This window comes from Talpa europaea, assembly GCF_964194135.1.
Source record: "Talpa europaea genome assembly, chromosome: 9".
NCBI classification, from domain to species: domain Eukaryota; kingdom Metazoa; phylum Chordata; class Mammalia; order Eulipotyphla; family Talpidae; genus Talpa; species Talpa europaea.
The window spans coordinates 106,043,678-106,107,055 of NC_140076.1; the positions used below are offsets into that span (position 1 = coordinate 106,043,678).

At 53.8% G+C, this 63,378-nt stretch overlaps 3 protein-coding genes across 5 annotated transcripts; 2 read left to right on the top strand and 1 right to left on the bottom strand.

Annotated features, from left to right (window-relative positions):
• Window positions 1-1,562: 1,562 nt before the first annotated feature.
• On the top strand, window positions 1,563-20,026 carry SARS1 (seryl-tRNA synthetase 1; the record flags this gene model as incomplete). 3 transcript variants are annotated; one of them, XM_084241947.1, is made up of 12 exons in its annotated part: window positions 1,563-1,702; window positions 7,506-7,572; window positions 11,173-11,253; window positions 12,232-12,390; window positions 13,381-13,524; window positions 14,258-14,413; window positions 17,010-17,231; window positions 18,058-18,187; window positions 18,450-18,607; window positions 18,859-18,933; window positions 19,251-19,380; window positions 19,665-20,026. In XM_084241947.1, the coding sequence occupies 12 exons, from the start codon at window positions 1,563-1,565 to the stop codon at window positions 19,820-19,822; spliced, it is 1,620 nt and encodes a 539-aa protein (XP_084098073.1). In that variant the 3' UTR covers window positions 19,823-20,026. The 3 variants fall into 3 exon arrangements, with proteins under 3 accessions (XP_084098073.1, XP_084098074.1, XP_084098075.1); XM_084241948.1 differs by having other exon boundaries at window positions 18,859-18,930; XM_084241949.1 differs by lacking the exon at window positions 18,859-18,933.
• An 11,975-nt stretch (window positions 20,027-32,001) lies between these two features.
• Window positions 32,002-54,473, top strand: CELSR2 (cadherin EGF LAG seven-pass G-type receptor 2; the record flags this gene model as incomplete). The annotated part of the gene is made up of 34 exons (XM_084243262.1): window positions 32,002-35,284; window positions 39,966-40,613; window positions 42,470-42,692; window positions 43,073-43,188; window positions 43,349-43,437; window positions 43,800-43,957; window positions 44,333-44,496; window positions 44,656-44,781; window positions 45,123-45,289; window positions 45,578-45,865; window positions 45,951-46,125; window positions 46,347-46,488; window positions 46,664-46,784; window positions 47,135-47,318; window positions 47,486-47,587; window positions 48,187-48,281; window positions 48,530-48,739; window positions 49,174-49,357; window positions 49,475-49,603; window positions 49,687-49,867; window positions 50,026-50,196; window positions 50,276-50,402; window positions 50,513-50,713; window positions 51,018-51,192; window positions 51,468-51,580; window positions 51,730-51,809; window positions 51,899-52,025; window positions 52,132-52,254; window positions 52,855-52,982; window positions 53,176-53,264; window positions 53,362-53,550; window positions 53,679-53,846; window positions 53,946-54,180; window positions 54,446-54,473. The coding sequence occupies 34 exons, from the start codon at window positions 32,002-32,004 to the stop codon at window positions 54,471-54,473; spliced, it is 8,739 nt and encodes a 2,912-aa protein (XP_084099388.1).
• Window positions 54,474-59,161: 4,688 nt separating this feature from the next.
• On the bottom strand, window positions 59,162-61,785 carry PSRC1 (proline and serine rich coiled-coil 1; the record flags this gene model as incomplete). The annotated part of the gene is made up of 6 exons (XM_084243781.1): window positions 59,162-59,259; window positions 59,876-60,124; window positions 60,215-60,401; window positions 60,739-61,180; window positions 61,620-61,677; window positions 61,767-61,785. 6 exons carry the CDS (start codon window positions 61,783-61,785, stop codon window positions 59,162-59,164), a joined length of 1,053 nt encoding a protein of 350 aa, XP_084099907.1.
• Between the last annotated feature and the right edge of the window lie 1,593 nt (window positions 61,786-63,378).

Below are 63,378 nucleotides of genomic sequence, written 5' to 3' on the forward strand. Positions count from 1 at the left end.
AGACATACAGACCAATGGAATCGAATAGAAAATCCAGAAATAAACCCACAGATTTATGGTCAACTAATCTTTGACAAAGGAGCAAAGACTATGCATTGGAGCAAAGAAAGTTTGTTCAATAAATGGTGCTGGGAAAACTGGGTCGCTACATGCAAAAGAATGAAGCTTGACCACTACCTCACACCATACACAAAAATCCTCTCACCCCCCCCATACCTCTGGCCTGTACCCCAGTTCTTGTATGCATAAATAAATAAATTTTAAAAAATAAATAAATAAATAAATTCCACAGGTAGCAGGAGAACAGGTATCCTGAGCTGAGGTAATCTAGACATAAGACCTGAAACCATAAAATATATAGAAGGAAATATAGGCAAAACCTACGTGATTTGCACATCAAAGACATCTTTACAGACACATCACCCAAAGCAGTGATAGTGAAGGCAAAGATAAACAGCTGGGACTACATCAAATTAAAGAGCTTTTGCACAGCAAAAGAGACAATAACAAAAACAAAGAGAAACCCCACCGACTGGGAGAACATTTTTGCACCCAACACTAATGATAAAGGACTGATCACAAAAATCTGCAAAGAGTTGACAAGTCCTTTTAAGCGCGCGGGCGAGGACCCACAGTCAGGCACCCCGTTTTGTATCGGGGTTGCTCTACAACACTCATCTCTCTCTTAAATGAACGCAATCCCACTTTTACAACCTGTAATTTGAAGGGTTGGTAAAGGGGCAATGTGACTTACTCAATAATCAGATTAATAAAGTTATAAATTCCACAGGTAGGGGGCCTCCCTGGTGGTGCAAGGGGTTAAGCACCGCACTATGAAGCAATTCGCAGCCTCAGCAGTACCAGTTCCATGCCCAGCCAGCCAGGGAGCTACCCACATGGCACAGCAGACCTCTCCTGCTGCTCCCCTCAGGAATGTACTTCGGTCAATCTGCCTGTTCTGTTCCCCACTCTGTCTCTGGTGAATCCTCTCACCCCCCCATACCTCTGGCCTGTACCCCAGCTCTTGTATGCATAAATAAATAAATTTTAAAAAATAAATAAATAAATAAATTCCACAGGTAGCAGGAGAACAGGTATCCTGAGCTGAGGTAATCTAGGAACTAATACATGTAGACATACTCTTGCCTCAGGATGGGGTGTCTACTGGCATCTATTGGAGGCGCCAGCTTCCAAGGGGGGATGGGCTCTGCCCAACATGAGATTTACTCATTAACATAAGAAAGAAACCGAGACACTCACTTTTGTGGGGCAACCAGAGGCTCTACAGAGGCGGGCAGCGTTGAGGAGAAAGAACAAGCGGCGGGCAAAGCCACAGCGTGACCAGAACCGCGCACAGTCCGAGCCTCCAGACCCACGCGCTGCGCCCTTCCCTCTGGAGCCCCGGCGCCGGCACTGCCGCTCCTGGCCGAGAGGGGGCGCCCGCGCGGCGCCGCGCTGCGCCTGCGCAGAGGAGGGCGGGTCAGCGCGCCGGCGCAGTGCGTCAGTCACCGGCGCCAGCTGCGAGTCCGCACTTCCCTTCGCGCTGGCCGGGAGAAGGAAAGATGGTGCTGGATCTGGATTTGTTCCGGGTGGATAAAGGAGGGGACCCGGCTCTCATCCGAGAGACGCAGGAGAAACGCTTCAAGGACCCGGGGCTCGTGGATCAGCTGGTGAAGGCAGACGGCGAGTGGCGACGATGTAAGTACGCGGACGCCCTGGGGACCCCGGGTCCTCGCCGCCTCTCCTGAGGCCACATCGTCACCCCTCGTCAGACCCCAGGTTGAGGTGGCTTCGAGGTTTACCCAGCCCCCCCTCTTCCCCAAGCATCCTTGAAGCTGGACCGTCCCACTTTAACCTTCCACGCGTGCTCGGGGCGCCTGAGCCCGGGAGGGAGCACGGCGCATGCGCATCGGGAGCTGTCAAGCCTCCCCGGCTCAAGGGTAACCAGGAGAGCCCGCGGGAGGCTTGGGGGGCTCTCCCCTCTCCTAGCAGCTGACTCTTGGGTCGCCTCCAGTCTTTTTCTCATCTTCCGCGGGTGAAAGTGGTCGCCCGCTGCTTTGATTGGATTAAAAGCTCAAGCCTGAGGTTGAATCTCATCTGCATCGTAAATAGTTTCCCTCCACCCTTTTTGGTGGAATTTGGGAGCTGTGGAAGCCTCTCCTGGCTAAAAACAGCAAACACAGAGCTTTCGGGAAGGCCATCCCCCTGATCTGTGGGCATATCTTTAAGAATCAAGAAAAGTGTTTTCGTAGTAGGTCAGATTTCAAGAAGAGAGGTGACGTGAGACAAGAAAGGGCTTGTCGTTCTTGAGGCTGTTTGTGATTTGTGGAAGTTTCCCGAAAAAGACACTGTAGAGTTGGGCTAGAACTTGGAGCTAATCCGAGCATCTTTCGTGAAGCTGAATAAAATGCCTGTCAACCTCTGCTTTGATTAGCTGGAGTAGTCCGTGGTTGGCCGGATGCTGTCAAGCACATGTGATTAGTTTTGTCTGATGCAATAGTTCTGCAAGCAGCTGAGAGCCAGGATTGACATCACACTGCCAGAGCAGTGACTGCCCAAGTGTGTGGTGGGTTTCTATTAGGAAAATTGATTTCTCCGAATTTATAAGGTTATTGAGTACCAAGAGAGTGTTTGTTAAACTGAGATTGTCTGTTGATTTTGTGCATCTCAATTGCTCTAATGTAGTGGTTTGTGATATCCCACCCCCTGAACCAGAAGTTTTGAGTTCAATGAAATTAACTTGAATGGAAGGAAAAAAACTAGACTGGACACTGTTTCACCATCAGAAGTACCAAATTTTCCTTTCAAGCTAACGATTGGCTTCAAAATGCCTTCAGCTGTCTTAGTCTCTTACATATAATGTACACCTCTACTGGAGGGTCTGTCCCTTAACTGGTAAGTGACCATGTGGAGAGGAAATGAGTTATTCAGGAATGAGTTGTGTTTACCTACGTATATATACACACATGCAGGAAATACATGTACCAGCTTGTAGATAATCCTGGGACCTAACACAGCACCTGGTCCTTGGTAAGGGCTTAACAACAGTTTGTTGAATTCGTAACTATCTTCTGTGTTCAGGATACTTTGCCCTTCTGTATGAAAAGCAGTTTATGTATGTAGCTTATTTTCAACACAGCTATTAATTTGATTGTTTTTTACCTGACGTCCCTTACCAATGTTCTCCTTAGCCAAAGGGAATTACTGATTTTTCTCCAGAGACTGGCTGACAGATCTTGTATCAGGGTTGTTCTCCATCCAAACCTCACATCAGAGGCTTGGGTTCTTCTCTCATGGGCTGCAGTAAGGACTAACAACCCAGGGCCATATTAAGAACCTGGATCTTGTTCCGCAACTGAGGATGCAGGAGCCTCACTACTTCTCCATTACAGCTACAGTGAGTCCTCACTTAACATTGCAAGTACGTTCTTACAAACTGCTACTTTAAGAGAAACAACATATAATGAAACCAATTTTACCACAGGCTAATTTATATCAGTCAGAATTAAATTCTTGTGATTTCTTCTTTCTAATTCAGAGTAATATAATGAGGACACATTTAGGCATATGATAATCATTTGATTATTTCCAAAGCCCAAACTGTTAGGGAGAAAAGGATGTCCTAAGCTAATTCCATACAGGCTTTGCGGACTCCACCCCACTCCAGACTAAAGCCATCAGGACATTGGGAAAGATAAATCCCATCACCACCAAAGGGAAGGTTACTGGGACCTGAGGGTGGAGTTAAGCAGCCAGGTTTGGTATAAAACCAGACATGTGGGTCTTGGGGGCCGCTTTTTGGCTTCACAGCTCTTGGCTCATAGCTAGCTCTCAGAATGCCATTGGATTTCCAGGTCGGCGGACTGGGTAGTACGCGTTTGAGACTTTATTTCCCTATTTTCTCCCTGAGTTGTACATTTCCTTATTTCACCTTTCCTTGTAAATAAACCTTTTATTAACCTTTTGTGTGTGCCTGCAGTGGAGTATTAATAAGTCGCTTTTAAGCGCGCCGGTGAGGACCTACAGCCAGGCAACCCATTTTATATCAAGGCTGCCCTGTAACAGAACCACTGGGTGTCCACATATCTTGAAATCAGCTGCTACCTACTGGAACTTTGTCCTCCCCTAAAAGAAGATCCTATTTTCTGAATGAGATTTCTGTTTAAGATGTTACTTCCTTTTAACCTTTATTGCTAGTGTCATTAGAATATCTTTCTAACTACTTTCAGTTCACCCAGCCCTGGGCCATGCCCAGGAAGTGTGATCTTTTTGGAATGCAAATATAATCATTTACCTTCCAGACTTCCATCAACTAGTGTTGCAGTGGCTGAGGATAGCTTATTACTCCTTTGCTCCACCAGGGAGGCCCTCTATCCTCATTTTTTTGCCATTCTCCCACATATGCCTCTGCCCTTTGTTCCAGTGTTGTATGCAACACCCATGACTGTTGTCTCTTGGAATACCCCTCACCAGGACACTGCCCCTACTATTAACAGCCCTCTTTCCCACCTAGCTCTGCTTCTATAGCACTGCCTTATTTGTTGAGTGCATTCCAAATGTTTTCTCATATATCTCTGTTGTATATATCTTATTAAATTTTTTTTTAAGTTGAGATAATATATTCAGTCAAGTACATAAATCTTAATGTGCAGCTTGAGGAATTTGATAACCACCCCCCAGATCAAGATCTAAGACCTTTGCAGCACCCTCCCAGGCTCCCAGTCATTTTCCCTACTCCAAAAATAACTATATTCTGCCTCCTGTATCATAAATTGCTTTTATGATTTTGAACTTCATGTTATAATAAACATTGTTACTATTGTATGTGACTTCTTTCTCTCAAAATGATGTCTGTAAGATTATTCCATGTTCTGTATAGCAGTGGTTGGTTCACTTTCCTTGCTGCATAATACTCCACTACATAAATATACCAACCACTACTATTGATGAATACTTATTATTGATGGATTCTTTGAGGGTGTTATGAAAGAGGTGCAACCAACATTGTTACATGTTCCTTTTCATTGACAGCAACACTCATTTCTGTTGGAATATACCTGGGAGTGGAATTACTGGGTTATAGGGTAGGCCTATGTTTATATTACCAAATAGTTTTTTAAAGTGGTTGTAGTGATTGATGCTTCTACCAGCAAGTAGTTAAGAGTTCCAGTTCCTCTCATCCTTGTCCTTGATATCGGCAGTCCTTTAAATTTTATCCATTCTGGTTGGACAAATAGTGGTATCTTACTAGTTTAATTTGTGTTTTCCTGATGACTGAAGGTATTGAGCAACTTTTCATATACTTGTTAGCTTTTTCTTCTTGATCTGTAGGAATTGTTTACACTGGATGCAAGACCTTGTCAAATAGACATATTGCTGTTTTCTCGCATTCTCTGATCTGCCTTTCACTCTTTTAGTTTTAATGAATAGATCTTATTAAGGAAGTCTGATTTATTGATCTTTTTTAGTTTGTGATTCTTGTGCTCTGTTTAAAAAATCTTTTCCTATCCCAAGTTCCTGAAGAGATTCTCTGATTTTTTTTTTCCTAGAGGTTTTATTACTTTGCCGTTCACAGTTAGGGAGATAATTTATCTCACATTGGTTGGATATATAATGTGAGATAGGGCGCAAAGTTCACTTTGTTTTTTTCATGTGGAAAATATACTTGCTTATGATAAAATGCAGCAAAAGGCGTGGAAGGAAACTTCCTCAATCTGTTAGTAGGCATTTATCAGAAACTTGCTTAGCTAGCATTATTCTTGATAATGAAATATTAAATGCTTTCCTCTTGAGATTGGGAGCAAAACAAGGATATCTCCTATCGCTACTTCTAATCCATTGTCACCAGACAGTTGGATGTAAGGCAAGAAAAAGGAATATATGATTGGAACAGAAGTGAAGCTATCATTTGCAGATGACTTGATTGTGTATGCTGAACTATTAAAATTAACTTTAGCAAGATCATTTTATACAATTATACAGAGTCACTGATATTTCTGTATGCAGACAGCAATTTGAAAGCATCTTGATTCCTAAAAATGTCATTTAATCTATGACATTCAGTATCCCTATACTGAAAACTACAAAACATTGCTGAGGAAAATTAAAGATGTTGAAAGGATATACTGGATTCATTGATTGAGTCATTCAGCATTGTTGCAATATTATTTTTTAATTGTCTTATTTTCTTTTATTTCCTAGGACCTACCATGTTATTTTCTTTCATATTCCCAACACTCAGCACAGGACCTTGCAAAAAGGAGGAACCAAATAGCTTTTTTTTTTTTAAATTTTTAATTTCAAAATTGTAACAGTTTTATGGAAGCTACAAAATAGTACAGAGAAGTCCTATCTATGTACCCTTCACCCAGTTTCCTCCAACGATAACATCTGACAGAACTGGTATAATACCAAACCGTGAGGTGGACATTGCTACCACCCACAAACCTTATTCAGATTTACATACAGTGCTCTGTGTGTGTGTGTGTGTGTTCACATGTAGGTTTTTAACCACAACCATACTCAAAATACAGAATTGTTCCATCACCACTGTGAAGCCTCTTGCTATCCATGTCCTCTTCCTAGTCTAACCCCTCCCAGCCCATACTATTCTCCAGCTCTGTAATTAATGTAAGTGAATGAGAAAGCAGTTATATTATTTTGTGCTAAAGTTAAGTTTAGTTTAGTTAAAATTTGGCAAAATCAGCAGCTCTCTTGCCCACCTGTGACTACGCAAGTGCCTCTTTTTCTTTCTCCTTTTCCTAACAACCCTGTCCTTTAAAATGTAAATAAAAATTTTTTGGGAAAATCTTAAAGAAGAACTATGACTGGGTGCTCTCATTTCCAATAATGCCAAAAGCTTGATTTTTACCATACTGCTCCTAAAGCTTCTACTCAAGAGGTCTGACTTTGCTAATCGCAGTTAGACAGGTGAACATGATACCAATATGTTAATTTGAGCCAGATTAACTATGTAGGCTGATTAGTACATTGTTTTCCCCCAAAAAAAGTAAATGTATAAGAAGCCAGAGGCTGCCAGTCGAGCCCTGTGTTAGAATAAGGAAAAAAAACGTAAACCATCCCTAGCACACATGAGTAACAAAGAGTTCATAGGAATGCAAACAAGACTGCCTTCTTTCTAGAACCCAGTGAGTGCTTTCTACAAATGAGTCTTAGGTAATTAAGCAGGTTGTAGTTACTTGAGTAATTTCCAGATTATTCAGATGTGCTGCTCTACAGAGGTATCATCAGGTTATGTTGCTTTTAATTTTAGTCTCAGAATGGCCTTTTCCTCCTCACCAAGTGCTGGGGGGCTCTAGCATAGTCACCAATACATGCCAACTGAATTTGGAGCTCAAAAGCTATAAGATTTCACAACTTCATGAGGTAGATCCTTTAGTTCTGCCTGCATTTTAGCCTTGGGCTGACATCAGTCCTAAGGAGCCGAGGGATCTCAAATACATGTACATTTTTGGTATATTCTTGGTTTCCTATTCTCCAGGCAGATTTCGGGCAGACAATTTGAACAAGCTGAAGAACCTTTGCAGCAAAACAATTGGAGAGAAAATGAAGGTAAGAGAATTAAATAGCAGCTTTGAGAACATGAACAGAGGTATTTAATCTTATTCTTAGTTGATACTTACATAATTTCTAACTTAATGTTTCATTCTGTGAGATACTGAATTTTTTATCAAAGGGAGGAAATTATTTTAAAAAGAAAGGAAAGAAAGTAGGGAACTCAGAGGCACTTTTCAGGGGCTGGTGACTCCATCTATATTCAGATTAAGTCTTAGTCCCTCCGACTGCTTAAGAGAGGGCAGACATTTATTTCTGAGAGTCCGGAGTCTGGAAAGTCTAAGATCAAGGGGCCAGCAGATTGGGTGTTTGATGAGGACCCACTTCCTGCTCACGGACAGTCTTCTTACTGTGTGCTCATGTGGTGGAAGGAACAAGGGCGCGCTCTGGACCTATTTTCTAAGGGTTCTAATCCCTTAAATTAGGGATGTGATATGCTCTAATCACCTCTGGAAGACCACCGCCTCCAAATACCATCACTGTGGATGTCAGAGGGACACAGAAATATCGGGGTAACATACATCTATCTATAGCAAGATAGATTCTTGCCACACTGGTTACTCGTCCATTCTGTTCTTATAAGAAGGTACATTCCACCAGTAACAGTGCCAAGAGGGTTTTCTTAGGGCAGACTTCGGATTCTTTGTAGTCATGCTCTTTAATGAGAAGAGCCCAGATATGGGATCCAAAGCCCAGATTGATGACTTCAGGCAAGTTAACTTTTGAGCCTCAGCTTTCTCATCTGTGCAATGACAGTATCTTCACTGATGAAACAGAATTGTGAGAACGAAGTTTTTTTAATGTAGAGAGCCTGGCACACTGCCTAGAACACTGCAGTTATTCAGCAATTGGGAGTAACAGTGGATACAAGTCTTCACTGGCCTTTGTCCTAAAATTCTTCCTAAAAGGGGGTATAGCTCAGGGGCAGAACATTTTTTTTTTAAAGATTTATTTATTTTTATATAAGAACTGGGGTACAGGCCAGATGCGCCAGAGGGTGAGAGGATTCACCCGAGACAGAGCGGGGAACAGAACAGGCAGACTGACAAAATACACTACTGAGGGGAGCAGTGGGCAAGACAGGAGAGGTCTGCTTTGCCATGTGGGATTCTCACCGGCCAGCCTGAATTGAATCCGCGCTGCAGAGGCCGTGGACTGCTTTACAGTGCAGCGCTCAACCACCTCCGCCACCAGGGAGGCCTAGGGGCAGAACATTTGACTGCAGAAATCCTTCCTTTGCTTAAAGAATGTTACATTTCAGTTCAGCCTTACTTTGGTATCCTAAATTGTTGATGTTTTTAAGCTATCTTCAAAAATATATTTTTATTCCCTCAATTGCTTTTAAAATAGCATTAAATGCATCCTACAATGTCTCATTTTGGTTATAAACCTCTAAACGAAATTAAGAAAATTCTAAAATGTTAGAATGTTGATTAGTAAAGAGCATGATAAAGATTTCCTTGGGATTCCAGCACCTTCCATTTCATAAGAGTTTGCATTCTTCTCTTCATAACATTCTATTACACTGTCAGCCTATGACTGGCTGCAGAAATCATTATCGCTGTTTTCTTCCTATGGGACTCATGATGCTTAATCGTTTACATTTCAGAGGGGCCATCATTAGATTAATTCCCCCTTCCCCCCGCTCATGTATACTTTGGGGCCTATATACAGATAGTGCCAGCTGAGTGGTTTTTATAGCAGAAAGATGGGAATGAGGGTTTTCATTGGCAGCATCATTCTTACACCCCTTCCCTGCCAGCCCTGCAAGCAGTGTCCTCATTGCTATCCTTGGGAAGGCTACTCACAGAGCTTTAACTTCCATCACACTTGAAAATATGCAAAACCCTTTCATATACATCATGTTTTCATTTGATCTTTGTGGAGTGTAGGTTGTAAATTTGTCAGCCCTATTATGAGTAAAAAGATAAGGGAATATAGGAAATTTGGGGACTTACCCAAAAGCCACTAGGTGCAGAGCCAGAACTTGAACTCAGAACCTGAATCCGCTGCCTTGAGGGATTATCAGCAAGGGAATTTCAGCTGTCATTGATACTATATGGAAAATTCTGAGATTGGGCCCTTTATTTCTACCCTGGTGGTATAAGCTTGTTCTTATCCAGACTCATCCTGATATTTTCAGGCTTTTTCAACTTTGGAAGGTGATTTTTCCTAAATCACTGAAGAATGTGAGTTGGGTTGTGGTTAGAATACCACTGCCCCATTTTGGGGTGTGAAGATATCTGATGAGCTTAAAGGATCTCCATGCTTTGCCTTTAGAAGATCATGAAGAATTCTCATGATTTAGTTTTGTACAATGGGTTATGAGGTTGTAGAAACATAATTACTCATTGTTACATACATAGAATTTTTATAAATCCTTGGGACATTGAACATGATCTCTATATTTTGTTTTATTTGTTCTTGCAAAGCAGACTCTAAATCTCCTCAACTTATTTTTATACAAATTTTGCTGAGCACTTATATATCTTGATATCATGGCCTTAGACTAATTTTCGTTAACTCAGTTTAATTTAGGGAAAATTTGACTCTTATAGTGCTCTTTCCCATAGCCCTAGGCAAGGATTACAAATGATGTGGGAAAAATCATCATAAAAAAGGAGGAAGATAGAAACCAGAGAGGAGAAGCTTGCCCAGGGTACACCCTGCCCTTTTGTCAAGATTCATCAATTGCTCCAAACTTAGTTCCAGATTTTGACAATTTTTGTTTTCTTTGGCCTCCTAACATTGCATCCTCCCATCCATTTCCCCCATGCTCCGTGCTAGGATTGCTCTTAGCAGGTGGGCTGAGAGCTAGGTCAGCTAGGTGACTGACTCCCCAGTACAGACCCCTGAGCCCCACACAGCTTCTCTTAAGCATTTCACACTTTCCCAGTGCCCAAGATGGGTCTTTGTCCAGGGCAGCCACTTTTCTTACATTCCTGATGACATCAACCTTTTGACCTTGATAGGTTAACCAGTCTGTCAAAAAAGCTGGAAAATGGCAGAACAGAGACTTGAAACTTTGACTCCTTAAACCTGTTCACTGAGTTAGCTCTCGAGTATTGCATCTTTTAGGGACAGTTATGTGCAAAGTTTTGGGATTAGTTTAGATGATATATTAATTGGATATACACTTATGAAACTGTATAAGAGATTTTCTTTTGGGCCTCCCTGGTGGCGCAAGGGGTTAAGCTCCACACTATGAAGCAATACACAGCCTATGTAGCATGAATGTGATCTCCGGCCATCCAGGGGACAACCCACATGGCGCAGCAGATCTCTCCTGACTCAACCCACTGCTCCCCTCAGCAGTGTGTTTCAGCCACTCTGCCCGTTCTGCTCCCCACTCTGTCTCTGGTGAATCCTCTCAGCCCCCTGCATCTCTGGCCTGTACCCCAGCTTTTGTATGCATAAATAAATAAATCTTAAAAAGAAGCCAGTACCCAGTGCATGTATAAACAAAACAAACGAACAAACAAATAAATAAATAAAACATGCCTCTATTAAAAAAAAAAAAAGAAAAAAAGAAAAAAAAATCTTAAAAAGAGAGAGAAATTTTCTTTTATTTAATAGTGTTTTTCCCCTTCCCTGCAGAAAAAGGAGCCAGTGGGAGATGATGAGTCCATTCCAGAGAATGCATTAAACCTTGATGACCTCACTGCAGACACACTAGTTGTAAGTTACTGTCCTTCTCTAGGTTGGGATTTCTGTGCTTTTATCTTAACTCTAGTCCTAGACATCAGGTGCTGCCACGCTGCTCCACACAGCATTTTGGCATCTGCAGCTGGGATTAAAGTTCCGCAGCTGGGAAATGTCCCCGTCTATCTCTTATACTCTGATGTGATGTATTAGACAGCAGAGAATGGAGTCAGGGTGTGAGTGAAAGCCATGAATGAGAAGAAGAGAAGAAGAGCCCAATTATGCTTAGTTTGTCCAATTCCACAAAGTGAAGGAATTTTTCATTTTGCTATAATTCAGTAAATGCTCACCACCATAGCCAAGGGCAGTGATTTTCAAGTTTTGTAGGCATTGGTCCCCTTTTTTATGGCCCTTAACATAAAAGCATTAAAAAAAAAAACAAAAAAAAAAAACGAAAAGATGAAAAAATATAAAAGCATAGCAAGAGCCTGAACCGAAAAAGCAAGTTGCTGCAGGGGTGCTATTTCTGTCTAGCCCTACCTGGTAAGGGTCCCCTCCAAGAAATCAAAGTACAGATTGAAACACCTGCAATAATGATTACGAAATAAGTTGAAGACAAGGTCTCTTGCTCCTGGTAAACTTATAATTCTTCTAGAGGGAACATTAAATATAGCATATATTCAAGTGCTAAATTGGTTTAATCAGGAAAATCATGAAGTGTAAAATAAGGTAAAACTCTTAGAAGATCTACAAGAATTAAGATTCCTGACATGGATGGGAACAAGAGGAGTGGCCAGGATTGATCCATCTCTCTCCTAGGAACCCCAAGGAAAATGCCAGCAGCTCAGTAGACTGTGTCTGTCCCTGAGAGCAGTGGCTCTTGGTTCTTTCAGAACCTTCCTTTTCAGTGTTTAAGATCCCCTCACACGGTAGTCATCAGAGCTCAGCCTGAGATCTTCGGCCATAGTCTTCTATTCTGTCCTTGACTCGATTTCCTGGTCTGTTCGGCTACAGAACCTGAAAGTCTCACAAATCAAAAAAGTCAGACTCCTCATCGATGAAGCCATCCTCAAGTGTGATGCGGAGCGTGTGAAGCTGGAAGCAGAGCGGTTTGAGAACCTCAGGGAGATCGGGAACCTTCTGCACCCCTCTGTGCCCATCAGTAACGACGAGGTGGGCAGGCAGGCGTCTGTGCCACAGCAGACGGCTGCCCTACATGCCTTCTCGGTTGGGAAGGGGGCGGGGTGGGAGGGGGACAGTGAGACGCTGGCGCTCTCTGTATAATCGTCCTTGTGTCAGAAGCAAGCTCTTTGTGTATTCCCTCTGCCCACCAATTGAGAATGGAAGGAGTCAGATCGTTGCCTGATTGGGAAGTAGCAGAGACAGCAGGTAGGAGGAGACTCCTGGCACAGAAATCTCTTCTAAATCGGGCTGCTGTCCTGCACTGCGTGTTGCCCTTGGTAGCAGTGAGTCTTGTGGGAGGGATCTGCTAAATCAACCTCACCCCTCACCCACACCCTGCTGAGAAGCTGCAGGTTGAAGGGAAATCTGCATGATAAAAGTTTCCTGCTGAGTGGGAGCTTCCCAGCACAAAGCTGCTCTGAGCCCAGCCTTTGTTCCTTGACACCCCAGCAGTGGCAGGGCCCATCTGTGCCTCTTTCATTCATTCCCTGGTGAACAGTAAACTGCAGGCTTGGGGGGGGGGGGGTTGGTGTCAGGGGCAGACTTGCAGACTCTCGGAAGGTCAGGGCCCTGAACCCTCCCTCCTGTGGCCCCGGGGACCAATGAGAGCCTGGAACAAAAAAACTACATTCTCTCTGCACCCGAGGCAATGCTGATTGTGTAAGGTTGTCCTGGTGCTGGATTTTCAAGGAGTCATTTAAAAGGGTAAAAAAAAAAGGGGGGGTGGGGGGCAGGCCCGGGGAGAGCACCTCGATCTTTTGGGAAATAGTGATTTCAGTTTCATGGGTACAGTTCTAAGAATTCATGAATTATTTCTCAATCAAGGACACGTTCTCTAGCAGAACCCCTGCTAGTCTCTGGATGCGGTGACCACTGGCCTACCAGAACACTAGGTCGTTCTTGGAATTAGATCTGAGAGGGCAGAGGTTGTGACGTAGAAATCACATATCTTTTTTTTTCCTCCTCGTCTTGTTTCCTTAGGATGCTGACAACAAAGTAGAGAGGATTTGGGGTGATTGTACAGTCAGGAAGAAGTACTCTCACGTGGACCTGGTGGTGATGGTTGATGGCTTTGAAGGCGAAAAGGGGGCTGTGGTGGCCGGCAGCCGAGGGTACTTCCTGAAGGTAAGAGCTGGGGGTGGGATTAGAGAGAAGGGGCTAAAAAATAAAAGTATAGAAAACTTAAGCTGTTCTAAAAGGCCCCTCGATTCACCACCTATACCCACCTTTCCGCCACATACCTACTAGCAACTAGATGGATTGCTCTTTCTCTTAAGCAATTCTGCTTAACAGAATTCCTTAGAACAAAAGCCACTATGTGATCCTTCATAATGAATATATTTTGCTGACTGAATCAGATCAGTCTCTGTTTTTAAGGCACTTGGTGTGATTGAACAGTCAGACAAGGAGCAGGGGAGAAGCCACCAGTGATAAACGCTGTGGCGCGAGGTGGCCCGACGCCATGACAAGGGTAGACAGAGGCAACAATCCAGATAAGCTGGGACGGAGGGCAGGTGAACTCAGGGAAGGCTTGCAGGAGGGCGGGGTAAAATAATTTGGGAAATACATAAATATATAGGCATGCTCTATGTATACAAATGAGTCCAGTGTCTTTAAGAATTAGCACAAGGTAACTCCCACACCCCCTGGGTGAATGACCCTTTCCCTGCTTTGGAGTCTTGGAGAGAATCTCTTCACCGTTCACGTGGATGATAGGCCAGGGGGGTTTTGAGTCAGTTGTTGGGGCCCTTTTCTGGCCTCCTGTATGTCCCTGGGGAGTCACATTCATGTAATCCTAGCAGGTGGATATGCAGTGACAGAACCTGCTCTCACAGTGCCGGGTCTCTTGCTCCTTCAGGGGGTCCTGGTGTTCCTGGAACAGGCACTCATCCAGTACGCGCTTCGCACCTTGGGAGGCCGGGGCTACACTCCTATTTACACCCCCTTTTTCATGAGAAAGGAGGTCATGCAGGAGGTGGCACAGCTCAGCCAGTTCGATGAAGAACTTTATAAGGTGAGTGGCCCGTTCAGGATGGCTTCTTAGGTTGTGAAGTTTAACCTGGAGAATACAGAGCAGCATTGTCCAGTGGAACTTCTGCAGCGATGGGAATGCTTGCTCTCTGTCTGTGGCTTTTGAGCACATAGAATGTGGCTAATACAACTGGGGAAGTAAAACTGTGTCTAGTGGCTACTATATTGGACAGCACGGATGTGCCCTGTCCTATGCCCCCCTACACCACTCCCCAGGTCATCTGTCTGCTGTGTATGAAAAGCACACCAACACCATGAGCTTGGACCAGAAATACATTTATTGAGTGCTTGGGACAGAAGGAAATGATAGAAGTAGCTGATCTTTCCTTCCCTCCTACTGTTAACTCCAGACTGAAAGTTTCCTCAGAATAAGACATTTTCCTTGGGGTGGGGATGGCTTCTGGCTTGGCTCTGATGCAATAGTTAGCATCAGAGAGAGAGCCAGAGGATCCGAGTCAAGGTTCAGAATGTCATTCAGTTCCACCAGTTCTAACACCAGCCATGACACCCCTAGTCTATGCCCAGCACTCAGTATTTGTAGTGTCTCTGCTGGGGGGTGCCACATTGCCCCAAAGTTCACGTGTCCCTTGTCCTTCTTCAAGAAGGTTCTGTCAGAAGGGGGCGACTTTGTTCTTATAGCCTGTTGCTTCCCAAGACCCATGGAGGGGAGCAGTAGACCCCAGTCTTAGGCTCACCTGACTTACCTTATGTGGATAGAGGTTCATAGTCAGAATCTTCTTCCCACTGGGTCCTGTAGATGAGTTCAGGGCTGTATTTTCATTCAAGATGCAGTGGGAGCAAAATCCTGAGCATGAGTACAACCTTAATGTCTTCCTCGCTTCTTTCTTTTCTTCCTTTTAATGAAAGAAATGTGTTCACATATCAACTTAAACCTATTTGATCTTTTTTCTTTCTCTTCTCAACTTCCAAGATTGGATAAACACTAACAGAACTCTAGAAGGATGAGGCCAGGCAGGAATACCAGGGAGGGAAACTTACATGGAGAATTATGAGAAATGTCAGGTAGCAGGTCTCCCTGAGTTACTTGCATCTGCCACTTCTTATCCAGATGCTTCTTGGGTCCACAGGCAAGGTGAATCCCCCATTGGGATAGTGAGGAGTTTGGCTGGCATTTCTTGTCTGACATAAACCTCAGTTTATTCCTTCTCTGCCCGGTGATGGAAACGTCCTGAATCTGTGCTGTGGTGTCCAGCCACCAGCCATATGTGGCTCTTGAACATATGAAACAGTGGAAACCAACTCATGTCAACTTAGAATATACAGGGCACACTAGTGCCTGTGCTGCATTGGGCTGTCCAGCCCTGGGGTTTTCTCTGTTGTATGTGAGGTAGCCCTGCAAGGCACTAAATGCCTTTTGTCAGATAGCAAGGTGGTTTTTGTTGAGCCCCAAACCCTGGCACAGAGGAAGTTCCCTTCCTTCTTTTTTTTCTTTTTTTTTTTTAATTTATTTTTATTTATTTATGCATATAAGAACTGGAGTCTAGGCCAGACGTGCAGGGTGAAAGGATTTACCAGAGCCAGAGTGGGGAACAGAACAGGCAGATCTACTGAAATACACTGCTGAGGGGAGCAGCAGGTAAGGCAGGAGAGGTCTGTTGTGCCATGTGCGTTAGCTCCCTGGCCAGGGATCACATTCCTGCAGCAATGGCTGGTGATGGCTTGATAGGGCTGAGACTTAACCCCAGTGCCACCAGGGAGGCCCCACCTTTTTTTTTTCCCCCCTTTAAAACAATGCTGCATTGCAGAAGATTTCCAAATAGGCAGGGGGCAGTCATCTCCTTTTCATTACTTTCTATAACAGTTACCGTCTTTAATATTCTCTTGCAGCCTTTTTTCACACATATATTAGCTTTCATGCTTCTAATCATAACGTATATAGATTGCCTTTACTTAGCAGTCTGTCAAAAGCATTTTTCAGTGTTATGGTGTGGTCTTGATAACCTTTGTTTTTAAGTGGCTTCATAATAGACATGGGGCTGGATGCAGGAGAGTCAGCTTCTCCTGTTAATTATTTAGGGGGCTTCTCCTCTTGCTGTCAATAGTGATTTTGCAAAGAACTTTGTCCCACCTGCAGTTTTTTCTTTTGCATTAGTTTCATCCACTGAACACCAAAGTGATTCTTTAATAAAGGATTATAATCCTGGACTAACCCACAAGCCCCTGGAAAGCGGAAACTATGTCTCCTTTTGCTCAGCAGGCAAAAAGGACTTGGCACTTGGTAAAGGCCTCACAAACTTTTGTTGAGTGAATGAATTTCTGTTGCTACCAGCTCAGGCTTTATTGCATGCCTGCCAACACTCGCCTTTATAGCTGTTTCATTTATCAGCTAAGTAGAGTATTATCAGAATATTTTATCTCCTTTCAATTTGCACCTCTTTGATCTCTATTAGGGACCCGATTCTGGGCTAACCCAATCCCTTCCTTGTTTGTTTCGTGTCCCCTGCTCACTCTGGGCGAGTGTTAAACCCCACCTGACCCATCACCAGTACGGTCCTGTGGTGTCTTGCTCTCGCTGCGGCCCTGACCCTCCCTAACTGGGAGAGTCCCTGCTCCTACAGGTGATCGGCAAAGGCAGTGAGAAGTCTGATGACAACTCCTATGATGAGAAGTACCTGATTGCCACCTCAGAGCAGCCCATTGCCGCCCTCCACCGGGACGAGTGGCTCCGGCCAGAGGATTTGCCCATCAAGTACGCCGGCCTGTCCACCTGCTTTCGCCAGGAGGTGGGCTCCCACGGCCGCGACACCCGCGGCATCTTCCGAGTCCATCAGTTTGAGAAGGTGAGTGGGTGGCTCAGGGTGAGGAGTGGTACCCCTATCCCTGTCTGGGACACTCAGAGGAGAGCAGGAGTCTTTGTTGCTGAGGCCTGCTCTGGTTCCTGACTTCCCTCTCATTGCTTCCATCTGTGTTTCTGGAAAGAGCCCGAGAGCACACCTGGAGTGCCTCTGAGCACAGAATTTGGAACAAAGTTGCTGTGTCCAGATGCCAGCCTGCTAGCCCCATTGCTTGCCAGCTGTTTGACCTGGACAAGTTGCTTAACCTCTCAGTGCTCATTTTCCTCCTCTGTGAAAGGAGGATAATAGTAGTACGCTCCCCAGTAGGCCTACACAGGGCTCCATGGTTGGTGTATGCAGAACACTTAGAACAGTACCTGGCCTGCCTGGTGTCAGTTCACTCTGAGCTTGTGCCTTATCACCTCCCAGGCCGGTTTAGCGCCCATCTGGCTTGATGGGGGCCCAGCCATGCCTGACTCCCGGTGTGTAGGAATGGGTCTTCATTGCAAGGAGACCTCCCTGTTGGGTCCTTTAATGTCTTTTTTTTTTTTTTGCATAGAAGAACTGGGGTGTAGGCCGGAGATGGGGGTGGTGAGAGGATTCACCAGAGACAGAGTGGGGAGCACGACAGGCGGATTGACTGAAATACACTGCTGAGGGGAGCAGCAAGTGAGATAACCCACATGCTGAGCCATGTGGGTTAGCTTCCTGGCTGGGGACCCAACTCAGGCCATAGTGCTGAGACTTAACCCCTAGGCCACCAGGAAGGCCCTGTCCTTTAATGTTTTCCCCCTGTCCCATTGTCACTGTCTGCTTGGGTCCCTCTCTGCAGATTGAACAGTTTGTGTACTCGTCACCACATGACAACAAGTCATGGGAGATGTTTGAAGAGATGATTGCGACCGCAGAGGAGTTCTACCAGTCCTTGGGGATCCCCTACCACATCGTGAATATTGTCTCAGGTATCAGGCTCCCTCCTCCAGCCCACAAGCACCACCCTCACCCACTGAGTTGCCACACAGTGAAATAGCTCACAGTCCAATTAATTGCCCACATTAATTAAAATATCACACTCTTCTCACTTGGGAGTGTTCAGTGATGAGAATATCTAGGTGTGACTTCTCTTCTGGGGTAGAAGGGGAATTAAAGAATTCTTCAGATTTGATGAAGTTTAGCCTTCTGAAATACCCCTCCTGCATGAGTTCTAGGGGTTTCTCCTTACAGGTTCTTTGAATCATGCCGCCAGTAAGAAGCTGGACCTGGAGGCCTGGTTTCCAGGCTCAGGAGCCTTCCGGGAGTTAGTCTCCTGTTCAAACTGCACAGACTACCAGGCTCGCCGGCTCCGAATCCGCTACGGGCAAACCAAGAAGATGATGGACAAGGTAGCCGGCCCCAGGGAGGCGGGAAGCTGACCTTCACTGCAGAATAGACCTGTCTAGTTCTCAAGGCTTAGACAGCATTACTTCCCAGCATCTTGGGAAAATCTGAGCTTCTCAATCTAGACCAGAAAGGAAATCTGAAAATGATTCTACTGAATCAGGGATGAGGCCTTCCAGCTAGAAACCTGAATCTCCCTGTATTCTACAAAGTAGTTCTAGCTTTTCTTTTGGGGGCTTGGTTTTCATAGCTCCAGATAAAGAATAACTCCCCTTTGCCTACTCAGAACAAGGCAGAGCTGATGTATTCTCTCTCCTCGCCCAGGAAGTGTGTCCTTTCACTCCCAATATTTAGGTCCTAATTTAGGTCAAAGACTTGAAAGATGAAAGGTTAAAATGAGGCCACTGTGGTAGTGGGCCTACCTTTCCCTTAAAGGGCCCACCTCTCAGAATACTGGGAGTTCATGGAGGCCTGAGGACTCTTCCTGAGTCATCTAATAAGCAATAAGTAGTAGCAAGATGCTCAAGATTGGAGAAAGACAGTAACGGATAGAATTTGACCTGGGTGGTCGTGGTCTGTGGGTCTGGCTGTGTGGTTCCTGGCCCAGGGTAGATGTAACTGCCCGCTCTTGGGACCCTCTTCTTGCAGGTGGAATTTGTGCATATGCTCAACGCCACCATGTGCGCCACCACCCGGACCATCTGCGCCATCCTGGAGAACTACCAGACAGAGAACGGCATCCTCGTGCCCGAGAGATTGAAGGAGTTCATGCCTCCAGGTAAGACTCTGGGCCCAGGTTTCCTTATTCAGACGCTGTCCCCCAGCTCTCCCTGTCCTCCAGTGCTGGGCCGCGCTAGGCAAGCTGAGAAAGCAGTCGACTCTTGTGTGATGTCCTTCCCAATTGCAGCTAGAATTCCAATTGGGAAGCAAAGAGGAAATAGAACCAGTGCTCACCAGGTCCCCTTTGTTCACAGGGGTCACTGTCTTGTTGGACTCCCCCCAGATGTCCTAGAGCTTCAACTCCTGAGAACCCAGAGATTATATGTTTCTCTTCCCTTCCAGGTCTCCAAGAACTAATCCCCTTTGTGAAGCCTGCACCCATTGACCAGGAACCATCAAAGAAGCAGAAGAAGCAGCATGAGGGCAACAAAAAGAAAGGGGCAGCCAGAGATGTCACTTTGGAAAACCGGCTGCAGAACATGGAGGTCACCGATTCCTGAACGGTCCCTCCGTCCGCCAGATTTTACTCTTGTCAGCTGGAGCCCAGAGCCTGCTCCCCCCAGGGAAGCCAAGCACCCACTCATCACCATCCCATCTGACTTTTAGCACAGCTAAAAGGGGAGCCATCTGCAGTGTCTACGGCAGTGTTCCCGTCTCTCCACATGGGCATAGGATCCAATCACTGATGGCTGGGGAAACCATGTAATAAAGCATCTCGGGGGGAAGACAAGGTCGCTTCCTCGGTCTCCTTCCCTGGGCTCGAACCCAGGCTCTGACAGCTCCCCCTGGCACCATACTTATTTTTGCTTTTTCTGCTCAATTAGGCTGTTCCATTTAGCCAATCAGAGAGCGTTTGAGAAGGAGGGTGAGCGCCAAGTTTGTAAAGGCTCAAGGGCCAGTGAAGCCTTTGTGTAGACACACAAGCTTGCAGGACAAGAGCCAGGATCCTCCTTTATCAATTTGCTTCTGCTTAAAAGCCAGCTGGGACTAGCTTAGAGACCAGAACTTGATATCAAAAGCCTCAGGCTCCCTGGGCAGGACTCCACGGAAAGGGGCGTGAGGCCTCCGGGTGGATGTGTTTAATCCAAAGGAGCCTTTGGGTTCAAGAGCATGGTCAGGGCCTTATTAACAGCTGCTCTCTTTCCAGTCATTCCCAAATGGGAGGCCAACTGCTTAGCAGAAGATCAGGATAACCAGCATCGCAGGGAGTGGGGGGTGACCAGAATGTTCTAGTCCTTTCTCTGGAGCTCCCACTGTTGCCTAATAGCCAGTTCATCCTTTCTCTGGGAGGGTGATGTTTAGGCTCCTTATTTACATGCTGCCTTTCATCTGCAATCTACAAACATGTACTTTAATAACACCTTATGATAGTTTAGTGCTGCCCTCCTAGGAGCCTGAAATACTTCCTATAGATGATCTCTTTTATCTTTGTGACAGTCCCAGAAGGGAGGGTGGAGACATGATTATACCTGTTATATCGCATGGAAGACAGAGCAAGTGGATAATGGAGGTGAGACAACGTGGCCAGGTGGAAGCCAGGAGGCCTGACTCCTCAGCGGGTTGTGTTTGTTTTGCTTCTTTGGGAGGATGAGAGCAGAACTCTGAACTGGCCTGTCACTCAGGAACCTTTATTTCTTCTGAGCTTCCTTAGTCCCTAAGCAGCAGCCTCCCCTGGCCTGTTGGAGCTTGGCACCAAGGAAAGAGGCCATGTGCTTGGTTTTCCACTGGAGGTCTGATCCTCTTCACCTTGCTGCTGGAAACCCTGTCAAAACGGGGCACCTGAAAAATGTCCACAGTGGCCCTAGCCACAGGCAGACTGGAACAGCCAGCCTCTCATGTAGCCCATTGGCCTCCAACAAAGTCAGGGCAAGAGGACAAAAGAGCAAGCTCCTCCCATTATTCAGAAGAATCAGAAAGTTACATTCCTGCAGCCTTGACAATTTGGTTTGAAGGAAGGCTGTTTACACAGTGGGCAGGAGACTGGCTTTGCTCTTCTCATACCCCCTGCCACACACCTTCCTCCCCATTTGAAAAGCCCATTGGGCACTGGGGCTTAGAAATTTTCAGATGCCCTAGACACCTCCCCCCCATCTGATCTTAGAGGTCACTACAGCTGCCTCTGTGCCCCACTCCCTTTAGCTCCAGGTGCCCATGACCTTCCTTCCACCAGGAGGCACTGCTTTTTGTCATGGCCCTGAGCACGCAGCTAAAAAGCCCAGGGCCCCAGCTTTGGCCCTCCCAATGTAGCTCCCCCCTGCTTTGGCTGACTTACCTTCTCACCTGACCAGTTTTCTGGACCTGGTTGCACCTGGAACCTGGACTGCTGTCTGCTTTGTACAGAGAGCCTCCTGCCCTATGCTGGCAGCCTAGCATCCCTGCCAGCCTTGCCCCATCTGCCCTGCAGCTGGGTCAGCATTTGGACTGGCCTGGGACCGAAAAGGAGTGAGCAGAGCTGCAAAACTTTTCCACTAGTTGGGAAACCAACTAGTGTTAGCAGAAAGTAAACCTTCCTGAAGCCACAGGAGAGAAAATGGGTGGGTATCTGTGGCGGGAAGGATGACCCTGGAGCTGAGACCCCTCCCAGCAGATCACTTGCCAGCACGCAGCAGGCAAGCACACATGGGTGCACGTTCATTTACAGAGCACTGCCCTGTGCCGGGCCTGAGCAGCAGGGCTGACAGAAAGAATGGGACACAGTCTTGACTCAAAAGAACTCAGTCACTGAAAGGTGTGGCTTGCCTTCTCCAGACTGAGCCCAAAACCAGACTCCTTCCTTCCCTGGAGCAGTGGGTGATGCAAACCCTGTTTCGGATGGGCTGGCTGGCCTGGAAGCCCAGCACTTGGGAATGGGCCCAAGTAACCTAGACTCCACCCCAGCAGTTGCCTCCACAACCCACGGCGGATGCCCTCATCTCTGGCACCTTGGCCTGCCCCATCTCCAACCTCAGCTCCCCAGGTTACCTCAGTTAGCAAACAACCCCCACAGACCCAGTGGAGTGAGTCAGAGCCCTGGGTCCTTTACCAAGCCTTGGTTCCCACACCTAGGAATTCAGGGCCCAAGATGCAGGTCTGGGTGCTTCAGGCAAGAGAGTGAGGAGGCAAGACCTGTACAGAGAGAGAGACCAGGCCACCGCGTGGGGACCCACGTCCTGCCAGAGTTCAGTCTGCCTGGAACGTCTGTATAGTGTCCAGGGAGCCCAACATTCCCCCCACATAATGAAACCACTCCTGGGTACTGACACCTTCCCTGCAGAGCCTGTCCAGCTTTTCCTTCCCAGAAGCTTTTCCAGTTTACCGGGTCCTGAGAAGCCTCCTTCCCCCTCCCCCCACCCCCATACCTCCCACTGGGGGCCTGGGGCGCCCTGGCCGTGCTCCCAGGATGAGTCTGACAGACAGAGCTGCTGGGATGGGCCCTTGAGAAATGTGCTGCAAGTCAGAGCTTGCGCCAGGATGAGGGGCCCGCTCTACTCCCCCAATCACCTCCCAGCACCCGGTTCCCCAAAGGCTCCTCCCTGAGACACCAAAGTGGGGGCACAACTGCTTCTCCAGAGGAGGAGGGCCTGATGGGGCTGACACCTCCGCCTCTGACATTACCCTTTTAAGAGCCCCCCCACACAGGGCGGGGGTGCTGCAGGCAGGTTCTTGTTGCAGAAACCCTGCAAAGTGCAGCTCCCCTTGGACCTGCGGGAAGGAGATGGAGCGCCCCCCCCCCCCAGTCCCAATCTCTAGGTTCCTCCATTCGCCACTGGTGGAACAGAGGTGGGGGCTCCCAGCGACCTATGATTCTGAGAAAGCCCCTTTTTCTGGAGGGGAAGTTCCCGTCTTTTAGCTGCTCTGATAGGTTGGCTGGCAAGACCTGCATTTTGGAGAGCATGTGGGTCCCTCCTTTGGACTCGGGCTTCCCTCCCCCCTGCCGTCAGAAATGGTCTGGAAAATTATTTTCGTTGAGGTGTAAATTGCTGGTAAGATGGTGTGACATTTCAGGGAGACTCTTTAAAAAAAAAAAGATTTATTTATGCATACAAGAACTGGGGTGTAGGCTAGAGCTGTGGGGTGAGAGGATTCACCTGCGGCAGAGTGGGGAGCAGAACAGGCAGATCTTCTGAAATACACTGCTGAGGGGAGCAGCGGGTGAGTCAGGAGGGGTCTGCTGTGCCATGTGTGTTGCTCCCTGGCCATGGATCGAACTCGTGTTGCAGTGACTGCGGATAGTTTCATAGGTGCAGCGTCTTAAACCGTTGCGCCAGCACGGAGGCCCCAATTCTTTTTTTTTTTTAAAGATTTATTTTTATACCAGAGCTGGAGTACAGGCCAGAGGCGAGGGAGGGTGAGAGGGATTGAACAGGTGCTGCAGAGGCTGCAGGCAGCTTCCCAACCCAGCGCTCAACCACTGCGCCGCCACCGGGGAGGCCCCTAACTCTTTTTTTTTTTTAACCCTAAAGAAACCGAAGAATTAGGCTCCCATTTAGAATAGGGTCGATTAGCCTTTTCTTCTTCCATCTTGTCTCAGAGGGGGAAAAAATTTCCCACTTTCTCCAAAACCAGCCTTCTTGACTGGAGTCTGGATCTCATGGCCAGTCAGTGACTCCAGAAGCCTGTTCTTCAGCCCTCCCTCTTCTGAACCTCGCTTCTCCCTATCCCTTCACCACCCTTTCTCCTCAACCTACCTGCTTACATCTCCCCATCTTAAAACAGCCTTCCCGCAGTCTTGCCTCTGCTGTCGAATTATGACACCTTCTGGCTCCTTAGCCCCAAACAGTGGACATTTGTAGCCACTGCTACCTCATCAACATTCCCAGCCCTCCCTCCCCGGTGGTGGCGCAGTGGTTGAGCGCTGGGTTGTGAAGCTGCCCACAGCCTCTGTAGCACCTGTTTGATCCCCGGCAGCTGAGAGGGTCCCACATGGCGCGCAGACCTCTCCTGCCGCCCGCTGCTCCCCTCAGCAGTGTACTTCGGTCCTTCTGCCCTGCTCTGCTCCCCGCTCTGGCTCTGGTGAATTCTCTCACCCTCCCGCGCTTCTGACTGTACCCAGTGCTTGTATAAATAAATAAATAAATCTTAAAAAAAAAAAAAAATTCCCAGCCCATCCATTCCCCTATTCTCCTCCTATTCCTCCTATTCCACCAAGGGACAGTGGAATGTTCCAGAATAAGAGAGGGATGAGGGATCTTGAAAAGGCCTGAGGAGCTGGAGTGCAGAGCCAGGGGGATGTTGGGTTGAGGAGAGAGAAGGGGCAGGACTGGAAGGGCTGGGTCTCATCTCTAGCTCTTCTCAGGCCACACGTACACCGTGAGCATCTCTGCCTGGATCCCAAACCCAAAAGCCCAGTCTAGTTGTTTACCTGACCCTCTACCCACCCTCCTCTAGACATCCAGGCACCCCGACAAAAACCCCGAGTCACCCGGGACCATCCTCCCTCTTCCTCTGAGGCCAGCCTTATGGAGTCTCTTCCTCACTCAGTCAGCCCCTGTGGCAGCCTGTTCTCAGCTTCAGGACAGGCGCCCCTCCATCTGGACTCTTCCCGCCTTTTCCTGCCAGGCTGCCAGACTCCAGGGCCTCTATCAGTGAGAGCATCACTGTCCCCAGAGGCCTTTCTGACAGCCGCCCTCCCCTGCTGAAGGGCTGTAGCGGCCTCCCTCAACATGTCCCATGAAGTCCAGACTTTCAACCAGAATCCAGAGCCCTCAGACTGTGGCCTCTCCTCCCCACCAGGAGCCCTGAGCTCAACCCGGCCTGGTGACCCACCTCTCCCAGCACTGACCCTGCAGTCTGCCCTTCCACACTTGTTCATGCAGTTCCCTCTGCGCAAAGCCTGTTACCGAATACCCACTTCCCCGTCAGGGAGGTTCAAACGCCACCTCCTGTCCTGAACCTTCCCTAACGCCTCCTGCCCCACCCCACCCCAACTTAACAACTAAGTTACTGCAGATGCTGCTTTAGGGTTTGCAGCTCACAGCTCGGCCCCAGGCTCCATCTCTACCCCTCTTGTGGTCAAGAGCCAAAAATGATCTCAGCTGGATCTTGGGTGAACTGTACATCAGTATGGAATGTGGGCCCATGGAGCCACCCTGGGCAACCCCTCAACACTGCGGGCTGAACCTGTCACTGGGCGAAGGCATCCGGTGCCATCTTTTTTTTTTTTTTTTTTTTTAAGATTTACTTATGCATAGAAGAGCTGGGTTACAGGTCAAAGGTGTGGGTGGTGAGAGGATTCACCGGAGACAGAGTGGGGAACAGAACAGGCAGACTGAGTGAAATACACTGCTGAGGGGAGCAGTGGGCGAGACAGGAGAGGTCTGCTGCGCCATGTGGGTAGCTCCCTGGTCAGCCAGGGATCGAACTTGTGTTGCAGAGTCAGCGGGTTGCTTCATAGTGTGGTGCTTAGCCTCTTGCACCACCAGGGAGGCCCTCCAGTGCCATCTTTAATGAACCCCAAAGGATATCTTTCTATCTTGGCTGCTGGGACTGGAGCTACAACTCCTGGCTGCAGCTGGCACTGAGAAATCACAGCTGTGGTTAAAGTGAATGAGTTCCAGGGCTGCCGGGAACCTAGAGACCCCACAGCTCCCCAGATGGCAGCTCCGGGAATAGAGGGACACCCGCATCTCTCTGTGCCATCCCCCCTCCATTTCTTCATGTGACCAAAATTTCCTGAGTGACAACTATGTGTTATTCATGTGACCAAAATATACTGAACACCTACTATGCTAGGTATTCTCCCTGCTCCTGGCGCTTACAGTTAGTGGACAGGAGCGGTGTTAACCCAGTGAATTAACAAATAAATGCTTTATGTTACTGCACAATTTGGGTCTGTACCATGAAGGAGAGGGTGTTTAAGACTGCTGTAGTCAAGAGCTAGGATGCTTAGAAGAGAGAGAAGCAGGAGGAATAAGACAAGGCTGGGCCCATTCATCCTGGGTTTTGGATGCACCAGTGAGGAAAAGCTCAGAGAAGGGCCTGAGGAAGGGAGCCATATTCTCTGCAGATGACACCCCAAGAGGTCTGTTCATCTGATAAACTCAGAATGGCGCATTCAAGAAGACATTAGAGGGCCTCCCTGGTGGCACAAGGGGTTAAGCACAGTACTGTGATGCTGTCTGCAGGCTCTGCAGCAGGAGTTCCATCCCTGGCCAGGGAGATACCCACACGGTGCAGCAGACCCCTCCTGTCTCACCTGCTGCTCCCCTCAGCAGTGTATTTCAGTCAGTCTGCCTGTTCTGTTCCCCACTCTGTCTCTGGTGAATCCTCTCACCCCTCACATCTCCAGCCTGCACCCCAGCTCATGTATGCATAAATAAATAAATCTTAAAAAGAAAAAAGAAGACATAAGAAAGCTGGTCTGGAGTCTTCATGACTATCACTATCACTAATACCACCATAGGGCAACGTATGTCCAAATGTAATGCATGAACTTCTGATTTGAAAGTAGCAGCCATGGAGGACTTTGGTGTCAGTAAGGACCTTGAATGGGGCTAGGTATTAGCTGATCCCTAAATCACACCTAGGTTGGGGGGCAGGGTTTCTGGGATGTGGGAGAGGTCTGATTGGGGGACCTTGATGCTTCACCTCACTTTTCCTTTGTCCTCAGAAAATGGTGAGCGAAATCATCATGTCAACAAGCATTGACTCCATGGGCAGGGTATCTGGTGTGCGTCATATCCTTTGGCATTTTTTCTGAATGCTTGACATTTTCTAAAATAAAAAATTGTTTTTTCAATCTAAACATTGTTTATTCATTTTTAAAAAAGATTTATTTATTTATGCATACAAGAACAGGCCAGAGTTGTGGGGGGTGAGAGGATTCACCAGAGACAGAGTGGGGAACAGAACAGGCAGACTGGCCGAAATACACTGCTGAGGGCAGCAGCGGGTGAGACAGGAGAGGTCTGCTGCACCATGTGGGTAGCTCCCTGGCCAGGGATTGAACTTGTGCTGCAGTGGCTGCGGCAAGCTTCATAGGTTGCATCTTAACCCCTTGCGCCACCAGGGAGGCCCTTGTTTATTAGTTTTTTAAAAAGGGGTGACTTAGGCTGCTGAGTGGAGACTGGTTTGGAGGGGGAGCAACCATATGAAGAATCCACAAAACTCTGAGTGCCCTTGTGCCAGGCATGGAGTAGGGGGCCAATAAGCAACAGTGCCCACCCTCAAGGGGCACCCCCTCCAGGGGGAGCAAGGCAAGGGAAGTGTAGACAGGAGACTGCTCCGATTTCTGCTTCCTGGTGCCTTCCATCCTACCACACCCCGCAGTCTGGGCTCCGCATGGCTAGGCTCTCCTGCCCCACGTCTAGGCCCTGTATAAAGCAACAGAAATAGGGTCAGGAGCCAAGGCCTCTCCCCACCTTTATCTCCTGCCAGAGAAACTGCCCTGCCCATTCACCCAAGGTCACTGTAACCTTTCTCCCTCAGCAACCACCCTCCACACCCCTCCTTTCAACTAGATTATCTATCCCAGCATTTCAACCCACAAGGATCGACCCCTGCCCCAGAGCCCCATCGGTCCCTCTGGTGGGCCACAGTGCACCCACCCCAATCTTGGCTTCAGCCAAGGTGACGCTTGTGTCTCATTCACCCATAGTTTGAAGAGCAAGGACCTGGACTCAAAAGTCATTTGAGTCCAGGTGGCCTGGACTCAAATCCCAGATCTGCCATTTACTAGCTGTGCAACCTTGGAGAAGACCCTTAACCTGCAGGTGGAATGGGCTGCTGCTGAGTTCCTCTCACCGGAAATGATGTTCCTGGTTCTTCAAGGTGCAACCCAAGTCCTACCTCTTCTAGGAGGCCCGTGGGATTCCCTCACCCTCTCAGCTCTCTCCTCTCAATTCCTTTAGCCTTTTCTGCCTCAGTTGCTCTTAAAGCACTTCACCCATGCCTCCCTGCTCAGTCGAGAGCCGTCCCTTACACAAGTGTGTACACAAGCCCCTTCTTCTGCAGTCTCAGCTCTACCCCCGGCCAACCATGGCCTAAAAATATTATCTACAATAAGATTGTTTGAAAGACCACATTCCCATAACTTTACTACAGTGCGTTGTTAAAATTGTTCTATTTTATTATTAATCATTAGTGTTTATCTCTCACTGTGCCTAGTTTACAAATTTAACTTCAGAACATTATATACATATATACGTGTACGTATGTGTATATATATTTGTGTGTACATATATATATATATATATAGAGAGAGAGAGAGAGAGAGAGAGAGCTCATTACTCTTTGAGGTTTCAGGCATCCACTGGGGATTTTGGAACCTATCCCCCAGGATAAAGGGGGTGTCTATTCTCTGTATGTCTGGGAGAGGGGGAGTTCAGGAAGCAGCATGGGCGAAGAAGACCCCCCCTCACCCTAAGCAGGGGGAGAGCCCTCCCCACCTCCTCTCTAAAGTGGGAGGTTTGACCTAGACACGTTGTATATTCCCTTTGAACAGACTTCAGGATCTTGGTTTTCTCCTTTAGGAGTGAGGTCTAAAGGTACAGCTGGAAATTTCCATGAAGGAGGCAGTCCTTCCCCTGGGGTCAAGGAGGACACCCCCCAGGGCAAGCCCCAGTTTGAGGCCGTGATGCACAGAAGACTTGGAAGTTTCCTTCCTGCTTTGGGGAGCAGCTGCAGAGATGAAAGGGAATTGGAGAAGTTTAAGGTCCTGTTCCCAGGGGGCAGGGTGAGGAGAGGTTTAAGGACAATTTGCCAAGTATGTCTGGAGGTGGAGGGAGGGGCTCCTTGCATCCCCCAACCTGTTCACCCTTGGGCAAAAGGCCATGCACCCAGAGGAAGGCTTCCTGTCCCCAGGCCTTCCCCGGTAAGCCCTGCCTGGGCACCAGCCTGCAGAACCAGGTTCCAAGATCCACAGCCAAGGCTGTTTCTTTCTCCCACCCAGAAAGCTTGTTTTAGCACAAAGGGAGAGATGAATGGAGAGCTGCAGCTTCTCCATGTGTTGGCTCGGGCCTTCATCAGAAATGAGAGACTCATTACCCAACCCCGATTCAAAGGATAATTAACAGATGGTATAATTTCCGAGCATTCTCCGCGCCACATGGCTATTAGGTGAAGAGCAAAATGCCCACGCAACCCCTAGATCCTCCCAAGCCGCACAGTCAATGGAAGCTGGGAGAGGCAGAGCTCTGCGGAGGCTGCTCACACCACCCCTTGTCCCTGGAACTGCCCTTGGCTTTGCCCAGAGCAAGGAGCACATCTTCAGTGCAAGGGGAGGGCACCTCCCAGAGCCTTGGGTCCTCACCCACTTTCTTCTCCCCATCCTGTCCACCAGGATTGCCAGGAGTATAGTCTAGCCCCTACCCCTCATGCTGTCTCTAGGATCCCTCTCCATCAGAAAAGCTGATTTCTCATTCTTGACATCACTGTTTGACCACATAGAAGTTACCTGGACCAGGAACCCACCCCCCCAGGGGGATTCATGGGTCCTCTGCTGTGACCCACTGGGGTAACCATAGGGCAGGAGGGGCACACCTGGTCTAACTTTACAAGTGTACCCCTCCAGACCCTCCAACTCCACAGGGGATTCTTGGTTGGGGGGCAGGTCAGAGGGAATGGGGCAAGTCCCTGACCCCTGGCCCCCACTTACCCCAGCAAGATTACTTGTAGCTGTCATATATTTGGGGGTTCTACTCAGATTTCATTTGGAAAAGGATTCTATTGCTAAATAAACTTTTGAAAACCACTGACCTCATTCAAACCCTTTGTATTTCAAAAGGGAAACTGAGGCATGGGAATTTGACCAAGGTCACAGAGGTCGAGGCTGTATGACCAAAGCCCTGGCCTCCCCTCTATCTAGGTCAGTCCTCACACTATGTGACCAGGCCCTTGCCTGTCACCCAGCTGGTCCGTGGTTCCTGGAGGGGAGCTCCTGGTGGGCGCAGAGAGAGGAGAGGCCCTTCCGGATCACTTTCTACCTCCACAGCCTGGCTCTCCCCCAGGAATCCTGGAAATTCATATACACCTTCAAGTGGACGGTCCAGTTTGTTGACCTACACTGGGAAGCGGCTTGGCAGCCCTGTGTGTTGGGCAGGGTTGTTGGGTGGCAGGAGGAGAGTGGCTGGTGCTGCCGGGGAAGAAGAGAGGGGTGAGAGGCCAGGTCTCCAGGAGGCCCTGGCCAGCAGTGAAAGCCATGGTCGATGACCAGGAAGCCTACCTTGGCTCCACCCCTAACAGTCTTGTGACCCTGTCTACGTTGGATTTTTTTAGATTTATTTATTCATGCATACAAGAACTCAGGTACCAGCCAGAGGTGGTGGGGGAGGGGTGCGAGGATGCACCAGAGGCAGAGTGGGGACCGCATCAGACAGACTGACTGACAGACAGACACACTGCTGAGGAGAGCAGCAGGCAAGACAGGAGAGGTCTGCTGTGCCATGTGGCTCAGCTCCCTGGCCAGCCCTGGGATCAAACTGGTGCTGCAGAGGCTGAACAGCTTCACAGCACTGTGCATAACCCCTTTTGCCTCCAGGGAGGCCCCCCCTGTATCTGTTTTGCCCTCTCTGAGTCTCAATTTGGTATAATTAGCAAATTTACACCAGCTGCCTTCTGCTCCAGGGGTTCAGCTTGCAGCTCCCCCCAAACTCAAGTAGTGTCCAAAATGAAGCTGGGATCTTTCCGTCAGTCAGGCGGCTGGACTCCCACTGATACCCTGGTTAGAACTACAAACACGCTGGGGGATGCGGGGGCTCTGGAGGAGGGTGGCTGAGACCCCACTGTGAGTTTTAGGAAGGTGGGGTGTCTCTCTGGAATATGGGGGAGGCTTTATGACTCAAGCAGGGCCCTTTAAACTCAGTGTGACCCAGGACCTCTGGGAGGGGACAGCAAGCGGGGGACCGGCTCTTATCAGCAGCCAACTGATGGGGCGCGGAGGGCACTTGGCCTCTGAGCGACTCCAAATGTTTTGCAAACAGTTGCACCTACTTAGCTTTGCCTCCATATTACTCTCTTCTGATGAATTCCTCTCTAGGCAATGGCAGGGGTCTGGTCTGTCCGTCTGTCGCCCACCCAGGGCCAGGCAGGGCGCGCGGGAGGGCGGGCGCTGGGCCGGTGCTGGTGCTGGCGTGGGGTGTCGGGCCGGCGGGCCTGCGGGCCCCTGGCGCGGAGGCGGGCTCGGGTGGGGCCCACCCTCCTCGGTGCGGCTGGCATCGCCGCTTTAAGGCGCGGCGGCGCGAGCAGGTCTATGGTAATGAGGCGCCGCCGCGCGCTGCAGAGCTCGGCCGCCCGCCGGGAGGCGAGGAGCGCGGGGCTGGGCCCGGGGCCGCGGCGACAGGAGCAGCCGCGGCGGGGACGCGGTGCGCGATCGGGCGGCGCGGGGCCCTCGGGGGCGCGGGGACTGGGCCGCGGTCGGGCGCGCAGCTCCGCGGGCGCAGGTGGGCTCCCCGCGGGCGCGGAGGGGGGCCCCGGGGCTGGGGGGCCGGCGGGGCCAGGGGCGCGCGGGCGCAGGTGGAGCGAGCCGGGCGCGCGGGCGGACGGGGTGACCCGGTTGCGGGCCCGACCCGGGCGGGGCGAGACCCGGGGCGTCCGCGGGCGTAGCGCCGGGCCCGCCGCGGCTGCGGGGTGCAGGCCCCGCGGGGCGCACGAGTGGCCCCTGGGGACCGGCACCCCGGCCCGGGCATGAGGGTCAGCCGGGCCGGCCGGAGCCGGAGGAGGAGTCGCCGCCGCTGTTGACCCGGCGGGCCGGGAGCAGGAAGAGATGCGGAACCGGGCGGCCCGCTCCCCGCTGCTGCTGCTCCTGCTGCTGCCGCCGCTGCTGGGAGACCAAGTGGGGCCCTGCCGAGCCCTCGGGGCCGGGGGACGCGGCGCCGCCGCCGGGGCCTGCGCCCCCGTGGGCTGGCTCTGTCCAGCCTCGGCCTCGAACCTCTGGCTCTACACCAGCCGCTGCAGGGGGGCGGGAGTAGAGCTGACTGGACACCTGGTGCCCCACCACGATGGCCTGAGGGTCTGGTGTCCCGAATCGGGGGCCCACATCCCCCTGCCGCCAGCCCCTGAAGGCTGCCCCTGGAGCTGTCGCCTTCTGGGCATCCAAGGCCACCTTTCGCCGCAGGGCAAGCTCACCTTGCCCCACGAACACCCCTGCTTAAAGGCCCCACAGCTGAGATGCCAGTCGTGCAAGCTGGTGCAGACCCCAGGGCTCAGGACGGGGGACAGGTCAGCAGAAGAGGCGCTGGGCGGGCGCCGGAAAAGGAATGTGAATACAGCACCCCAGTTCCAGCCCCCCAGCTACCAGGCCACGGTACCCGAGAACCAGCCGGCGGGTACCCCTGTCGCATCCCTGCGGGCCATCGACCCAGATGAGGGTGAGGCGGGCCGGCTCGAGTACACGATGGACGCTCTCTTCGATAGTCGCTCCAACCATTTCTTCTCCTTGGACCCGGTCACCGGTGCCGTCACCACGGCAGAGGAGCTGGACCGAGAGACCAAAAGCACCCATGTCTTCAGGGTCACGGCGCAGGATCATGGCATGCCCAGACGTAGTGCCCTGGCCACACTCACCATCTTGGTGACGGACACCAATGACCACGACCCTGTTTTCGAGCAGCAGGAGTACAAGGAGAGTCTCAGGGAGAATCTGGAGGTTGGCTACGAGGTGCTCACTGTCCGAGCCACAGACGGTGACGCCCCTCCCAATGCCAATATTCTGTACCGCCTGCTGGAAGGGCCTGGGGGCAGCCCCTCTGAAGTCTTTGAGATTGACCCTCGCTCAGGGGTGATCCGAACCCGGGGCCCTGTGGATCGGGAAGAGGTGGAAGCTTACCAGTTGACAGTGGAGGCCAGTGACCAGGGTCGGGACCCCGGTCCACGAAGCGCCACAGCCACAGTTTTCCTGTCCGTGGAGGATGACAATGATAACGCCCCCCAGTTCAGCGAGAAGCGCTACGTGGTCCAGGTGAGGGAGGATGTGACCCCAGGGGCCCCGGTGCTCCGAGTCACAGCCTCGGACAGAGACAAGGGCAGCAATGCCCTGGTACATTACAGCATCATGAGTGGCAATGCACGGGGTCAGTTTTACCTGGATGCCCAGACCGGGGCTCTGGACGTGGTGAGCCCTCTTGACTATGAGACCACCAAGGAGTACACCCTCCGGGTCCGGGCCCAAGATGGTGGCCGTCCCCCACTCTCCAATGTCTCTGGCCTGGTGACAGTTCAAGTCCTGGATATCAATGACAACGCCCCCATCTTTGTCAGCACCCCCTTCCAGGCTACTGTCCTAGAGAGTGTCCCTTTAGGCTACCTGGTTCTCCACGTCCAGGCCATTGATGCTGATGCTGGCGACAATGCCCGCCTGGAATACCGCCTTGCTGGGGTGGGGCATGACTTCCCCTTTACCATCAATAATGGCACCGGCTGGATCTCTGTGGCTGCTGAGCTGGACCGGGAGGAGGTTGACTTCTATAGCTTTGGGGTAGAAGCCCGAGACCACGGCACCCCGGCGCTTACTGCCTCGGCCAGTGTCAGCGTGACCATCCTGGATGTCAACGACAACAACCCAACCTTTACCCAACCGGAGTATACAGTGCGGCTCAATGAGGATGCAGCAGTGGGCACCAGCGTGGTGACGGTGTCGGCCGTGGACCGGGATGCCCACAGCGTCATCACCTACCAGATCACCAGTGGCAACACCCGGAACCGCTTCTCCATCACCAGCCAGAGTGGGGGTGGACTGGTGTCCCTCGCCCTGCCACTGGACTACAAACTTGAGCGGCAGTATGTGTTGGCTGTCACTGCCTCCGATGGCACGCGGCAGGACACAGCACAGGTGGTGGTCAACGTCACCGATGCCAACACCCATCGTCCCGTCTTTCAGAGCTCCCACTATACAGTTAATGTCAACGAGGACCGGCCAGCGGGCACCACAGTGGTGCTGATCAGTGCCACTGACGAGGACACAGGTGAGAATGCCCGCATCACCTACTTTATGGAGGATAGCATCCCCCAGTTCCGCATCGATGCGGACACCGGGGCTGTCACCACCCAGGCTGAGCTGGACTACGAGGACCAAGTGTCCTACACTCTGGCCATCACCGCCCGGGACAATGGCATTCCCCAGAAGTCTGACACCACTTACCTGGAGATCCTGGTGAATGATGTGAATGACAATGCCCCCCAGTTCCTGCGGGACTCCTACCAGGGCAGCGTCTATGAGGATGTCCCCCCCTTTACCAGTGTCCTGCAGATCTCAGCCACTGACCGTGACTCTGGCCTTAACGGCAGGGTCTTTTATACCTTCCAAGGGGGCGACGATGGAGACGGAGACTTTATTGTAGAGTCCACCTCGGGCATCGTGCGAACGCTGCGAAGGCTCGATCGTGAGAACGTGGCCCAGTACGTCTTGCGGGCGTACGCTGTGGACAAGGGGATGCCACCGGCCCGCACACCCATGGAAGTGACAGTCACTGTGTTGGATGTGAATGACAATCCACCTGTCTTTGAGCAGGACGAATTTGATGTGTTCGTGGAAGAGAACAGCCCCATCGGGCTGGCTGTGGCCCGGGTCACAGCCACGGACCCTGATGAAGGCACCAATGCCCAGATCATGTACCAGATCGTGGAGGGCAACATCCCCGAGGTCTTCCAGTTGGACATCTTCTCCGGGGAGCTGACTGCCCTGGTGGACTTGGACTATGAGGACCGGCCCGAGTATATCCTGGTCATCCAGGCCACATCTGCACCTCTCGTGAGCCGGGCCACTGTCCACGTCCGCCTGCTGGACCGCAACGACAACCCCCCTGTACTGGGAAACTTTGAGATTCTTTTCAACAACTATGTCACCAACCGTTCAAGCAGCTTCCCTGGGGGTGCCATCGGCCGCGTGCCTGCCCACGACCCTGACATCTCAGATAGCCTGACTTACAGCTTTGAGCGGGGGAATGAACTCAGCCTGGTCCTGCTCAATGCCTCCACCGGTGAGCTGAGGCTGAGCCGGGCCCTGGACAACAACCGGCCTCTGGAGGCCATCATGAGCGTGCTGGTGTCAGGTAAGCCGGGCCCAGGTGGTGTGGGGGTGGGGTGACCCTTGGGGGCGAGGCTGCACAGCCACCGGGGAGGAACTGCTGATCCACCTCTGCCCTGTGCTGGCTGGCACAGAGGTCGAGGGGCAAGAAGCAGCTTGGGAAGATGCTCCAGGAATCCTGGCAGCTGGTGCAGGCCCCGCCTGCTGCCCCAGGCAGGGCTGAGCTGCTCGGTTGGCTGCCCCCTGCCTACCAGCCTGTGACGTGGTGGGGGAAATGCTATGAGGCTGCGGCTGCCAAGAATTGTGAAAAAAGGCATGGGAAGACTGGGGGGCCAGGGGGAAGGGTGAAGAGGACTGAGGGGTGGGGGAAGCCACCCCTTCATGCCCAGCAGGGTCTTCCTGTGATCTCACAGTCTCTGACAGAGCTGAGGGCTCTGGGGCCACAGGGTTGCCACCAAGGGGTCAGGACCCTGCGGTTGGGCCTCTTCTGGCCCCTCCTGGCTCCAGGCTGAGCGGCAGACCAGCTGAGGGGGACTTTGTCTAGTGCAGTCTTTTCCCTCCAGGCAGAGAGAGCTTGGCCTGGCTCCCCCTTCAGAGCTCCCACCGGAAGTGAGGCCAGAGCTCATTGTCTCTGACCAAACAGACCCCACTATCAGAGGCTGTGGTTTGGGGTCTGGCTCTGGGGAAGGGCTGAAGTCAGGGGCAGACTGAGGCTTCCTGGGCTCTCTTGTCACCCCAAAGGCTATTCCTAGGGTGCCTAGCCTTCCCTGCTGCCTATGACCAGCCCCTGCCCGGGGGATGGGGTGTGGGGACTAGGATGAGCCAGGCGCCTGCTGGGCTGTAAGGGCAGAGCCCCCTGCTCCAGTGGGGAGACAACAGAGACCTGGGGCGTGGGAGCCTGGCCAGAACCCAGGCTGGGCATTCCTGCTGCTTGGCCAAGCGCTCAGCCTGCAGATTCCCTGGACAGAAGGGAGGAGAGTCGGGGGGTGGGGGGGGGCAGCGTTCGATCTTTTCTGTCAGCTATGGGGAGTGACTGGAGGGAGCCAGTCCCAAGCTGCTGAGTCCCTCCCCAAACCTGGGAACAATTGGGACCCTCAGGAGGGTTGTTAGCTGCACCCTGGAGATGGTTCAGGGACCCCACTCCAGCCAGCCTCAGATGCATCAAGGAGGGGCAAGAGAAGAGCTTGACACCACTCCTCTCGGACAGTCTGGGCCAGGCGGGGGCCTCGGTGAGGGGCCTGTGAGAGTCAGGGCCCATCCTTAGCCCCTTCCCTAACTCGTGGTCCCCTCTGCACTGATGTTCCCCGCCCCACCGGCATGTGGCCATCACAGCCAGGGTGCATGGGCTCTTAGAGTTCATGGACAAGGCTCCAGGCCTCTTGACTCCAGTTTCACCTCCAGGGGGCTGGAGTTCCTGTCTCTAGATTCCTGATCTGTGCTGGGAGACTCGGGCGGCGGCAAGGAGTAGGAAGGATGGACCTCCCTCCCCGGCCTGCCCTGTCCACCACGGAATGGGAACAGAGGAGGGCTGGCCCCCAACTTCAGGCTCCAACCAGGCCAGAGTCCCAGACCTCAGGTCCCCTAGAACAGAGAGCAAGGCTCCAGGCTGGCCCCTCAGCCCTAGCCCTATTCTCTCCCCTCGGCCCTGACCCTTGGAGGCAGTCACCAAGGCAACCCCAAAGTTCAGGGAGGCTGGGGTGAGGGGGAGTTGACTCCCACTGCCCCTTTGTTTTCCTTCTCTTGTTCTTTGTCTCTGCTTTCTTTCTGGGCCCCTGCCCGTGGGGCCTCCACTCCAGCCCTCTCTGTTGCTCTCTCCCCGCTCCTGTGCGAGCAGCATCTCCTCCCTTCTTACTTTTTCCATTCTGGCTCTTTTCCTGCCCTTTGTCTTCCTCTGTTTGGTCTCCATGATCAGGCCTCTCTGGTTTCCCCCTCTCTTATTCCCTGTGGTTGTAGCTGCCCCAGCTTGGGCTGTCGGCTCTCCTAAAGAAGACTGAATTCTCCCTGCCTCTCTCTTACTCTGCTGGGACACACGGGAGCTCCAGGCCACGGCCTGCTCAGCTCCAGGGCATCAGATCTCCCCCAGGCTTACACCTCCACTGGCACACCTGCTGGGGGAGAGGCGTGGAGTCTGATTCTGCCAGTCTGGGACCTGGCACTTTTCCAGGTGTGGCTGGCTGGGCCCTGGGCACAGGTGGTGTTTCCTGGGGTCATAGCCCATCCCAAACCTTTTCATTCCAGGAGCATGACTCAGGCAAAGTAGCCCCTCCACCCTTGTTCCTGCTGCTGCCTTTGCACCTGAGGGGTGAGCCAGGTCAAGGCAGGGGAGAAGAACAAAGAGGCAGGAGACAGCAGTGGGTTGACTGCTGGGGATGGGGGACAATAGCAGAGGGGGCAGGTGGCCACAGATGGTGGGCCAGATGGGAAGCAACAGAGACATACTGGGCGAGGGGCATAGGCGGGGGACCTGAGATGGTGGAAGGGGACATAGGGAGGACCGCTTGTTCCCAAGGCAAAGTGGGTTTCTCTTGCATTGGCCTTGACTGCCCCCCTCTCTTCCCTGATCAGTTAGGAGCACTCTCTGCAGACTTGGCTGCTTTCTTCCTGGAGGGACCATCCCATCCAGGAATCATTATGCAGAGGCACTAGGTGCACAAGTCATTTGCCAGCTCTGCATCTGACAGCAGGGATCTCTGACAGAGAGGGATATAGAGCCTGTGGCCTTAAATCTGGGCAGGCTTCCTAGAATAGGTGAGCTTCAGGCAGGTTAGAAAACTAGGACTTAGGGCCTCCCTGGTGGCACAAGTGGCTAAGACGCAACCTGTGAAGCTAACTGCAGCCACTGCAGCATGAGTTCAATCCCTGGCCAGGGAGTTACCCACATGGCGTAGCAGACCTCTCCTGTCTCGCCCGCTGCTCCCCTCAGCAGTATATTTCGGTCAGTCTGCCTGTTCTGTTCCCCACTCTGTCTCTGGTGGATTGTCTCACCGCCCACACTCTGGCCTGTACCCCAGTTCTTGTATGCATAAATAAATAAATCTTTTTTAAAAAAGAAAGAAAGAAAGAAAACTAGGACTTAGACTGGTAAGCTGGACCAGATAGGAAGGAACAGCCTGTTCAGAAGCTTCCAGACAAGAGTGGGCAGAGCAGAAGTGGGTGATGACAAGCAGGCTTGCAGGCAAGAGCAGGTGGGCCTCAGCAGTCTCAAGCAATGAGGCTTGGAGGTACGTGGTTATGGGCCGAGGACATGGCCAAGGTGGGTGTCTAGTATAGTCAGCCACCTCAAGCAGGTACAACACAGAAGCAGAATCTATTCCCAGATCCCTCCTACTCTCACCCCACCCTGGAAACACCAACTTGGAACTCACTTCTGCTAGGGTGTCTTTTTTTACATCTAGCTCCTCCTGCTATATTTTAAAAATCATTTCTTAATAATGGAGTCTGAATAGATTCTCATCAACATCTTAGTATTTATGGAACACCTACTATGTGTCAGACATTGTGTTAAATAAAAAGCTCCCTTATAGCCCCACCAAGCCATGTCCCCACCCCTTGGCTTCTAGCTTTTATTTTAGAGCTAAATCAGATCCATTCCCATGTCTATGTGCATTCAGGTGTATACGGTATTTCTGGGCTTAGGGTGTGTGGGTGGAGTGAGACACCAGAGTGTGTTGATACTTAGCTGTGTATAAGTGAGTGTGTGGCCTGGGGGTGTGGCAGGCATCAGAGTGCAATGCTGTGAGCCAAGAGGGGAGGACTAGCTAGAGGCCCTCGGGCAAAAATCAGTCCTGTGGGGCTCTGTCTGGGGTCTAGGGTAGAGAGCTATCCAGGCCCTTCCATCTCTGCCCCCCATCTCTCATCTCTGCCCGGTACCCCACAGCATCAGGGCAGTGGGTGGTGCTGCTATTGGCAAGGTGGTTCAGCTAGATTTCTTGGGGTGGGGCCCCCCAGGCTACCCCCAACAGCCTGGAGTGTTGGGCGGGAAGACTGCTTTGTGTGGATCGTTGCCATGGGGATAGTGGGCCTGCGCCCAAGCAGCCATGGGGCTCAGTGGGAGGGGAATTGGGTGGCCCACTGACCCAGTTTACCGCCCACCCTGCCCCAGGGGGGCTACAGGATCCCAGCCAGGGTCAGGCTTATGGTAGTGCTGAGATAAGGAGGCTGAGGGGGCAAGAAGATGATTTTTCTGGGCCTCTCATGATCCTCTGGGCCCTGTAGAGAGGAGAGAAAAAGGTAAACTAGGGTTCTTATGCAGGGAAGCCCCAGGCTGGGATGGCAGCAAAAGGGGAGGTGGGAGGACTATAACTTGGGGGGTGGGGGTGGGGAAAGTGCACAAATGTGAAAAAATATGCTGTGCGCAGGAGAGGGTTTAGGGACTGTGTCACAGAACTTCTGAAACCCTGCCCCCCTTAAATGCCCAGGGGGGCAGGAGCAAGCCCTCAAGGAGTGACTTGATCCCAGGTGAAGTCACACACACCTCCTCGAGTACCTTCATGCCAGCGGGGAAAGAAAGCCCCTTCCTGTCCAGGCCCCGCCCTTCTTGGCAAGTGAGCAAAGCAGGGGTGTGCAGACTGGATTCCTGCCCCTTCACTTCCTCCTCCTGGTGTCCTCGTGCAGGGACGGGTCTGGGGCATAGGGAGGGGGGCACTCCTGCACCCCCCACTACTCGCCCAGCCCGGGCTTGGTATTAACCCACGTTGCCTCTGCAGACGGCGTGCACAGTGTGACCGCTCAGTGCTCCCTGCGGGTCACCATCATCACCGACGAGATGCTCACGCACAGTATCACTCTGCGCCTGGAGGACATGTCCCCAGAGCGCTTCCTGTCGCCGCTGCTGGGCCTCTTCATCCAGGCGGTGGCGGCCACCCTGGCCACGCCACCGGACCACGTGGTGGTCTTCAACGTGCAGCGGGACACCGACGCCCCAGGCGGCCACATTCTCAACGTGAGCCTGTCGGTGGGCCAGCCGCCCGGGCCCGGGGGCGGGCCGCCCTTCCTGCCCTCCGAGGACCTGCAGGAGCGCCTGTACCTCAACCGCAGCCTGCTCACGGCCATCTCGGCCCAGCGCGTGCTGCCCTTCGACGACAACATCTGCCTGCGTGAGCCCTGCGAGAACTACATGCGCTGCGTGTCGGTGCTGCGCTTCGACTCCTCGGCGCCCTTCATTGCCTCCTCCTCCGTGCTCTTCAGGCCCATCCACCCCGTCGGGGGGCTGCGGTGCCGCTGCCCACCTGGGTTCACGGGCGACTACTGCGAGACCGAGGTGGACCTCTGCTACTCCAGGCCCTGCGGCCCCCACGGGCGCTGCCGCAGCCGCGAGGGCGGATACACCTGCCTGTGCCGCGAGGGCTACACCGGTGAGCCGGGGATGGGACAGCCGGGAGGTGATGCTGCTGTGCAGGCACCTGTCAGGCTGCGGACAGGGCTGGCCTCCTGCCGTACTGGACCAAGTACAGGTCACACTGGCTGTGTGCAAAGCCCACGTGCCCTTTTACGACCTGTTGAGGGAGGTGGAGAGGGAAGTTCTTTCTTCTCCCGCTGGGACCCCTACAGGTGGGCTCTAGCCCTGGAGGCCATCTGCTTGGGTTTGTGGCACAACTTTGCCACTAATAGCTGTGTGACCATGGGCAAGTTACTCCACCTCTCTGTGCCTCGCAATTTTAAAATGGAGGTTATGACTCCACTTCTATCATGGAGTGGTTGTGAGGAGGAATTAATGTAATGCATATAAAGAGCTGGCCAGTGGGAAGTGTGGGCGGAGGGTTAAGGCACTGCCGAGACCAGTGACTTGCCCCAGATGTCATTTCACAGCTGGATCAGGGGTGAGGCTGGGCCCAGAAGCTGGTTTTCCCCCCTGCTGAGTGAGTTAACGTTCTGACCTGCAGTAGGTGCATGTCTCCTAGACAGTGAGGGGAAGCCGCGGAACAGCTGAGGGGTTTGGGTGGAGGGATAGGGGTGTTTCAGCTCACTGTCGTGGGTCACCTGAGCAGAAGAGTCCCACCCCCGCCCCGGGGCTGGTAAAGGAAGGTCATGACCAGGAGGCCTCCCTAGCAGCCTGGGGTCTTCACACATCAAATTGCCAGGCAGTGGGCAGTGGGGTGGTCACTGCCTCTGCTTTGTGCAGTCTCCCTTTTCCTTAGGACACCCCCTTCTCTCCCCATGGCCCTTGCTTCCCAGATGTCTCAGGGCTCCCTTGCTGTCCTCCAGAGCCATGCCCACTGGCTGTGCCAACAGCGGCAGGCAGGCCCTCCCCGCCTTCCCTGCCGCATCTCCCTGCCCAGAACTTGCCAGACTTGACTTCACTCAGCTGCTGTGGGTGGGGTGGGGGGGAGGGGCGGGCTTGGGGGAGGGGAAGGGAGTCTTTGTCCAGAAGGGTGGGGAGGGGGGTGCTTAGAGTAGCCGAACAACAGTTTCCATGGAAACAAGAGCCAGTCACTAGGCACAGGAGCTGAGAACCTATCTCCAGAATCTGGGAATGGAGAGGGAGAGAAAGGGGTGGATTTTCCCATCTGATGTTGGAATTTTCAGCTCCTCCGCTGAATCCTGTTCTACTCCCAGGGCTCAGTTACCCAACTCTCACCACATTTTCCAAGCGCACAGAGGTCTTCAGTCTGGATCCCCGGGCTCAGGGTGGGATTTCTCTGCCCCATTGCTGGAGGGACCCCAGCTTTCTCTCCACACCCTCCAATGCAGCAAATCTCAGTGGAAGCCGGGGCTCATCCCCAGAGGGGGAAAATGATATCAGTTGAAACCGAGGGACAATAGCACCAGTGGTTGGGAAGGAGGGGGAGCCCCCATGCTGTCCTTCAGGACCTTCCTTCTATGTACATTCACCCCTGCAGGGGCCACAACACCCCAAGCTTGTTCTTTAGCCACGACAACAAAGACTGCTAGGACCTGGGCCATATGGCCTGGAACCTCTCAGTCCTGTGCTCTGGAGGCTGAACGGGTGTGGGAGGGACTGGGAACTCTGAGGAATGTGCAGGGGGGCAGTCTACAGTGTAGGGTTGTGATGAGTGGGCCCCAGCATGGCACCCGGAAAGGCCAGGGTTTCATAGATCTCAGAGATGGACTCATGAGGGAAGGTGGGTGCCTGGGAGAGTTTGGAGTATGGGGGTGGGGTTCACAGGAGACCGTGGGAGACATCGCAGGGGAGGAGTCCCTGTTCTCCTCCTGGGGCACGTGGCACTCACCTGCGTCTTCATTTGTCCAGGTGAGCACTGCGAGGTGAGTGCCCGCTCGGGCCGTTGCACCCCGGGTGTCTGCAAGAATGGGGGCACCTGTGTCAACCTGCTGGTGGGTGGCTTCAAGTGTGACTGCCCGTCCGGAGACTTCGAGAAGCCCTACTGCCAGGTGACCACGCGCAGCTTCCCCGCCCGCTCCTTCGTCACCTTCCGTGGCCTGCGCCAGCGCTTCCACTTCACCCTGGCGCTCTCGTGAGTGGACGCTGGGCTGCGGGGGTACGGGGGGAGCCTGGGCAGTCTCCCTTCCACAGACGAGGTGAGAGGACAGGCAGCACAAGTGCACGGAGCAGTTATGGGCAGAGCCAGGTGGGCACCTGGGGTGGCCCGTGCACTGCAGGGGGTCTTCCTCGCCCACCGTCTCTGCTCCTGCCCTTACCCTGCAGGGTGGGGCCAGGACGCCAGGGTTCTGGTTCTGGTTTGGATCCATCTTCCATACTCCAGCCCAGGAGCTTTGCCCAAGATCTCCACCCTCTGGAGGGTCCTGAGTAGCATCGGGTGCTAGTTAGGTGATGGGGCTGCCAGCATCCAGGTGGGCACCACATTCCCTCCTCCCACCGCCCTCTCCGCCTCAGGTTTGCCACCAAGGAGCGTGATGGGCTGCTACTGTACAACGGGCGCTTCAACGAGAAGCATGACTTCGTGGCCCTCGAGGTGATCCAGGAGCAGGTCCAGCTCACCTTCTCTGCAGGTGATTCTGGGTGCCCATTTCCTTGCTCATCTCTAAATGGCCCTTAGCCCCTGACCCCAAGTCACATACTCCCCCAGCCAAACCTGGGTCCAGTCCCAACCACCCCCTCCCCCTCCCCAGCCCTTACCTAGTGTCCAGCTCACCTGGGTCCTTTCTCCAGGGGAGTCGACCACCACCATTTCCCCATTTGTGCCTGGAGGGGTCAGCGACGGCCAGTGGCACACAGTGCAGCTGAAGTACTACAACAAGGTGGGTGTGGAAGGGGGCCAGGGAGTGGGAGGGTTCTCTTGGTGGCACTACCTCCAGGGAGGCTGGTCATGGCACTTCTGGCTGAAAGGGAGGGAGAACTTGCCACTTTGCTGGAACACCCCCTTCCAGGGGGCACTGCTTGGTGCTCCCTGTTCTGTGAGGCAGGCACAGACTCATGGGGACATTGAGAAGGGTATTAAGCATATAAGTCAGGGGTGTGTGTGTGTGTACACAAGTTGTGCATGCACCTGCGTACGTGTGCCTCTGTACAGGCAGACGCAGGTAAGTGAGTCCTTGGGCCTGACCCCGGAGCCCAGTGAGCTCCTGTCCACTGGTCCCTCTCTGCCCTTCCCTTTCCACAGCCACTGTTGGGCCAGAAAGGGCTCCCGCAGGGCCCATCTGAACAGAAGGTGGCAGTGGTGACGGTGGATGGCTGTGACACAGGCGTGGCCCTGCGCTTCGGAGCGGTGCTGGGAAATTACTCGTGTGCTGCCCAGGGCACCCAGGGCGGCAGCAAGAAGTGAGCAGGGGAGGGGACAGGGGCGGGAGGTGCTGGGTTATCCTGAAATGGGAACCCTTCAGGGGTTTGCTTCCCTTGGTCCTGCTTGACCCTCTGCAGGGTTGGGGGAAGGTGCGTAGGCTGTAGGGAGGACGTGGTGGGGAGTGGGCAAGGCTGGATCTGAGCAGGGCCTTGCAGACCACCTGGGGGTTGGGTGAAGGAGTGTGAGATGGGAGCAACTCCAGGTTGGGGTGCCTCCCTTTCCATGGTGCTGTTCTGCTGGGCCCGTGGATTCCTGCCCTGGCCCTTCCCCTCTCTGCTCTGGTGTCAGGGTGTGGGGAGAAGAGCCAGAAGCTCCCCGCTCTCCCTCAAAAACCATTGTTTTTGCACCCCCAGGTCTCTGGATCTGACAGGACCCCTGCTGCTGGGTGGGGTGCCTGACCTGCCTGAGAGCTTCCCTGTCCGCACACGGCATTTTGTGGGGTGCATGCGGAACCTGCAGGTGGACAGCCGGCACGTGGACATGGCCGATTTCATCGCCAACAATGGCACCGTGCCGGGTACGGGAGCCGGGGGCAGGAGCAAGGCAGGAGTCCAGTGCAGAGGAGGGGCTGCGTCTCTTGTGGGGAACCCTGCCTTTGTGGGCAGCCAAGCCCCCTCCAGTCTCTGCCACTGAGCCTGCTTGGAGCCACTGCCAAGCCGTCTTCTCTCCCTCCTAGGCTGCCCTGCCAAGAAGAATGTGTGCGACAGCAACACCTGCCAGAACGGGGGCACCTGTGTGAACCAGTGGAGCGCCTTCAGCTGCGAGTGCCCCCTGGGCTTCGGGGGGCAGAGCTGTGCCCAGGGTAGGTGGGGCAGATGCATGGGCCGAGGCCTGGGGCCATCAGCCATGCTGAGAACACCGCAGGGTCGTGGCAGGCCCTGGGCAGGGCCCAGCTGAGCTGGGCTGTGGGTGGAAAGCGTGTCTGGGCAGAGCCCTGTGAGGGTAGCGCAGGAGACAAAGGGCCCAGTCAGAGGCAGGCCTGGGCACAGTGTGGGGCGGGCCCAGGACAGGTAAGTGCTTTGGAGGGCGGGGCTGACCAGGGGAGTGGGCACCTGCAAAGACGGTGCCCTCCCTCCCGTGGAGCTGCCACCCTGGGGCGCTCAGCTGCTCCTTTCGTCACTCCCCCTTTTTCTGCCTCCCCAGAAATGGCCAACCCACAGCGCTTCCTGGGCAACAGCCTGGTGGCCTGGCACGGCCTCTCGTTGCCCATCTCCCAGCCCTGGCACCTCAGCCTCATGTTCCGCACGCGCCAAGCTGAAGGCGTCCTGCTTCAGGCCGTCACCAGGGGGCGCAGCACCATCACCCTTCAGGTGCTACAGGCAGGGCTAGGGAGGGTGGGTTGGCAGGGGCAGCCTCCTGGGGGGCTAGTCAGCCTGGGACCTAGGGTGGGGTCTTTTTTCCCCTCCTAGTAGAAGCAGCTGGATCTGTTTGGTGGGTCCCTGCTGCCATCTACAGGGCCTAAAGGAAATAACACCATTTCTTTTCTGGCCCAGTGGGGTGGCAGGATGGGTTTGCTGGTCCAGGACAGGAACAGCGGAATGGAAGAAGAGCCAGCTGCGGCAGGCTGCTGACCCTTTTCTCTTTCCCCCTGGTGACAGCTGCGGGAGGGCCATGTGGTGCTGAGCGTCGAGGGAACAGGGCTTCAGGCCTCCTCTCTCCGACTGGAGCCGGGCCGGGCCAACGATGGTGACTGGCACCATGCGCAGCTGGCACTGGGAGCCAGTGGAGGGCCCGGCCATGCCATCCTGTCATTTGACTACGGGCAGCAGCAGGCAGAGGGCAACCTGGGCCCCCGTCTGCATGGACTGCATCTGAGCAACATTACGGTGGGGGGCGTGCCTGGGCCAGGCAGCGGTGTGGCCCGGGGCTTCCGGGGCTGCTTGCAGGTAAGCCTCCTCCCCTGGTTCCCTGTACCTGCCGTCACCTGGAGGCCTGCTCCACGAGGGCCCACCCTGTCCTTGTCTCTCCCAGGGCGTGCGGGTCAGCGAGACGCCTGAAGGTGTCAGCAGTCTGGATCCCAACCGTGGAGAAAGCATCAATGTGGAGCCGGGCTGCAGCCTGCCAGACCCCTGCGACTCCAGCCCGTGTCCTGCCAACAGCTACTGCAGCGATGACTGGGACAGCTATTCCTGCAGCTGTGATCCAGGTGTGCCAAAGCTCCAGGGAAGTGGGGCAGGCCACCCCTCGGGAGTCACACTCTGGCTCTGCTGGCTCTGCTCATTTTCTGAGCTTAGTCCTTTGGCTCTACAAACCCACACCCAGCTAGTATGGTGCTCAGAGCAGAAGGAGGTGCACGGGGGTGCGGGGGGTGTTGAAGAAAGTGCTGGGAGGGTGAGAACTGAGCCTTTCCCCTCCTTCTGGCCCCAGGTTACTATGGAGACAACTGTACTAATGTGTGCGACCTGAACCCTTGTGAACACCAGTCTACATGTACCCGAAAGCCCAGTGCCCCTCATGGCTACACCTGCGAGTGTCCCCAGAATTACCTTGGGCCATACTGTGAGACCAGGTGAGTGGACCAGGACCGGCAGCAGCAGGTCCCAGTGGCCACTGCTTATTTCTGGTGCGTCCCTCAGAGCACTGAGGCCTGGCTGAGCCGCAGTGGGGTCAGGAGGGACACACATTGCTACACCGGGGCCCGGGGAGCAGAAGGAGCTCACGCCTGCCCGGGCCCCTCTCTGCAGGATTGATCAGCCTTGCCCCCGAGGCTGGTGGGGACACCCCACATGCGGCCCATGCAACTGTGACGCCAGCAAAGGCTTTGACCCAGACTGCAACAAGACAAGCGGCGAGTGCCACTGCAAGGTGACAGCCCAACCGGCCTCCAGGGCGTTCCTGGGGGAGGCCGCGGGGAAGCTTTCTGCTGAGAGCTGAGGGCCACGTGCCTTTGGGGAGGGCAGAGGGCATGGAGAACCCGGAAACAGTCCGTAACAGCGAGTTCTAGGCCAGCTGTGTGGGTGTTTGCAGCCTGTTCTCACTGTTTGGTGTCTCATTGATGGGTTAGACTCCAAATTTTCATCAGTCGTTAAATATTTTGAACACCACTCTGGGTATCTGAGGTCAGGGAGCCTTTCTTCAAAGGGGTCACAGCTGAAAGCATCTGTGAGGGTCTAGGGAAGAGAGCCTGAGCCAGGGAACCCCATCCTCCCTCCCAGGAGAACCACTACAGGCCCCCCGGCAGCCCCACCTGCCTCCTGTGCGACTGCTACCCCACGGGCTCTTTGTCCCGAGTCTGTGACCCCGAGGATGGCCAGTGTCCCTGCAAGCCGGGTGTCATTGGGCGCCAGTGTGACCGCTGTGACAACCCTTTTGCCGAGGTCACCACCAACGGCTGTGAAGGTAGGACTTTCGCCATGGGTGGTGGTGCTCCCCGCTGCCTTCTAGTGTCCTGGGAGGCCAGGAAGAGTGGTAGTTGCAGGCCGGGGCCTCTGCGGGGAGGGCTGGGGATCCTGGGCACGGCTGCCAGGGGACAGCTGCTCCTGGATGACTCTGGTGCTTCCCTGCAGTGAATTACGACAGCTGCCCACGGGCGATTGAGGCTGGGATCTGGTGGCCCCGCACCCGCTTCGGACTACCTGCTGCCGCCCCCTGCCCCAAAGGTTCCTTCGGTACGTGCCCTAGGCCCAGAATGCGATAGTGAGGGCTGGGCCTCTCACGGTGGGGTGAGGGTGGGGAGCCCCTGGCTGCAGATCCTGAAATTCCCCCAACCCTGCCCCCTTATGGACGCCACGTCCTTTCTCGGCTTGCTCTTCCCTCACTCCCAAGAGTGCCAAGGTAAAGTGTGCCTGGTGTTGCAGTGTGCCCACCAACGGGCCGGGACTCACGGAGGGCTCCTGTCCTTCACTCGCCACCTGGAACTGGAGCCCAGGGAGAAGGGCGGTGGTTGCCGTCCCCGGAGACCCAGCCCCGAGCACCGGTGCTTGGATTTGCTATGGCAGAGTTCACTCTGTGAACACAGGCGGCCGAGGGGCAGCGATGTCTGGTGGGACAAGGAGGCCCGGTGCCCCATGTTTCTGTAGCCCCTGTTCGGGCTGGTCTTGTGGGTTTGGGCTCTGGTGTCCTGCCCACCTGTCTTCCTGTTTCCACCTGGGCAACACGAGGGTGGGGTGTCCTAGCCCACAGGGGCCAGACCTCATCAGGGCTGCCCAGCCGGGCTCGCGGCTCCCGGTGCCTCTCCCTGAGCCAAGCTCCGGGCTTCCTTCCTCAGGGACCGCTGTGCGCCACTGTGACGAGCACAGGGGGTGGCTTCCCCCCAACCTCTTCAACTGCACGTCAGTCACCTTCTCAGAGCTGAAGGGCTTTGTGAGTGAATCGCTTCATCTCCGCCTCCCCTCCCCGCCAGCCCCCATTTCACTTACCAACACCCCCTCCAGCTTTGATAAAGAGATTTCTGGAATTGGAGAAAGATTCCAGCCCCTGTTCTCCTGGGGCCCTCACCTGGAAAGGCCATTTGACTCCTTCCCTGACACCCATTTACTCCAGAGTTCCAGCTCGGCACTATGGCTGCCTCATCCCGTGCTCCTCTGCCCTCCCTTCTGGCCCTGCCCTAGGCCGAGCGGCTTCAGCGGAACGAGTCAGGCCTGGACTCGGGGCGCTCCCAGCGGCTGGCCCTGCTTCTGCGCAACGCCACACAGCACACGGCCGGGTACTTCGGCAGCGACGTCAAGGTGGCCTACCAGCTGGCCACGCGGCTGCTGGCCCACGAGAGCGCCCAGCGGGGCTTCGGACTCTCTGCCACACAGGATGTGCACTTCACTGAGGTGGGACTTGGCGGGGGGCAGGGCTGGCTGGGTCTGTGGGGGTCATGGTGAGTGAACCTGCTCCTGGCAGCCCCGAGGCAGAGCCGGTACAGTCCCCACCCCTGCCTTTGGGGGCTCCCGGGGGCAGGATGCCTCTGTGAGCTCCCTGGCGCTATGGCCCAGCACTTGGTGATGTAGCGCGTCTCTCCTCAGCTTTTTCATAGCAAGGTGTCCAGGGAGAATATTGTTCCTGGTGAGGTCTGCCCAGTAGCCAGACTGGGGAGGGATCAGTATTAGTTCAGCTATGTGGGTGCAGAGGCACAGGATGAGGGGACCCAGCCCCTAGGAGGGCTGTGGTGCGTCTAGGGGATCCAGGACTGGTCTGGACACAGGCTGGGGCCTGGTGGTGGGGACAAGAGGGTGTGGGCACATCTCACTGGTCGTGCAACCCGTAGAACCTGCTGCGTGTGGGCAGTGCACTCCTGGACGCAGCCAACAAGCGGCACTGGGACCTGATCCAGCAGACAGAGGGTGGCACCGCCTGGCTGCTCCAGCACTACGAAGCCTACGCCAGCGCTCTGGCCCAGAACATGCGGCACACCTACCTAAGCCCCTTCACCATCATCACACCCAATATCGGTGAGACTGGCACCTGGCTTGGGAGGAATTTGGAGCAAGAGTCTTTGGCAAGGATGGCAGTGCTGGGACCCTGCCCACCTTCCATGGGGTCTGACCTGTGACCCTCCCCGCACCCAGTCATCTCCGTAGTGCGCTTGGACAAGGGGAACTTTGCTGGGGCCAAGCTGCCCCATTATGAGGCACTGCGGGGGGAGCGGCCTCCAGACCTCGAGACAACAGTCATCCTGCCTGAGTCCGTCTTCAGAGGTCAGTGGGGAAGCCGAGGGGTGGGTCAAGGGTCAGGGCAAGCCATGCAGGACCCCGCTGAGTGGACAGTGTTCCACTCCCAGAAACGCCTCCAGTGCTCAGGCCTGCGGGCCCAGGAGAGGCCCAGGAGCCAGAGGAGCTGGCGCGGCGGCAGCGGCGGCACCCGGAGCTGAGCCAGGGGGAGGCTGTGGCCAGCGTCATCATCTACCGCACCCTGGCCGGGCTGCTGCCTCACAACTATGACCCGGACAAGCGTAGCCTGAGGTGAGTGGAGGGGCTGCAGGGCTGCTTGGGGGTGCAGGCCAGGCACGTGAATGCCGAGGCAGAGGACGGTTCAGGGCTGGGAGCATGTCAGGGAGATGAGGGTGTCCCCCAGTCACACAACTCCCAGGGTGACCGTGCGCCTGCCCGCCCTGCATCAGAGTTCCCAAGCGCCCTGTCATCAACACGCCCGTGGTGAGCATCAGCGTCCATGACGATGAGGAGCTTCTTCCGCCCCGCGCCCTGGACAAGCCGGTCACCGTGCAGTTCCGGCTGCTGGAGACAGAGGAGCGGACCAAGCCCATCTGTGTCTTCTGGAACCATTCCATCCTGTGAGCCTCCCCCTAGTGCTTTCGGTCACGAGCCCTGGCCCCTGGGCGTCCTACCTCCTGACACTGTCCCCTCCTGCAGGGTCAGCGGCACAGGGGGCTGGTCAGCCCGAGGCTGTGAAGTTGTCTTCCGCAACGAGAGTCACGTCAGCTGCCAGTGCAACCACATGACGAGCTTTGCTGTGCTCATGGACGTGTCCCGGCGAGAGGTCGGGCCCACAGGGTGTCTCAGGGCTGGGGTGGGACGCCAGGGCACTGGGCTGGGTGCTCAGGTCCTGCCCTTTCTGATTCCTCCAACCCCCTGCCACTCACTCTGCAGAATGGGGAGATCTTGCCGCTGAAGACACTGACGTATGTGGCCCTAGGAGTCACCTTGGCTGCCCTGCTGCTTACCTTCTTCTTCCTCACTGTCCTTCGGGCCCTGCGCTCCAACCAGCATGGCATCAGACGGAACCTCACAGCTGCCCTGGGCCTGGCTCAGCTGGTTTTCCTCCTGGGCATCAACCAGGCTGACCTCCCTGTAAGATGTCCCTCCTCACCCAAAGACCTTCCCAGCTCCAGCCCTCCCAGGCTCCCTTGGAGTCCTTGCTGGTCTTCTGCCCTCAATCCCTGGTCCCATAGCAGTAACTGATAAAAAGCCTAGCCTACGGCCTGGTCCACAGTTTCTTCCTCTCTAGCTCCCCCTTAACTCCCCAGGACCCTGCAAGTACCTGCCCTGCCCCAAAGCAGCTCCCAGCACCCAGGCCTCCACCCCCCTGGCCACCAAGAGCAGAAGCCTTGCTCTGGATGTGCCCAGAACTGACCAGGTGTGACCTGGCCCCCAGTTTGCTTGCACAGTCATCGCCATTCTGCTGCACTTCCTGTACCTCTGCACCTTTTCCTGGGCTCTCCTGGAGGCCTTGCACCTGTACCGGGCTCTCACCGAGGTGCGCGACGTCAACGCTGGCCCCATGCGCTTCTACTACATGCTGGGGTGGGGCGTGCCGGCCTTCATCACAGGTACCCACCGTTCCCGGCCTTGAGGTTCCGCATCCCTGAATCCCAGAGCCACCTTCATGCCATGTTCTCCCCACTCACATCCCGGGCCCAGATGCCTCACATTCCCTGTGCCATGGCTGGCCCTCTGATTTAACCTGCCCCATGAAGCCCCCGCCATCCAGGACGTGGTGGGCAGTACCCTTATCCTCTGCTCCAGGTCCTGTGAGCCACTTCCCCCTGACTGATTCCCAAGCCCCTCACCGCCCCTCACCCTGCCGCTGTCTTTGTACTCCCAGGTCTAGCAGTGGGCCTAGACCCCGAAGGCTATGGGAACCCCGACTTCTGTTGGCTCTCCATCTATGATACGCTCATCTGGAGTTTTGCTGGCCCCGTGGTCTTCGCTGTCTCAGTAAGTGCTCGAGAGTGGGCTGGGGGCTAGCAGACTCGTGTGCCCTCAGGTCCCCTTCAGGAATGGCTGAGGCTGCCAGGCCCCCATGCAGTGGGGTTGAAGCTGTCTGTCCCCCGATGACCCCCTCACACCTCCCCCTCCCCTGCTAGATGAGTGTCTTCCTGTACATCCTGGCGGCCCGGGCCTCCTGTGCTGCCCAGCGGCAGGGCTTTGAGAAGAAAGGCCCTGTGTGAGTATGGGGTGCGGGTGCCGGGGCAGTGGATGGGCATCAGCGTGGGCGGCTTCGTGGCCAGACTCACAGCCCGCTCCTCGCCCCAGCTCAGGCCTGCGGCCCTCCTTCGCTGTCCTCCTGCTGCTGAGTGCCACGTGGCTGCTGGCGCTGCTGTCCGTCAACAGCGACACGCTCCTCTTCCACTACCTCTTTGCTGCCTGCAATTGCATCCAGGTACCTGGGCCAGACAATGCCTTGTGGGAGGCCCCGAAGAGAAGAAAGGGGAAGCTGGCCTGTGGGGTGCCCAAACAAGCACTTAGCTGCTGTCGCTTGCCTGCAGGGCCCCTTCATCTTCCTCTCCTATGTGGTGCTTAGCAAGGAGGTCCGGAAAGCACTCAAGTTTGCCTGCAGCCGAAAGCCCAGCCCTGACCCTGCTCTGACCACCAAGTCCACCCTGACCTCGGTGAGGGGGTTGCGGGTCAGGGAGGTCAGGGAGGTGGAAGGGTCTTGGGAGGGCTGGGAGGAAGAGGCCCAGGGAGTCTGTTCTCTGTGCTTTTTTTTGTCTCCCTTTTCCTCTATCCCTACACCCTTTCCTGCGGGGATGGAGGGTGGTATAATGGTATGTGTGGCTTGGGAAGAAGGGGACCTAAGGGGTGAGGAGGAGGATTTTGATGTGGGAGAGATGGGGGTGCAGCTGGGAAGAGAAAGGTGAGGAAGAGGCCGAGACAAGCATTTAGGTTCTGAATGTCCAACACCTGAGCCTCCCTCATGAGCTTTGGTAAATGGCCTGTCTCCTGGGATGGCCTCAGGAGACAACTCCTGCTGTCATCTTTTCCCCACAAGCCCTTATACAGCCGTGTCCAGGGCACTTGGGGTGCACTGGTCTGGTATGACGGCAGGGCTACCACTCCCAGGCCCTGATGTGGCGGGATGCGGGCCCCCTTTCTTTCAGACCTGGGTCGGGGCAGGTGGAACCCAGAGCACGCTCCCCAGCTCTTCCACTTCGCAGCCTGGGGCCTCCCACTCTACTCCCCCACTGACTGACCTCTCTGTTCCTGCCTAGTCCTACAACTGCCCCAGCCCGTACGCAGACGGGCGGCTGTACCAGCCCTATGGAGACTCGGCCGGTTCTCTGCACAGCGCCAGCCGCTCGGGCAAGAGTCAGCCCAGCTACATCCCCTTCTTGCTAAGGTGAACCCTGGTGATGGAGACTCAGGCCGGCCTGCTGCTGGAGTCGCACGGCATGCGCTGACTGCCGCAGGTGGCAGCTGGACTTAGAGGCAGTCAGGAACCCAGGGCAGGACTGGGAAAGGCAGGAGGGAGGGAGACTGGGACATGGGCGAGGGGCCATGTTGGCCGCTCCAGCACGATCTGGTCTTCTTAGGGAGGAGTCCACACTGAACCCCAGTCAAGGGCCCCCTGGCCTGGGAGACCCAGGCAGCCTGTTCCTGGAAGGCCAAGGCCAGCAGCATGGTGAGGACGTGTGCCCCAGATGGCCCGCGGGAGGGGGCAGCTGGCCGGCTTTGGCCAGGTGGCTGGAAGTGGCTGTGATCTCTTGCTTACCTCCCAGATCCGGACACGGACTCCGACAGCGACCTGTCCCTGGAAGATGACCAGAGTGGCTCCTACGCCTCCACCCACTCGTCAGATAGTGAGGAGGAGGAAGAGGAGGAGGAGGCCGCCTTCCCCGGAGAGCCAGGCTGGGACAGCCTGCTGGGGCCTGGCGCCGAGAGACTGCCCCTGCACAGCACCCCCAAGGGTGGGCCAACGTTGGGGCTGGGCCTTCGCCGGGCAGAGGGCCTGGGATTCCCGGGAAGCAAGACTAAGGTGGGGACGCTCCTAGCTGCCTACATTCTGGAGGTCTCATCCACTTCCTCTCTCCTCCAGATGGGGGGCCAGGGCCTGGGAAGAGCTCCTGGCCAGGAGACTTTGGGACCACAGCCAAGGAGAGTGGCAACGGGGCGTCTGAGGAGAGACCACGGGAGAATGGAGATGCCCTGCCGCGGGAGGTGTCTCTGGGCCCCCTTCCAGGCCCTTCAGCCCAACCTCACAAAGGTAAGCAGGGCCCTCCCAACTGCGTCCCCCCAGTGGGCCTCCCTACGGTAGCCCCGTGCTCCTTCCACTTGCTCATGGTGCCCGCCCTCCCGGCCACAGGCATCCTCAAGAAGAAGTGTCTGCCCACCATCAGCGAGAAGAGCAGCCTCCTCCGGATACCCCTGGAGCAGGGCACAGGGTCTTCTCGGGCCTCCTCGGCCAGTGAGGGCAGCCGGGGTGGGCACCCTCCCCGCCCCCCACCCCGGCAGAGTCTCCAGGAGCAGCTGAACGGGGTCATGCCCATCGCCATGAGCATCAAGGCGGGCACGGTGGATGAGGACTCGTCAGGTTCCGAGTGAGTGTGGCGGGGGGGCAGGAAGGCTGCGGCCCCGAGGCCCGGCTGCTCTCGGAGCGGGCTCCCGGCTTCCCGGGCTACCCTGGTTGGCAGTGGAGGACCACCAGGCGGCAAGCGGGTTGGCCCAGGCAGCATCGGGCAGTGAGGGAGGGCGGGCAGCTGGGTTGCTTTTCTGTTTCCTTCTGGTGAAAGCTTCTCACTGTCTCTCTGCTCTGACTAACCCTCTGTCTGCCTTTTCTGTCGCTTTCCTTTCCTGCCTCTCCAGATTTCTCTTCTTTAACTTCCTGCATTAACCCTGGGCCGGTGGCTCCTACACCCTGAGGCTCCTTTACCCTCCCCAGCTGCACTCATGCCCACTCCTGTCTTGTGCTTTATCCCGCCCCTGCTCCCACGCCTGCCCGCAGCAGCGACGAAACGTCCATCTGAGGAGCCGGGGCCTTGCTGGGAGGGGCACCCCTCCCCAAGGCCATCTAGTGCCAACTCCCTCCCCCGCCATCCCCCTCACTGCACTTTGGACCCCTGGGGCCAACATCTCCAAGACAAAGTTTTTCAGAAAAGAGAAAAAACGAATTTAAAAAAGGATCTCCACTCTTCATGACTTCAGGGATTAATTTTTTTTATACGCTGGAAACCGACTTCCCTTTCCCTTCCCAAAGAGGATAGGTCCTTCCAGGATGCTTCCCAGCCTCTCCTCAGTTTCCCATCTGCTGTGCCTCTGGGAGGAGAGGGACTCTTGGGGGGCCTGCCCCCAATTTGCCATCACCAAAAGGAAAGGACAAAGCCACACGCACCCAGGGTGTTGAGCCCTGCAGGCTGCACCCGGGCAGGCCTCAGTATGGCGTGGGCATTGGGCAGAGGGCCCGCCTCACCCCACCTGTGCCACGCCTCCCAGGAACTGAAAAAGCCTTGTCCGGTGAGGGGGCAGAAGGACTCAGAGCCCCCGGACCCCCAAATGCTGCATGAACACATTGTGAGGGAAGCCCACGCCCCGGGCGGCGGCTGGGCTACCCCAGCCCTCTCCTTCCCCTGGACTCTGGCCACGTGCCGCAGCCCAGGCGTTTGCTCAGTTCGCTGACCCAAAAGTGCTTCATCTCCCTGCCCGACCCGCACTGGGGAAGGCCAGTCATGTGTTAAATTGCGCTTCTTTGCTGTTGTGTGGGTGGGATGGGGAGGAAGAGCCAGTACAGTGCTGGTCGGTTACCCCGAGCATCTCAAGCACAGGGTTCAAGTCTGGGTTCCAGTGTCCACTCACCCAGCCCCCCAAGATCAGACAAACCACACTCTGTCTGACCTGCTGTGGCCTCTGAGACAGGTTCTATTTTTAACCCCTTCTTGGAATTGGCTCTCTTCTTCAAAGGACCAGGTCCTGTTCCTCTTTCTCTCCCAGCCTTCCCCCAGCTCCCTGCGAAGAGAGAGTTAATATATATTTTTTATTTATTTGCTTTTTGTGTCGGGATGGGTTCGTGTCCGGTCCCGGGGGTGTGTGGTGGCCGTCACAGGTTGGGTGTGCACCCGGCATCCTGGCGTAGGGGCCTGAGCCTGAGGCCCTTCCTCTTGCGCCAGGTTGTCACCTACCCACCTCTCCTCTCCCTTCTTGGTTTTGCCAACTGCAATTCATTTGAGTCACCACTTACGTGAAGCATGTATTCCAGACTTGTCACCAGCTTCCCTCTGGAGCGGGTGGCTAAAAAAAAGAGGCTATGGGCAGAAAAAAAAAAGGTTCCTGTTCCTCATTTAGAAGGCTAGTCTCCAGCTGTTCTGCCGTGGAGTCTCCCTGCCCTTTCCCCTCAGCAATTCCTGCAAAGGGTTAAAAATTTAACTGGTTTTTACTACTGATGACTTGACTTAAAAAATACAAAGATGCTGGATGCTAACTTGATACTAACCATCAGATTGTACAGTTTGATTGTTATTGTAAATACGGTAGGGTTTTTGTTTTGTTTTTTTCATTTCCCCATACTACTGAATAAACTAGTTCTGTGCGGGTTGAGCATTGTGGTCGTGTGCATCTGTGTGGGGCCCTGTCCTTCCAGGCGTGGAAGGCCTGGTCTTTGGAAAACAAGCAGGCGGGACTCCAGGAGGCCCCACTAGGAAGGGGGCTCAGATACCAAGTGCATGATGAGCCAGCCACTTTACAAACACCCCAGTGGTGCTCCCCAAAAACCTTATCAGCACAGAACCCCTGCTTTGCATTCCAAGGAAGATGTGACAGGTGGCGGGAAAATGTCCTTTCACCAAGATGGAGGGAGCGCACAGAGCAGGCAGGTTTCCAACCAGTCCCTGAGGGCTAAATCCAAGACGGCCAAGATTCCTGGGGCCAGAATTCAGGAGGCAGGGAGAGCTGAGTTTAGAGGCTGGTGGGAATTTAGAAGTGCCACTGCTCTGGACTGTTTTGTGTTCTTTCCCATTAGAAATGAGGCAATTACCATGCTCTCAACTACGTGCTCTGCAACATTACTTGTTTTCTAGTTTTGTGTTTTTCAAAGTTCTGTTCACAAACTAGATAGGGTGTTAACACAGGGGTAATGGAGAATAAACAATTAAGCATACAAACCCTGGATCCAGACTAGTGACTTAATCTCTCTGAGTCTGGTTTCTCTGCCTGCAAAACAAGTATGATAATTGCATCTGCCTAATTGAGCTTTTATGAGGATTAAATGAGTTAACACATGTAAAGCGCTTAGAACAGTTCACAGTGCATAGTAAGAGGCCAGTAAACACTGGCTTCCTTCACTGTTGCTCCTGGGTGGGGGTGGAGGTAGAGTGCATAAGAGAGAAAAATAGAATGCCAGCCCCAAAGGGAAGAAAGCAAGCAAGGAGAACAAGAAGGGCATCTGTGGCAGGCAGGCCTCCCTGCTGGTACTGCCTATTGAATGTTACTGAAGCAGGTTTGGGCTGGAGGGTGGTGGTGACTGACGGGGTGTGTGTACAAAACTCAGCTGACCTAAGAGGGAGAAAGGAATATGACTGGTCCTCTCTGGCCACCAGGTGGCATCAGCACACAGGACTGCTGCCTAGCCAGCCCATACCTAAGCCCCCCAAACAAGCCATCTGCTGGCCATGCCTAAGTGTATGCCTAGACTTGATGACCTTCCTGTGCTTTTGTCAGAGCAGGTCGTCTCCCGCTCCTTAGACCCCAGTGCAAGCCACGGCTGGGAAACATGAAGTTTTCTTGCCTCTGCCAAACTCACTATCTGTCTCCACTCCCCACCCCCCAACTCAATTCTTGGAACCCCTTAAGACTCCAGGTCAGTCAGAGTAAGTAAGGTGAATACTCAGCTCTCGCTGTGTACAGGTGAATGAGTTAATTGAACCTTCAGATCAGCTATATAAAAAGGAGAAGCAGTAGAGTCCTGGTCCAGGAGAATGGGCATTTTAATGCCTGAGCATGGGCATGTAGGCAAGGGGAGCAGAGGGCACCAGCTGGCTCTCCCACTCCCTTTGCCCAGTTGCCTATTGGCTTCCTTAAGTTATGGCCTGGCCTTCAAAGAGGCATATTCTCTCAAGACTCACAAGGAATTGAGGTGATTCTGGTTTTAAGAGTCAAAGCCTGTGAGAAAGGGGAGACCCTTAGCTGAATCTGTTAGAAATGAGTATCATTCATTCAGCAAACACGTTATTTTACCCTCGTTTTTTTCAATAAATGAAATTCCGTCACGAATGTGTCACAACTAGGCCTGCACAGGTTTATAAATCCTGGTGTTATACCTCAAATCTCATAGAGGCGGTAGGAGGAAAACACTGAGAGCTCTAATGACAGAAGGTAAATTATCATGCGGTATTACCAAATCTTCTGGCTGAGGCAGTCAGCCAGAAGCTCAATATTAGGGTACTCACCAAAGAGCTCCTCACCCTGTAAGCACAAGGAACTGAGGAGTTCCTAGGAGGGCCATTCTCTTGCAAGGAAAGGACACCCAAGTGTAGGACAAATAATTTGCCAAGACCCTAGCCTGGAAACTTCACAACATGAATTCAACTATATTTAACTTTGCTCTGAACCTTCTAATAACATATGAATCCTGGGAAAAGGCAGACGGTTCCCATCTAATGCCAAGCAGGGGCGTAGTCACAGCCTCATGCACTGGAATCTCAAGGCCATAGAACCTAATCAGGCCCCTGCCTATCTTGGTTCTCTCATTGCAATTACACAAAATTTACTTCAGAAATTGGTACAAGGTCTTCACATATTTAGAGTATATAAAAATACATTCATTTTATTTTAGAAAAAGGCAGACCAATGGATTAAGCTTATCAAACTGGTCTTTAGGAGTCACGGAATTCACAGGAAACTGGAGGCCAGGTGCCTGCCTCTGTCTCTGCCAATAGGTCCAAGTCCCGGCAAGGATGTGAGAGCAGGGAGGTTAGCTACAGAGGCCATTCATATAAATGTCCAGAGAACCAATACCTGGGAAGTAGATCAAACTCTCTGGGGCTGAACATGAGAGTGGTGGATGAGGAAAACCACTCTCTCGCATTTCTCATTTCTTGTTCGTTAATTTCACTGCTGGGAGGCGACCCTCCTTCCCTAATCTTTCAACCCAGAGAGTATGATTCTCCTCCAGCCCAACCCTGCTCCACCCCCCTCTCCATGGTTTCCATTCCTGCCCTGGTGGCATCTTTTCTTCCTGTTCCCGGGCCAGAATGTGCTGGAGTCAGGGCCTGTGTCCAACAAGAGGGATTGGAGGCCAAGTGGAGTTGAGTCCAGGCAGTGACTGTAGTGGTTTGCGACTGAATTCTTGCTTCTTGTCCTGATCTCTTTACCTAAAGAGACAGGAGGAACTGCTTTGAATTACCCTTCATCCTCAATCCCATTTGTCAGCCAATTGAGTTCAAGTTCCTCAAGGCTGAAAGAAATGGGACTCCTGGTCCTCCAGGCTTCCCTCCTCATCCCCATCTTGCCACACAGGATTTGGGTGGATGTGCAAAAAAGCGCAGAATCAGATGACAAGGGAGAGAGAGAGAGAGAGCATCTCAACCAGTCTTACCTGGTAGGTCCCGGAACTGCAACTTTCCTGGGGGGCTGCAGATTGCTGCGAGTGGCACCAGAGATAGCAAGATTTGATCGCTGGGAAACAGGAACTAGAAGGGGGTTAATAAAAGAAATGAATTTGAGGGCCTCCCTGGTGGCGCAAGGGTTTAGATGCAACCTGTGGGGCTGTCTGCAGCCACTGCAGCATGAGTTGGATTCCCGGCCAGCCAGGGAGCAACCCACATGGCGCAGCAGACCTCTCCTGACTCGTCCGCTGCTCCCTTCAGCAGTGTACTTTGGTCAATCTGCCTGTTCTGTTCCCCACTCTGTCTCTGGTGAATCCTCTCACTAACCCCCACCCGTGCCTCTGGCCTGTACCCCAGCTCTTGTATGCATAAATAAATAAATCTTTAAAAAAAATAAATGAATTTGAAGCAAGTTTGAGTAATATTTTGAAAAAGATATACGGGATGAATGCAGAATGATTCTGGGGTTAGTGCCCTTCCCTCATACCCAAGGTGAAAACATCAGGTATTTGAAAACCAAGGAACAAACTCTGCCCAGGCCACATGGTCTCTTTAACTCAGTCTCCCCATCTTCAAATGGGATTGAAATGAAGATGGAGTAAAGCATGGTTGTTAACAGCTCTGGAAGAGTGAGGTCAAGCCAGGCAAGGGTAGGTATTCTTCCTCCTGACTTCTTACTCTGAAGTCCATGCTTCCTCACCTCTGTGCCCTGCAGCACTTGGTCTTGGGAGTCCTTTCCAAGTTGGTAGAGAATCTGGAGGTAGAGCCACTTTGCTGGGTGGTACAGTTCGGCTGGTAAGTGGCATTCGGCTGGCTGGCCTGGGGATGGCCGAGGGAAGAGGGAGCCGACTGGATGGTTTAGCTGCTGCCCCCTGTGGTCGGGACAGGCGCTGAGAGGTGCTGGTAGAAGACTGTGGGGCCGTGACTGGTCTGATAGGGACAGAGGGACCTGGTGGAAAGAAGTGGAGGGATTTTAGGGTGAATTCCACATCCTCCCTACTTCCATTCATCCACAGCTCCACTCCCCAGATTTTCTCACTTGTTGTCGCTCTTGCACTAGGCCCAGCTTTCCCCCGGAGTGGAGGGGTTGATCGCAGTGGAGGGGTTGATCGGATTGGGGGAGTTGATCGGACTGGAGGAGTTGATCGGATTGGAGGAGTTGATCGGGCAAGAGAAGAAGATACTGGGCTCTTGGATGTGGGGAACAGATTGCAAGTGGGCGACTCCTGAAACACAAAGAGGGGGGGAAAGCCTAAAATGGAGCAAGAATCTGTTCTGCTGGCTGATGAAGGGATAGAGATGGAGAGTTGCCTAGCTCCCAGGAAGGAAGGGCAGAACTTAGCTGCTAACATCATCACCAATACCATTTATTGAGAGCTTATCAGACATTACAGAGCTTATGCACAGGTATTGTGGTAACTGCTGTGCTAATGGCATTGCACTGAATTTCGACAATTCTATCTTACTATATCCTCATTTTGCCAGCAAGGGCACGGCTCTATGCCTGTGCCTGCTGTGCACTGTATCTGGGGGCACACTTCCAACCCCACCCTTAGAACTCACCCTCTTCACACTGGAGGGCTTCTTTCCAGATGTTGTCCGAAGAGCTCTGACTGACCCCTTCCTATCGCTGCTCCGGACTCGGGGTGTCAGGCTGCTTGGGGAAGGGGTGCTCCGAGCCAAAGAACTCACAGTAGGCAGCAGATCACGAACAGGACTGTCCTTCAGCACAAAAGTCTCCCTGCGAGGGCTGGGCTTCACCCTACGTGGCCCCAGGCCCTCACTCACACTCTCCCGCTCCTGTAGGGCACACTGTTCCAGCTGCGCTGCCAGCCGGTTGGCCTCATCCAGGATCTCCTCCAGTTTCTCTGGGCTTAGGGGACCTAAGCTGAGCCTCAGACCCTGAGGGGTGGGGGTTCCGGCATTCGGGTCACTTCGGTGGGAGAGGCCTCGGCGGAGGGGCTTTTCTGGGGTCGCCAGCACTGCTATGTCTTCCTCCTCACGGCTGAGACAGAAAACAAACCGGCACCATGCCCACACAGAATAAAGCAGGAGATGGCAAGAGGCTTCAAAAGCCCAGCAACAGCGCGAGGGACATAACCCCAAGCCCTGATGTCCATGCTGGTGGGGAGATCTGGCTTCCAGAGGGGGAGACACTGGTTCCATGAGGCCTAATAAGGCCTTCAGCAATTACTGACATTGGAAATTATGCCAGGATGAAGATGCAGCCAATCCACTTACCCTTGTTCTTAACACCCTGAAATCTCCTTCCAGCTTCTCCCCTCCCCCAGTAATGTTATAAAGACCCAACCAACCAAGCATCCAGCAGCCCCAGAGCACCCACCTTTGCTAAACTGCCAACCCAGACGCCAGAGGCCAGAAACTCAGCAGTAAGCGGCTAGAAACAGGCATTGTTGGAGGAAAGATAATAAAGAGGGTGGTACCTGTCAGAGGGGGACAGTCCTCCAAAGTCCAAGGTCTCATCCACAATAAACTTGACATCTGCAGGGGAGGAAAGAGTAAGAGGCAGACAGGGACCCGTAACAGTTTGCAATCGCAGGGCCTCATTTCCCCCTCCGGGGTTGCCTTACCTCCCCCCAAATCTTCCATGTTCCAGCCAGCAGGAGCAGCAGTCGGTCTAGTCTTGGGCTGCAGAGGAAACACATTTGCTCAGGTCTCTTCCCTGCCCAGGGCTCCCCGCGAGACTCAGGGGCTGGGGGTCCAGCTGCTGGAAAAGCTAGAAGCACCTGCCCCTGGAACTCCCCCTCTACCTCAGGTAAGGTATGCAGACGCCCCCGCACCCCCACCCCTCTGGGCAGAATTCACCCCCGCCCCCCTCGGCCCGGCCTCTCCCAGTGGGGCGGCGAGCACGTCCAGTCTTCTCCGCCGGCACCACCCCCGGTCCGTCCTCTCCCAAGCCACCGTCCCGCTCCCCGCGCACCACACCCACGCCACACCCCCGGCCCACCCTCGGCTTCCACCTCCCGCCGCCCCTCACCTCCCGCGGAAGGTGCTTTGCTCCCACAATGCAGCCCCGGGAACCAGCTCCGAGGGGGCGGGGCTCCTTTCGAATCTCTCAGGCCCCGCCCACTCCCACAACAGGCGCGCGGTGATTGGCGCAGCCCAGCAGATTCTCCGCCCTCAGGGGGCGGGGCGACGCGGCCGGCCGGCCGGAAGTCCTCAGGTGGGGGCCGTGTGCAGAGCGGTTCCGCGGAGATTCCATCCGGGGGGCCCGGCCGGGAGCCGCGCGCGCGCGCGTGCCGGGGAATCTTTCTGCGGAGCCTCGTCGCGAGCAGGGCGGAGCCTGGCCCGGGAGGGGCGGGGCCCCGGGCGGCGCGCGAAGAAACTGGCCAATGAGCGTGGGCCCCGCCCCCCACCTCCGCCTCCCGCGCGTGGGGCTGCCCGGGGAGCCCGCCCGGCGCCTAGCAGGGCGCACGTAGCTCGGGGACCTGCCCTGCGCCCCATCGCCGCCCACAACCCTCACCCCTAGAAGTAACTAGACTTCTGGCAGGGAAAAAGCCACATCCTTGGACTCGCAAAATATGCAAATGCTGCGTTGGCCAGATTTGCTCAGTTGTGATTTTTCCAAGTTACAGAAGCATCCAAGCATGTCTGTGATTGAAGTTCTCATAAAAGTACATCTTACGTAAAAATCAAAATCAACAAGCAACTATAAACCAGAAACACACTAGGGGGGAGGGGAGGAGGGATTAGGGTCATAATAAGGAGGGGGGAAATTGTATGGGGAATATAACCAAGATGAAAATGCATACATTGTGCAAAAATGAAAAATGATGTAAAAAAATAAAATGAAAATAAAATAAGTACATCTTACATAGCTTTTATTTATTTATTTATTTATTTTTACAGATTTGTTTATTTATGCATACAAGAACTGGGATACAGGCCAGAGGTGTGGAGGGCGAGAGGATTCACCAGAGACAGAGTGGGGAACAGAACAGGCAGAGCAACTGAAAGACACTGCTGAGGGGAGCAGCAGGCGAGTCAGGAGAGGTCTGCTTCGCCATGTGGGTCTCCCCTCTGGCTGGGGATCGAACTCGTGCTGCAGTGGCTGCTGATAGCTTGATAGTTTGTGTCTTGACCCCATGCGCCGCCAGAGTTACATAGCTTTTTAAAGCAAGAATATTTGGAACCTGAGGCAACCGAGGTGTAACGAAATCGAGGGGGTGTTCAGACGGATTT